At 33.0% G+C, this 57,331-nt stretch overlaps 3 protein-coding genes across 3 annotated transcripts in view; all 3 read left to right on the forward strand.

Moving 5' to 3' along the window:
• The window catches only part of LOC148277210 (facilitated trehalose transporter Tret1-like), a 17,932-nt gene extending 15,853 nt beyond the window's left edge, over positions 1–2,079 (forward strand). Inside the window, exon 8 of the mRNA XM_088233205.1 lies at positions 1–2,079. This exon is cut by the window's left edge and continues 157 nt beyond it. Within this exon, the coding sequence (XP_088089331.1) occupies positions 1–98 (98 nt within the window). The 3' untranslated portion in view covers positions 99–2,079.
• A 7,309-nt stretch (positions 2,080–9,388) lies between these two features.
• Positions 9,389–39,918, forward strand: LOC148277211 (uncharacterized). The gene is made up of 15 exons (XM_088233184.1): positions 9,389–9,654; positions 11,788–12,017; positions 15,014–15,337; positions 16,251–16,362; positions 17,739–17,771; positions 17,859–18,076; positions 19,523–19,723; positions 20,846–21,110; positions 30,359–30,588; positions 31,573–31,896; positions 33,051–33,174; positions 33,734–33,778; positions 34,295–34,512; positions 36,155–36,355; positions 39,592–39,918. Exons 1-15 carry the CDS (start codon positions 9,582–9,584, stop codon positions 39,916–39,918), a joined length of 2,925 nt encoding a protein of 974 aa, XP_088089310.1. The 5' UTR covers positions 9,389–9,581.
• A 9,607-nt stretch (positions 39,919–49,525) lies between these two features.
• LOC148277212 (trehalose transporter 1-like protein) overlaps positions 49,526–57,331 on the forward strand; it is a 9,319-nt gene continuing 1,513 nt past the window's right edge. The window contains exons 1-7 of the mRNA XM_088233195.1: positions 49,526–49,740; positions 50,688–50,917; positions 52,713–53,036; positions 53,189–53,312; positions 53,393–53,443; positions 55,280–55,497; positions 56,416–56,616. Of these exons, the coding sequence (XP_088089321.1) occupies positions 49,680–49,740; positions 50,688–50,917; positions 52,713–53,036; positions 53,189–53,312; positions 53,393–53,443; positions 55,280–55,497; positions 56,416–56,616 (1,209 nt within the window). The 5' untranslated portion in view covers positions 49,526–49,679. The remainder of the gene's footprint in view (positions 49,741–50,687; positions 50,918–52,712; positions 53,037–53,188; positions 53,313–53,392; positions 53,444–55,279; positions 55,498–56,415; positions 56,617–57,331) is intronic.

The raw sequence follows: 57,331 nt of genomic DNA on the forward strand, positions 1-57,331 counted from the left end.
TCTTCCTGCCGGAGACCAAGGGGGTTCCGATCGACGACCTCGTCGCTCTGTTAGAGGGTAAACGGGACAATAAAACTGCAAGACAAAATGTCAGTTGAGAAATAAAATCAAACGATTAACCCTTTGGATGGCAAATTAATAATTAATATTAACTTATCACACCTTATGTAAATTTGATTTTAAAAATACTTATTACTTTTACGGCAAATCAAAAATTTTCATTAAACGTTTAGCATCTTGTTTGAAAATAAATTTATGTATTGAATAAAATAGACGAATATTAAACATTGAAATGTTTTTTTTTTAATTTGTATACTTCTGTAGTGTGAGTTTTTCGTAATGTGATGTCTTACCCGGAGTTTTGTTATAATTATTTATATTCATTATTTTTTAAATTATGATTAATAATATATGAACATCATATTATACTCCCGGTAGCTCAATCGCAAATAACTATCGACGTGCACAAAAACATGCTAAGCATTTGAGCGATCCCAATGAACAATAATGAGCATTACAATATTTGAGTTTGTCCAATGTTCGTAGACAAAAGACTGGATTTTACCCCCTCGGGAGTCATTAAGATTAACAAATTACAACAAGGATGGAGAACTAGTATGTGAAATAATTCAGTCAGATGAATCTCTTCACAACAATAAAGGTTTCAGCTCTTTAACTTCCCAAAATTAATAAAATGGAAGAATTGAAGAAATATCGATGTTTAAACATGGGCAAATGTGGTGAATGTTACACAGTGTGTAAAGTGGCCACTTAAACCAGCCCGTGACAGATCATAAGCCCTGTAAATGCCTAGACTTTCATATTCTCTTATTTAAGGTATTCTCCATCCCTGTTGTAATTTGTTAATAATGAACATGCTTAAGTTATCGCAGTCATAAGTCAACGCGTGTGTAATCTCTAAGTCAACGCTCATGTCGGTTTATTTTTTGTTTTCCTCGTAAATAAATTTAATACAGTTCATTGGCGAAAAATCAACGTATACTATAAAAAACAATACAATAAATTGCATTTGCAAAAAAGCAAGGAGTATCTTATACAAAAAAAGGGAAAATTAAATTACAATTACTATGGCGACTGCTTTTCTTGACCTTTGGCTTGTGATCGCGAATACGATAAACAACCATGGTAAGAAATTGTTATCTCGTCGCTTATTAATACGTCGATAGTTATTTGTGATTGAGCTACAGGAGTTATAAAAAAAACTCGTTTGGGACAGTTTATAAAATAAAAACATTTACGTGACATTATTTAATATCAGTAAATTCAATCCAAAATAATACAAAACACAAGATGGTATTATGCACAAAAATAAACAAAACAAACAATCCATCACTTCGGTTCCTCGTCTGGGTAGGCAGAGAATAGAACGCCATATAACTCTGTCTTTACATACAGATCTCGCTGCCTCAACATTAATACATTTTCTCATGCACGCGCGCCGTTTATTCCGACTTTTGACATGTCCATCTTAAAATATTTCTTGCATTTGTTCATGCTATGTTTTTTTCGGTCTTCTTCTATTTCTGCATCCATCAACATTCGCATTGTAAATATTCTTAGCCGTTTTTTCGCTGTCCATTCTCTCTACATATCCAAACCAGCGCATAGCTCCTTTCCCGATTTTGTCGATAGTGCTTATCTCAGCCTTACATAAGGTACGGATCTCAACATTTGCGCATCTATCGTACATAGTTTTACCACACATTCGCCTGAGAGATCGCATTTCGACAGCATTCAGCCTACTTTCATCCATGTTTTTCCAAGACCATACTTCGCGCCCATACATCAGGGTCGGGACCAGGACTCCATTGTGAACTGCTAATTTTGCCTCTTGCGACAAACATTTATTTGCCAAAGTTGATTTAAGTGAACCGTTCACTTTGTTCCCGGCACTCACCCTCCTTTCAATATCTTTTACAGTCATTTCATCCTACTACACACAACATGTAAAATATGGGCAGAATGGTGAATGTTACACAGTGTGTAAAGTGGCCACTTAAACCAGCCATTGACAGGTCATAAGCCCTGTACATGCCTAGACTTCTATATTTCCTTATCTTAAATGTTCTTCATCTCTGTTGTAATATGTTAAATTATATTATGTACCATATATATATCACGAAGTTACGTCGTTTGAGTTGATTTCATGGATGAGAGTTGTTGTATCACACAGAACCACAGAAAAACATCAATTTATAGTATATATTACTTAAATTATATTATGTACCATATATATATCACGAAGTTACGTCGTTTGAGTTGATTTCATGGATGAGAGTTGTTGTATCACACAGAACCACAGAAAAACATCAATTTATAGTATATATTACTTAAATTATATTATGTACCATATATATATCACGAAGTTACGTCGTTTGAGTTGATTTCATGGATGAGAGTTGTTGTATCACACAGAACCACAGAAAAACATCAATTTATAGTATATATTACTTAAATTATATTATGTACCATATATATATCACGAAGTTACGTCGTTTGAGTTGATTTCATGGATGAGAGTTGTTGTATCACACAGAACCACAGAAAAACATCAATTTATAGTATATATTACTTAAATTATATTATGTACCATATATATATCACGAAGTTACGTCGTTTGAGTTGATTTCATGGATGAGAGTTGTTGTATCACACAGAACCACAGAAAAACATCAATTTATAGTATATATTACTTAAATTATATTATGTACCATATATATATCACGAAGTTACGTCGTTTGAGTTGATTTCATGGATGAGAGTTGTTGTATCACACAGAACCACAGAAAAACATCAATTTATAGTATATATTACTTAAATTATATTATGTACCATATATATATCACGAAGTTACGTCGTTTGAGTTGATTTCACGGATAAGAGTTGTTGTAGCACACAGAACCACAGAAAAACATCAATTTATAGTAAACATTACTTACATTATATTATGTGCTTTCTTTGTAAGTAGAAATATATTTTTTTTTTTTTTATTACCTGTAAATAAAATCACAATTCGCCACTGCTACACATTACTTTTCAGATACACAAATTCCTCTACCTAAAAACACCTATAATAAATGACATTTTAGTCAAACTAGTTGGTAACCAAATGTTATATTTGATAACGACTTAACTATTCTAAGTTTACGTAATGAAAATGTTTTGTCTTCTTGATGCTCCAGCAGATAAGATTTTTTACTGCACGAATTAATTAAAAGACACTTCGGAGGTTAATTAGTTTGATATGCCACTATTCAAATAAAAGATAACAGGCATTTTCAACTTCTAGTAAGAACGATTAAATTATTAAAAACAAAATATTTAATACAAGAATCATCAATACTTTACAACAGAGATGAAAAACATTAAAGATAAGAAAATATATACGTCTAGGCATTCACAGGGCTTATGACCTGTCATTGGCAAAGGGAAAAACGGTCTGACTTTTCTTCATACAAGCGTATTTTTTCTCCTGGATTATGGCACTAAGGCAGTGATTTTTTTTCACACCATTGGCGTAACTCCATCGTTTTGCTGTTTTTAATTTAAAAAATTGAAAAACGTATTTTAAAAAAACAAAATCCATTCAGTTTTGAGGTGCGGAAAACGGGACAGCGAAACGTTGATTTTGTCGAAATTTGTTCGAAATTTGTTCGCAAAATAACAAAATCGGTTCAGTTTTGGGGTGTAGAAAACGGGATTGTAAAACGTCGATTTTAGTTGGGCAAAATTAGTTCGCACAGTATCGGTAAGGCATATGCGAGAGAGTTTGACAGAAAAACTCTGTTGAAATTACCTATTCATCAAATTTATCTGATTCTGCCTATCCACTTAAGTGGTTAGTTTACACCTGTGTAACATTCACCATTCTGCCGATGTATGTTATTATTATTCTTTCAACTCTTCCATCTGTTGATTTTTGCAAATGTAAAGAGCTGAAACCTTTATTGATGCAAGTGAGATTCACTGACTGAATTATTTCTGTATATTATTTATCCTGTTTCCGTTTCGCGGCAGTTAGTGATATTTTGATTTGGTGTATTGGTGGGCCTGGTACTTGGTATTGCCAGCGCCTATAGGCACATTGGGTACATCGTCGATACACCAAATTATGGATATTTCGATCATCTGTCGCATAAGGGGAAGATGATTAGTCCTGTATAAGTGCCAGTCCAGGAACAATGAGGTTATTTAGTTAGTTAAATACTAAATTGACGTTTTTTCTTACTTGTAACCATAAAAATATAATATAACAGAAGGCGCGTAGAACCAAGTTTGCATACATCGCTTTGTGTCCAAAAGTTTCCCAACTATCACCCCCTGCACGACATCTCACCTGCGCGCATGCGTGAAGTGGCCGCCCAATGTTGCTAGATCGCGAACAATATTATCACAACACAAGTAGAAGTTTATTTTGTGTTATGTTAAGTTTTACCACAAAAATATTATGCTGACTAGCCTATTAAAAAAACAGGTACTTTTATTAGGCAAACGGAAAAAAAAAAAATCTTTAATTGATTAAGTAATTTATTTTAAATTAAATATTTGTGTTCTTATGATAAACCCAAATAATTAATTTTGAGGGCCATTTTCAACGAGTTGTAAATAACTCACTATTATAAAATGGGAATCATGGGAATCAGTTGGGGTAGAGTGGGATTCGAACCACGGACCATTGAGCCGTGAGTCCGAGACACTAGCCATGGAACCACAACCCGATTAATATTACACTAAGGCTTTTTAATAAAAAGACGGGTAAAAAAATCGACTTCCCTGGCAATAAATGTCCATCTTGTTTTATTTCGCAATCTGACATACGGTAAAATAATCGAATCCTTAAATAATATTGTTCGTGAATTTGCTACTTACACATGAAATGTGATCCTGCCTAGGACTTTTGTTTTTTTATTTAACTTTTTTTTACATAATGTTATTTGTACATTGGCGGGCTTATTGCCAAATGGCAATTTCTTCCAACCAACCAATAAAATAAAAGTTTTTTTTAATATATATTTTTTTAATATTTTATTTATATTTTTTACTTATTGGGGATATTAACAGTAATACATGTAAAAAAACATAACAAATTAAATAAACAGAGAATAAAACCAATCGCAGATATCCACAGAAATACATTAAATACACGTACAATACATACTAGTGTGTTTGTGTGAGTGTAAGTGTGTGAGAGGGTGGGTGAGTGGGTGTTTTATTGGAATGAGGGTGGACATGCGTGTAAATATTATTGCACAAGTGTCGAAAATATAAATATATATATAATATTAAGAATTAGAGAAAAAATAAAATAAGATAAAATAAGACTTTATAATTAAAACTAAGTATAAGACAAAAAAGTATGTTTTAAGACGCGCATTTTAAATGTAATTTTTTTACAATCAAATGGATCAATGAATGGAAAGTAAAAATTATATTCACGAGCAAAACGTATAAGTGGAGAGTTCTGGGCATAGTTCGTACGAAATGCTGGCACATGAAATAGAGAGCTCGACGTGTGACGGGTGCGGTAGCCGGGGATATTTAATGATAATTCCGATATAAGAGCCGGACTATCAAGGCGTCCACTAAGTACGTCATGAAGCACCCCCATGTCTAATAGCAGACGGCGATCTTCTAAAGTAAGAAAGTGGTGTTTTTTGCAGGAAGACATATAATATTTTAATAATTCAAGTTACAGAACATATTCAATAGAAAATGAAGATTAAAAAGCTAAAGACATATAAAAATAGAAATAAACGAATTTGTTTATAAATTACCCATTTGTTCCCATGTAGTTGGGATTTATGTCTTTAAAAATGTGTAATAAACTGTATGACTACAAATTGGTTGTAAATCACTTTATTGATCCGGAATATAAAAAAAGAGTTTCCCACACTCACGCCACTAAATTAAAAACTAAGGGCTCCCTGTCTGTTCCCCGAATTACAAATTACTTCGGAGAGCGAACATTAAATTGCGTTGTTCCAAGATTGTTCAATGATCTCCCACAAACCATGATTTACATGAAAGATCTTCAAATGAAAAAATAAGAACTGAAGAAATATCTTCTAGATACTTTATAGTGCCGGTTTATAAATAAATTAGAAATATATAAATAAAATAAATGTAGTATAAACCTGTCATAAAAAAAATGAGTCTCACCGAAAAGTCTTTGGACTTAGTTGGTAACAAATTCTTATATGTATTTTTTAATTATAAAATAAACGCTGCTCTGCAGCACTGAAACTGAAGATAAATCCATTTTATACTCTTTATTTATTTATTTATTATGGATAACTTATACAGCGCCATTTTCGTAATAAAATACCTCAAGGGCGCTTTACATGGTGATTCTATTGTTAAGTTAATTTAATTGAAGCTTTTAAATTTGTAATTTAATTTAAATAATTTATTTTGTTGTCACATGCTACGGATTCATTCAAATGATTTAGAGAACAAGTGGGTTTTAAGTTTTTTCCGAAACATCACTTCACTTTCACAGCCTCGAACCTCTGCTGGGAGAGCATTCCATGCCATAGGGCCTGCGACCGCAAATGCGCGTTCACCAAATTTAGTGCGCTGTTTGCGTAGAGGTATAATAACTTTTCCTCTCGCCGTAGACGTAGCTGATCTAAGCGTGAGACGCCTGTCAGCTAGTTCATCTGGAATGCATAGATCCCTTAGATATTCCGGAGCCGAGTTGTGCAGTGACTTCTCTCTAACTATGTATAACAATGTGTATTAGTGACACTTATTCATCTTTGTTCACTATTAATTGTTTTTATGGACCTTATCAAACTACAGTGCTTTTTTAAATCGTGTTTTTGTAGTTACCTAAATATAAAATTTATGCACATTGTTAATGACAGTAGTGCTGCATAGTACATTTCAAATAAATGAAGTACTAAAAATAAATCAATGACAGGTCATAAGCTACTTTTATATTGCATTCTATAAAATGTTCTTTTTCTCTGTTGTAATATATTAATAATTCGATCATCATCATACGCGTGTCCGCACCCGGTGATGCGTGAGTCACTTCTTTAGTACACCAAATGCAGCGTTTATCGATCAGCCGTTATATGGAGGTAAGGTGATCAGCCTTACACTAACATAATCCTAATAATATCCATAATAATCCATAATATTTATGTATGATTTATGATTTATTTATTTATGACAAAATACAAGGTTTATACACTTTACGTATTACATTACATTGCATTACATATTTTATTTGTACGGAATATTCCCAATCAGCAAAAGTGCTGGTATTAGGGGATATTATATATAATAACACTAACTAACTAACTAACTAACCATCACGCCATTTCCCCGGAGGGGTAGGCAGAGAGGATAGAACGCCACACCACTCTGTCCTGGCACACTTCCTTTGCTTCCTTCACATTCATACATCTTCTCATGCACGCACGTCGATTATTCCGACTTTTCACATGACCACTTTCAAGAATTTGTTGTACTTGATCATGCCATGTCTTTCTTGGCCTTCCTCGACTTCTACAACCAGACACATTCGCATCATAAATCTTTTTAGCCGTTCTTTCATCATTCATTCGCTCCACATGACCGAACCATCGCAAAAGACCTTTCTTAATTTTGTCGATAATGCTTAACTCAGCCTTGCATTCTGCTCTAATTTCGACATTAGGGCACCTATCATACATTGTTTTTCCGCACATTCGCCTGAGGGATCGCATTTCAACAGCATTCAGTCTACTTTCGTCCCTTTTTTTCCAACTCCATGCTTCGCTTCCATACATTAGGGTTGGTACCAGAACTCCATTATGAACTGCTAATTTAGCCTCTTGCGATAGACACTTATTTGCTGCGACAGACTTTAAGGCACCATTAACTCTGTTACCGGCACTAACCCTCCTTTCAATATCCTTGTCCATATTTCCATCTCTAGTAAACATACTACCCAGATATACAAATTCTTCGACCTGTTTCAAACTATCTCCATTTACTACAATCTTACATTCAGTCATAGTTACATTTCTTTCAAAGACCATGACGTTCGACTTTTGCACATTCATTAGCAAATCACTCTCCTTGCACACTTCGTAAACCTTTGTAACCAAGGATTGCAGTTCCTCTTCGCTGTCAGCTAGGAGGACTGCGTCATCGGCGTACAGAAGGCAACTGACAGTTAGATTACTCATTTTCGCTCCCACATCCATACTTTTCAATTCTCAGTTTAAATAAAAAGTCGATAAAATTACATCACATATCACTCGTCACACGGGATGTAAGAACTGTTTTCTTTAGGTGTTTTTTAAGTACGTATATGTTTTGTATATTTTTAGGTCATTAGAAAGTGAATTGTAAAAAATTATTGCTGTATACAAAAAACTGTTTCTTTTTCTGTTGGTCCTAGGTTGTTCGCAAGTTAAATTATTTGATGCTCTTGTATTTATTTTATGTATGTTGAAGTTCAAATTAAACTTAATATTTGTCTTTATTTTATTCTTTTTTATCTTAAATATTTTTTCTGTGTAGATTATCTGTCGCATAAGGGGATTGATTGAGCATTTTTGTTATTCTATATAAATCTGTGGTTCTAGTATATTTATTAAAACTAAACGTTACTTTAAGTGCTTTATTCATTGTTTTTTGTATTGAATCTAGCATTTGTTAACTACATTGCGACCATATTATTGATCCATATACAAAGTGTGGAAGTATAAAAGCATTGTGTATCATTAATTTTGTATTTTTATCAAAGACTTCTGTTCTTCTCATTATTCCAATATTTGGACCCAGTTTTGATATGTTTTGTCCACGTTTTCGTCTTACTATCCCAGGAATCGAACCCAGACCTCGAGCATGGTTGGCGAACGCGCCAACCACTAAACTTGTAGGCGGACTTATCTCCACTCAACTTCCTGGTTTAGGATTTTTACCTGGGCGTAGCCATCGACTCGAAAGCACTCGTCCAGGGTTCTGGTTCTACATTAATACTACAAAAAATGAGACTTACCTGTCTCTTTGTCAGGACACTAACTAGGCTAAAATCTTTCCTCCCGTCCTCTTTTTTACAACTGTAGTTCCGTAGTAGTAAAGGGTTTATATTTTATATTTTTTTAACAATAATAATCACTGCACGTTAGTGTTAGATTCCAATAGCATGTATCATATCAGCACCTTTATAATTATTTTTATTTATCGGCTATGGTGAGATTGGCATTTTTAGCGTCCTGACGAAACCGGTAGACAAAGAAAAGTCAGTAAGTGCTTATATAGAAATCTTTAGTAACATTTAATTTTAAAAAAACATTTGAATTGAGCACATATGGATAGGTAAATAATAAACTTAAATTACTCTTGAAAGTTAAAAAATGAGGTAAACATTTATTTGCAAAGATTACAATATACTTTTGCCAGTAGCAAAAAGATCATATTAAAATGAGTGTGAAATAAACAGGCCAATAAATGAGTTGGTCATCGTAAATTCATAAATGAAATAGCTAAAACTAGTAAAAATTATTTTGAATGGTCCATTCTGTGGGTTCAATAAGAAAATTGTTATATTAAAAATAAAGATGACGAAGGGCTCCAGTGCACCTGAAGATTCGAAAGGTGGCGTGAGGAATCAATTTATTGCAGTTTTAATAAGTAAGTGAAAATACTTACATGCACTCTAAGCGTTATACAACCTTCGGTGGGTCTAAGCTTCCTCCGAGAAATGTCTCCATGCTGTCCTGTCTCTGGCTGCCACCTTCCAGTTTTGCTGCCCCAGAGCCCGACAGCCTGCAGCGACATCATCCATCCATCGCAGTGTCTGCCGACACTTCTTTGCCCTGGGTCGTTAAACAACACTTTTTTGGGTGCTGCAGATCCGCCATGCGGGGGAAATACAATTGGCAATGCTAAAGTTTAGTTTTAATAAACTTGGCTACGCTGAAATCCAGGTATGGATCGTAGAGTATCGTGTTGAATCTTTTCCTCCGTTTCTGGCATTCCATCCGAGGATTCTGCGGAGGATTTTCCTTCCGAAGCATTTTAATCTAGTTTCGTCATGGTTGGTAAGTATTCACGTCTCCGAGGCTTGCGTTAGAATCAGTCTAATCAGTGTTTAAATATTGTGGTCTTTGTTTTTCTGGATAGTAGACGCGACATTGATTGTTTAATGAGGCCAAAGTAACTCCGGTTGACTGCAAATATCCTCTTTCCGATATCTTTACTGACGTCATTTTTGTTGTTGACTAGATGTCTGAACTGTTCTACAATTTCAAATGTGTAGTCATTATATATATATATATAGGTTTACAAGGTATTTTCTAGATTGGTTTAAAAGCTATTTAAATGGATGGGTAGAACACAACAAGTTAAAATAGATAATATTAGTAGCGAGCAAAAATACAATTAATTTTGGTGTACCGAAAGGTAGTATTTTGGGACCAATTTTGTTCCTTTTATATGTCAACGATCATTGTCTGACACACATAAAAAATTATGACATAATTGCATTTGTAGATGACACTGCTCTAATTTTTACTGGTGACAAATGGGATGAAACTTATTGTGAGTTCTAAAACGGCGTCAATATAATAAAAATGTGGCTGGATAACAATCTCTTAACCTTAAATATTGACAAAACAAATACATTACAAACTACAGCCGGACAGCCTAAATAAAATCTTCAATTTAAAATATGCTCTGAAATATTTGAATTAGTACACCATTTAAAATATTTAGGAATAGTTATTGATAAATACTTTAAATGGACAGAACACAGAATAAATAACACAAATAAAATGAGGACATTCCCATATCTCCAAGTAGATGCGTAACATTTTATTCCTAATTAAACTTAAACAACTGTATTGTATTTTATTTAACTTATGGCATAAAAGGATCGGAGACACTCATTCTGTTCAAAAATCGATCGTTAAAATAATTGTAAAAAAGCCCTTTAGGTATCCCAGCGTAAAGTTGAAGAATTTGGGATCATGGATATAAGGCAGTAATATATCTTTAGAATAATAATGTTTGTGAAAGCAAACTATTCAACCAAATTCTAAAAGAAACACTCCTACACTACCGGGAAGCCAAATTAGAGGATGGGTCATGGGGTCTACCACGAACTCTGAATCCGAGCAAAGAATTTTCAGGTTTCTGGGCCCCAAAATATTTAATATGTTACCCAAACATTGCAAAGCCGTGACCTGGATTCAATTAAATATGTTAATGAAAAAATGGTTATTGGGTTTAGGTAAAGAAAAATCGAAAAATTTAATAAAAAACATTCTTTCCGGCATTCTGCTTCAAGATTATGGCGTTTTAAACTAAAAAATGGTCACTGAAATACTAAATTTTAACCTATATGGGTAACTTCTCACAGCTTTGTGTCCGGTAAAGATTTGGGTCGTTTCAAAAATACTTTGGTGGTGACAAAGGAAGTTTGCTACATCAGCCAGCGCAGGGAAAAACATGATTTTTATTTTTATTAATTTTTTTAGTGATTAGATAACGCTATAAAAATGTTTTATTGAACTAAAACAGATTTTTTCAAACAAATCATCTCGCGTAGAAGTAGGCAGAAGAGATACAACACAACATTACACTATCTTTGCATACAGACCTCGCTTCATCTATGTTTATTTTTACATCTTCTTATGCACGCGCGCTGATAACTTCGGCTTTTGACATGTCGATCATCAAGCATTTGTTGCATTTGGACGTACCATACACTTCTCGGTCTTCCACTTTATAAACCTAATAATGGTTTAATTTTGTTTCCTTTAGTGAACTTACTGATCTTCTGCGAGGGTTGTGCATTGGGGTGGGTTTCTCCAGCTTTACCTATCCTGACTGGTGCAAATTCTCCACTGGGAGCTCCTCTGACGGATTCGGAATCATCTTTAATAGCTTCGTCATTCTGTATTGGAGCCATTGTCGGGACTCCCGCGTTCGGGTGGCTCGCTGATTTCATAGGACGGAAGCGAGCGGCATTAGCTGCTTCGGTACCGTTTATGGTAAGGAAATTTTTACACGTTGTACGCTATGCAGATTTACTGATTTCGCGTTTATTTCAAAGTATTTTTTAAAATTACTAGAATTAATTATTTATTAATTTATTACCTAATATCAGTATCATTGTCATAAAACCTTGATCCAAACCTAATGGCACATAGGGCACTGCAACATTCAATCTTCAGTGACGAGACAAACTTTTAATCACCTAAGAAAAGTTATCATGTCTCAACAGAAGAGAAGACCATTTTCCAGCCAGAAATTTCTCACCGATGATCCTAAGTATGCCTTTTTAAAGGATTTGGGAATTAGTAGATCAATCACATGCAGCGTATACTGTCGTTATAATTTAAAAGGCATTTTTTTAAAAAAAAATCAAAAATGAGTTAAACATGAGTCTACAAGAAATTTTATACCATTCCATATATATAGCAATGAGCAGTAAAACAATATTTCAATACAAAAACTATATCATTTTTAAAATGTTTTTTATAAGCAATTACACTACAATTATAGATTTATAAGCAGAATCTCATTGTATATATGACACACATAGGTTTTAAGCTTTAGAAACAATTGACATACTGTTTTTTATATACGATTATTTACAGTTTTTATTAAAGTTGATATATACTTAAAATGACCTTTGTAAATAATTGCCATTTTGCTTATGACTGGAAGTATAAATTTCTAACCTTAGATTGTATGCTAGTTTCGGAATGTGTAAAAAGTAACATAACAAGAATACTTGTTTGAACCTAAATGTAAAAGACAATAATTTATGAAAAGGGTTTATAATATGTAACTTACAATTTCAATCTACTTCACATACAAATAATGCGTTAGGTTCACAATAAAATACAATATACTAAATAGAAAAGCTAAAAAATTGTAAACAGGAACGCTGGTGGCACTGAGTTGTACGAGTGACGTTTGCGCTTCTTTACATATTTACCTTGCGTATATATATATATATAGTTGGATAATTTATAAAGCGCCATTTTTGTGAAAATCACCTCAAGGGCGCTGTACAATTAATAAATATCCCAGTACGTCTTGCAGCTACAGAGCGCATGGACGGTTGGGATTCTAGTTCCTCGTTTTCAATTAAGATCAATAAAAAATTATAACAGATAAGAGCTAGATTACAGGACGTCTTGCAGCTACAGAGCGCATAGACAGTTAGAAATTTAGCTCCCATTTACACATTTTAAAAATTGACAAATGAATTTAGTGTATTAATGATACTTAAAAAAAATTAAAATAATATGAATAATAAAAAGGAGTAAGATTACAACACGTCTTGCAGCTACTAAGCGCATAGACGATTGGAATTCTAGACCCCATTTATAAAATTTAGGTATTTTTAAGCTGGTATATGAAAGCTAGATAACCAATCATCGTGCAGCTACAAAGCGCATGGACGAGTGGAATTCTAGCAAAGTTAGAATGATATCAATAAATTTATAAAAAATAGAGCATAGTAGTAAGTTTGTCAAGTGTTCATGCGCGTATAGACGGTGGGTCTGTGCCCAGGAAAGTGGTAGAATACGGATGGGCATACCATCCTTGGCATGGCGATAGAATCAAGATAGGAATACCATCCGCATTCTACCACTATGCCAAGGCGTAACTTTATACCAGGTTTGTAAGGCCCTGGAATTTACGGTCGTTGCTCTACTCCCTGGTCCCAGCACATTTTCCCCACAAGTGACAACGTAACGTAACCAAAAAGTGAACGGAAATTCCATAGAAAAAAGAGCCATAAATGCGTATGGAGAGAGGACCAGGGCGTATATACTCAATATAGTCAATAGACTCCCGGACGAAATAAAGAACAGTGATATAAATAAAAATAAAGTAAAATTGGTTTTAAAAATATTTTTCTTAAATTCTAAGTTTAGTAGGTATGTAAAAAAAAAATTAATTGGGAAACCAAACAATTTAAAACAGTGTTAAAAAAAGTGTTTGTTTATTATTTTTTGTATATTTCGGTATCAAAAAAGACCGGATTTACTTGAATTAAATTTTTTGAAACGTTTATTTTATGATATATTTAAGTTTTTTTATATATTTAAGTGAACATTATTATATTGTGTTGCCAAAATGTTTAAAGAGAGAAATCCTTGCATAAAAACTGTTTTTGCAGTTTGGCGGGAATTAAAAAAATGTTCAAAAGAATGCTTGCGTAAAAAAATATGCTCATGATCTGACAGTCCTGGAAATGGATTTTTTGTCCTAACTGTGTTTGTGGTATAATTGTAATGGTTCAATTGAACTGTATCTTCTTCAAAGTTTTATTTTCCTTCTTCTCTAAACAGAAATCTCAATGGAACACTTTTTGTCCTTACGTTTTCAAGTATTGTGAACACTTTTTAGTGTCTTTCTACTAATTTAAAATGGCATACGCACAGAGGCTTTGCAAATATTTCCTCACTTTCATCTAAGTTTGAGTTCTTTCTGGATAAAGATTTTCTTTGTGCTGTTATTTGAAGTTGGAACTGCTCCGAGTTTGCTGAAATAAATTCGCAATTTTTTGGTCAGCGCATCCGTGTTTGATCTTTGATACTTGTAACATAATCACTGGGTAGTTCGACGGTGGTTTCAAATACTAATCTAGCTAAGGATTGCTCTGATTTCTCTTGCTGGCATTTCTGAGATCTAGTAAAATACCATTAAAGGTAACCATTCTGTCAACGAATCATTGTTGACTACCTTCAAAATGCTATGCCATCTCTCTATCATTTTGTTGCATTACAAATAGAGTGCTGTTGTTTTTTTTTAGTTTGATTCCTGAAAAAGAACTGCAGCCAAAACTGTCTTTTCTGATCGGTTATTATTGACTCTGGTTTTCCATATCTTGCCAGCCATGTATCAAGTCAAACTCTTTGATTACGGTAGTTAAAATATCTGGATGTTTGAACATGAAAAAAATTCGAACAACTGCTTTACTCCGAGACTTCAACTCATCTCATTTATTTTATTTTTTTATTTACAGGTGTGTTGGAGTTTGAAAATTTGGTGGCTTAGTCCCATGGCCATGATTTGTGCCAGGTTCATAATTGGAGTAGGCGTTTCTGGAATCCTCTTGATCACTCCACTGTACTCCGGGGAAGTTGCCAGCGTGGAGAGCAGGGGAGTTTTAGGAAGTTTTGTCACATTCGCCTTCAACATTGGAATAGTATTTGTGTATACAATCGGTGCTTACGTCAACTATTTTGCTGTTCTTGGCATTTTGCTGGCGATTCCAGCTCTCTTCTTCATCCTAATGTCAAGAATGCCCGAAACTCCGTCATATCTGGTGAAGATTAATAAGATACAAGTGAGTTTTAATAATTGTATTGATCCTCTTAAATCAAAAGCATTCATACTTTTAAAGGATGAAACTAGTGGAAAACATTACTGGATTTTTCTTTAAACTTTGTTTTATTAGGTAAAGTCCTTTATTTTTAAGAAAAAAAAGAAAATGTTGTGTTTGTGCAAATGTACGTAGGCAAAATACTGAATTTCACCCCTAAGGAGCTATATAGATTAATAATTAATATAAACATATTACAACAGAGATGAAGAACATTTTTTTTCAATTTCTGTAAGAAGAATATATGAAGTTTAGAAATAAAAAATAAAAAATTCAGGCGTTGCCTAGTATGTAGGTGAAATAATTAAATTACACAAATCTCACCCACGTAAATAAAGGTTTCAGCTCTTTAACTTAAAAAAAATAAACAGATGAAAGAATTGAAGGAATATAGATGTTCAAATATGGGCAGAAAAGTTCATGTTACACAGTGTGTAAAGTGGCCACTTAAACCAGCCAATAACAGGTCACAAGCACCGTAGATGCCTAGACTTCTATAGTACCTTCTCTAAAATGTTCTTCATCTTTGTTGTAATATGTTAATATTAACAGCTCCCCGGGGAGTTGAATCCAGTCCTTGTCTACAAAAATTTGAACAAACTCAAAATATAGTTAATAATTGATAGTAAAAAAATTATTATCTGCGTTCCTAAGATTTTCTCAATTTTCAGGACCTTTTTAAATGGTAAATAACCCTGTTAGAAAATTAGAAAAAAGTTGTTTAAGAGCGGAGTTCTAATTCCGGACCTTCTATTCTAGTTAATTTGTAATTTTAAGTTCAAATAAATAACATTTGATTCGGAAAAATTTGATTTGAACAGTTCTTGAAATTCATAAAATATATGAAAAATAGTACCTGCATTTTTTTATTTTTCAGGAAGCAACTGAAGCACTAGCGTGGCTGCGGAGATTGCCTGCTGATAATTTATTAGTCAAAAAAGAGTTGGAAATATTAATAACACAGTCACAAGCATCTAATTCTCCATTTGGTAAATATGTCATTATTTATGCGAAACAAATCTTTTTAAAAATAAAACTGTACAGTATTTAATTCAAGAAAAGTTAATGTTAATGTTTTCTTTTAAAAATATCGTGTTGGGGGAAAAAAAACAATAGTAAGGCAGTGGCAAGTTTATGAGTTTCAAAGATTTGTTAGACACGCGATCTAAATAACTTTTTTTGTTTTTATGTCCATTTTATGGCACTTATTATATGAGCAAGATTGTTTTTTTTTCTTTCATATTTTAGATGTTCAAGAAAAGCAGTAAACAATTTTAGCAACAATCACTTTTTTTTTTTTTGCACCACAACAGGCCAGGAGGCCTAATTACAGTGGTGAATTACATCACAGAGCACCCAGGCTTGAGAAAAATCACATTTTAATTTTTTTGTGTTCTCACCGGGAATCGAACCCGGAACCTTCCGTGTGTGAGTCAAGCGTCTTGACCGCTACACCACGGAGGCCGCCGGAACAATGTTTTGATTATGTCCAAATGTTTATGGACAAGCTAAATTTCCTCCTTAGGAAGTTAATAAGATTTAGTACACAGTGTGTAAAGTCAAATGACTGGTCTGACAAGTCCACTCAAACCAGCCAATGACAGGAAATAAGCCCTATAAATGCCTGGACTTTCATATTCACTTCTCAAAAGTGTTTTATTTATTTATTTTACAGACACGCACAGCCAACAATGATATAATAACATAAAAAAGATACAGTTTAAAGACAAACCAGCAATGTTTCTAAATAAAAATCATACAAATTAAATTGTGGTAAAACAAAAGGGTGTGTTTGTGTGTATTTGTATGCGAGTAAGTGTAGAGATGTGTTTGTGTGTATTTATTTAGGAGTAAGTGTTCAGGTGTATGTAAGCCTAAGTATCAATTAATGGCAAGTGGGAGCGTATCGCAGCCAGAAAGAATGAATCTTAATTTATTTTTCAATAAACTAAGGGGCATGTTAAATATATCAATAGATGGAAAAAGAAAGCATTTTAGTTTGAGCAAGAACGATAGAGGAAAGAGTTTTGTGCATAGTTAGTGCTACTGACTGGCATATGGAATAAATACTTATTTCTTGTCACGCGAAAGAGGTCATTAAGATTAATTTTGGAGAGTAGGTTAAAATAGTCTACTTTATTACTTGCCTTATTTTTATTTTTTTTCTCTCCCTGTTGCAACAAATTTAGATCATGTTTGAAAACATATTTTAATATCACATTTCATGTGGACTGTATGAGAAATCAAACCCAGGAACTCACGCATGGTTGTTAAACACACCTATCATTACTCCAAGAAGCAGACAAACTGCTCCTTCACTACATTCAAATTATGATTATTTTAATTACTATTCATTTCGTTTCAGACAGTGAAAAAATATCACCATGGAAATTTCTCTGTGAGTCTAAACTGATTATATTTTAGTTCTCAAATAGCTTATACCAGACAAAATTAATGGTATCTTTTTATATTTGGTTTCTTACAGTCACTTCTCGCGCATCGTTGAAAGCTTTTGCATTGACCACATTTCTATTAACTGCGCAAGTTTTCATGGGAATTTTCGCAGTTTTAACATATGCCAACAGTATTTTTGCTGATGCTGGAAGCACATTATCTCCAGAAGTATCCAGTATCGTTGTTGGCATTCTTCAGCTGATAGGATCGGCGATAGCCACATCCTTAGTTGATAGACTTGGAAGAAAGGTTTGACCATTTACTTCTTATTATTATTTACCAACATTGCAAAATGTCAACTTATTTATACTTTCAGTACTTAGCAGCATTTCGGAATGATAAGTTTGAAATCGCAGAAGATTGGGGTTCCTCAAGGTTTAAACTTTGACCCCGTTTTATTTAGATTTTTTCTTTGTTCTTTCGACTTTCCCAAGGATTGAAAGTTGTATTCAACCTTCTTTGATCCCCTGATCAGCCTCTGTATAATAATGGACAGAGGATTGAGAAAGTTGACAGCTTTAAATACTCGGGGTTCACATAATTGAGGATGGAAGCATGCACAAAGAGCTCGCAACCCATCTAGAAGTTGCTGGAGCAACTTTTAACATGATGCGTGTTGTCTGGAACTCTAGTTTATACTCGTTAAAAACAAAATGCCGATTATTCAACTTTTGTATAATGCCAGTACTCCTATATAGGTGTGAAACTTGGCACCTTACCAAAGCGCAGAACACCAAACTTCTGAGTTTTGAGAGTAAGTGCTTGAAGAGAGCGTTAGGTATAAGGTGGTTTGATTTTATAACTAATATTGAAGTCCAAAAATAGACGCAGCAGCCTCCTATAACGAGCGTCTTGAGGATGCGGTGGTGGACCTGGCTTAAACACGTGCTGCGCATGCCTCAGGAGAACCGAAACCCAAGTTGCCTCTTTTTTAAATCGATCTTTTTTAAGACGATCTTTCAACTTTATTCGGCAAAACTAAGGGGCGCTGGATTAAAGTGAGAGGAGGCAAAAGTAGTGGCTGGTGATAAAGTCTCCTGGAGGCAACTGGTGATGTCCACATGCTCCACGTAGGATTCAATCTTTTGTTAGAAAATGGAAAACAAGTTGTGATAGGACAAGAAGCAGACGTCGAGTCTCTTATTGCATCTTCGTTTATATTCTCTTAATTCCTATCCATAATTTCTCACTGTTTTTCTCCATCTCTATTGTAAAATGCCTATCATAATAATAAAATTGTCAAAAAAATAAAATCAATTGAAAAAGAAATGAAAATAATAAAATCAATTGAAAAAGAAATGAAAATTTTTTTCAATTAAAAAATATTTACCTCAGAGGCAGACGGATGCAAATCCAGAATTTTATGAAATGACATTTCGATTTTCTTATCCAGTTTATGATCATGTCCATTGATTTTAAAGAAATGTAAGTCTAAAAATGAATTAATCAATGTATTGAGATACTAAATATACAAATTAATGTTATAAATTATTAGAAACCATAAGTGTAGAAAGGAAAAAGTGGATTTTTTAGGCTTGTGTTGAACATTTGACGTTTGGAAATGCATGCAAATGCATCCGTCTGCCTCTGAAATACAGATATGTTAAGTGGTTATTATAAAAAAAGCATGTAATTGGAGAGTAACTTTTATCTGTTGGCTTTCCTAACCAAAATAATGTAAAATATTTTTTTTAGATTCTTCTTATTGGTTCCTGTTTATCTGTTTCTCTTTCAATGACTTGTCTTGGAACATATTTCTACCTTAAGGAATCTGGGTATGACGTCAGCTCTCTCGGTTTGATACCTGTGATTGCATTGTCCACGTGCGTGTGCACATTCTCCATGGGAATTGGTCCAATTCCTTTTATCATTCCATCCGAAGTCTTCGTCATCCAGGTAAACAAATTCGATTGATTACAAACTAACTACTAGATAAATTAAATATAATAATTTATTCATTGAATGTTACTGGTTATGTGGAATAGAAAAAACTTTTTTTTTAAAATACTTGGATGGTTTACCTCATTCGAATGGTCAAATGTTCTCTATGGTCTGTCTTACTGTACGGTGTAGAGGCGTAGACTCTTGAAGTTAATATTATAAACCACCTTGAAGAATTTGAAATGTGGATCCACCGTAGAATGCTAAGAATATCTTCGACTGATATGATAACCAACAATGAAGTATAACGTAGAGCCAATACTAATAGAAAACTATTCACCTCTGTTAAGCTCCGTAAGATTTCATATTTTGACCATGTGTTGAGAGGTGATAATTATGCCATACTTCAGCTTGTCACGAAAGGGAAAATCGAGGGACGTAGAGGGGTCCGAAGAAAACAGCTTTAATGGCTTTGAAACATCCGTGCATAGACAGGATTAGAATTGTGGAGGAGCTGTTTCGCACTGCTCAGGATAGGAAAGCTTTTTTCCAAATGATCGTCAATGTCGGAGGGACTTGACATGACACGTGAAGAAGAAAAAGAGACATGGGACCAAGGGAAGTCAAGAAAAAAGAACAAACAAATCATCACACTTGTTTTCATCGAGACTACCTCTATGGAGAAGAGATAATGCCACTTTAAAATCTGTCTTTGCATACAAACCTCGGTATCTCTGCATTCACATATCTTCTTATGCATGCGCGATAATATTCTGAATTTTGACTTGTTCATCTTCAAGTATTGGTTGGATTTGGTCATGCTCTCATAAACATTTCCATCGTAAATCGTTTGCCCTTTTTTATCCATTCGCTCTTCATATCCAAACAAACACAGCTCTCCTTTCTTGATTTTATCGATAATATTTGTCTTAGCCTTATAAAATGCATGGATTTCCTCATTTGTGCACCCATCGTGCAAAGTTTCAATGAACATTCACGTAACAGATCGCATTTCCAAAGCATTCAGCCTACTTTCATCCTTGATTTTTCCATTTCCTTTCCTCGTATTCATGTCATGAAGATTGGCACCGAAATGAAGAAATGTGAAGTTCTATTAACATTTATTTCCAATTCCAGGTTCGCAGTTTGGCCACCAGCATTGGTCTCACCTGGCTGTGGGCATGCACGTTCCTCGTTGCGCAGTTCTACTCCCCCATTGTTGCGATGTTCGGCCGTTACTCGGCGTTCTGGGGTTTCGCGGCTGTTGGCTTGCTGACCATCGTCATATCCTCTGTCTTCCTACCAGAGACGAAAGGCATTCCCATCGACGATATCGTCGTTCTACTAGGAGGGAAACAAAACAAGAAGAATACAACCAGGGAAGAAACTACAAACGAGGAATAAAACAATGGGCAATTATCACGGATCTTTTTATTAGCTCATAAATTAATCTAAAAAAGCACAAGCCGATCGGTACTATTCTTATTAAAATCTATGGAGATATAAAGGATTAAAATCTAGTAATTTGAATGGTGCCAAAAACAAACAATTCGTGATGTAGTATTTTTGACTGTCCTGTGTTTGTCTTTGCTTTTTCAATATGATAATGTTGTTGTTGTCTGGTGTTATATTTGTGTATGTCAGCATTTTTGACTAATATTATGTCGTCGTCTTGTATGTTTTCCAGTATTATTTTGTGCACAATTTTTAAGGTCTCAATTTTAGTCAAGTAGTTTATGTCAAACTGGTGTGTTTTTTTGTACAGTTCAGTCGTAGAGGTCAGGTAGGGTAGGTTGTATGTTAATTTAGGAATTTTATTTTGTTGTCTTTGTATTCTTGTTATGTCTGTCTTGTTACCAGTTTCCCAGAAGGCGATCATGTAACTCAATTTAATTTTGACATAGGCTTCGTACATCATAATTTTTTCCTTTCTCGGTATAAAATCTTTAATTTTGTAGAAGAGGCTATGTAGTGATGCCATTACTTTAGCGAGTCCGTCTATGTGTTTTGTCCATTTTAATTGTCTGTCCATTGTGAGTCCTGGGTAAGTCACATGTTCTAGTTCTTTAAGAGTTTCGTTGTTTATTTTTATGTTCATGTTATGGTTCTTCTTTTGTGTTTCGAAATGTATTATATTGCATTTCTAATAATGTAATTGCCTGGTTTGGAACGAGCATGTACCCTTGTTAGCTGGGAAAAGTTTACAAAAAAAGTATGTTTGATAAAATGTTTAATTTAGATTTTTTTTAAATCATTTTTATTTGAAGTATCAATCAATTTCTAATTAACTATACCATCGAGCGCTTTCGCTTGCAGACATCTTCAGGATGGTGAATTGTTTTCAATATTTTTCACTTAAACGTTAACTGCGGCCAATTGGCATATGTTTGATAGAACCATTGAGGTATATAAGATAGAACGGACTTTATTCTGTTGCGAGCACTCTTCGGCTACTTTTTAACTTTTGTCTCCTCGCAATTACTAAAATGCCTATATACCTGCCAAGATACTGCACAAATCTGAAAAAGCGATGGTATACCTTTTCACCGGTAAGTAATGTTCTAAAAAAAATTATTTTGATGTCAAAAAACATCTTACTAATATGTTACCAGTACTTATTATTCGTGTCTTATCTCCTGTCTCTGTCCTGCTCAGTGAATAGTGAAACGACAAACAAAAGTGACGCGTATGCGGAAAGGAGCGACATACTGAATAGAACTTACAGTTGACCGATGTAAACAGTCCGTGCTTTTTACTTTACTACGTGTTTTGTTTGCCAAAGTCGACGTGATATGACGTCACGACACTTGCTCCCTCCGCTGCTCATTCCCTTTCCTTGGGGGACGACTTTTTGCTCGGATTTGTAAAAGTGTCATACAGGTGTTTTTAAACCCTGTCACACCCGAAACCACAATGATCAGTATGGGCAAGAAGACATATTAGCATATTTAAAAAACATTTAGGACAAAGAAATTTATTAAAAAAAAAATATTTAAAAAAAACAAATGGTTGCTTATTTCTGCAGGGGAAAAGTGAGGGAAGCGCGGCGCAGTATCAGACTACCCCCTCACCCTCATCGTTTCTGCCCTGCAGAAGTAAGCAACCATTTGCTTTTTTTGATATTTTATTTTTTTAAATTATAGTCGTTCTAAAAAAATATTTTTCATGTGCCAATATGTCTTCTTACTCATACTGATCATCGTGGTTTTGGATGTGACAGGGTTTAATAAACACCCTGTATATTATATCTTAATGGTAAGAGCTGAATGTATTTCAAATGTTTATACAAATATTTATTTTGGTTAAAAAAACTATTTTACTTTAAAGACAATTTAAGAAAACCATGTTTACTTTCCATTGTAATCAGGGCCCTAATCAGTTCAATTTTTATCGTTGCTTCATCGACACGATTACATTATCGTGTTACAGTTTCACCTTTATCGAGCCCCCGCTTGCTTGGCAATGAATTTCATAACAAAGAGGTTTTTGTGTACTCTCGTAAATATTATTATAAAAGCTGTTTTTTTGTTGTGATAAAAATCATCATCATTCCCTTTCCGCACCTAATGGAAAAAAGGGCACTGTATTGGTACACCAATTGCAGCAATCTTAATAATTTTTGTAACATGAATGTAAGAAGTACAGTCTTACGGTTCAGGTGCCAGTCCAGGGACTGTAAAATATTCTAGTGTAAGAACACCTTTTTAAATCAATAATTCAACTCAACCATGTCGGGAATCGAGCCCGAGACCTCTTGTAGGGTAAGCAAACGCACTGACCACTACACCACGAGGCCGACAATAGAAATATTGTGATAAAAATCACAAAACAATTTTGTTTCCTGTAACAATACTTAAATTATTATTGGAACGATGTACACTCGAATAACGCTTGAAAACAGGTAAATATCACGACTTTTTTTTACAATTTAATTTCAAAAGTCTATGAAATATAATCGAGTAAAAAAAACATTTTTTAATTTATAATTTCAATTGACAAATTACAACAGCGACGGAGAACATTTTGGAGAAGGGAATGTGGATGTCTAGGCATTTACAGGACTTATGACCTGTCAAGCACAATATCGTATGTCATTCATACGATATTTTGGTTTAAGTCTTTTCCAAAGTACGTATAAAAACGTATCTATATTTTTACAAAAACCGCAAAATATTTGACGGTTTTGGTCAACTTTTAAAAACTAGATATTAAAAAAAAGTTCTTTACATTTTTTTCTAAAATCTGTTTTTATTAAAATTTAAACTAAACGAAAATAAACAATATTTTGAGTTTGTCAAAATTTTTGTAGACAAATACTGGATTCAACTGTGTGTAAAGTGGCCACGTAAACCAGCCAATGACAGGTCATAAGCCCTGTAGATGCCTAGATTTCTATATTATTGTGTATTTATATTATTGTGAACTTATCAATTTGATTAATGTGCGAGTGCCTGGTCGAGTTACCCGATGTAATACTTTGTTCTACTGCGGTCCATCCGAACCAATATGCTAACAACATCGATGTCTTTAGCGTGAGTCTTGTAAATTTTAAATATCAATGTATATGTTCCTTATCAAATAGAACTTAATATTCTGTTCATATTGTATTTTATAACATTATGTACCTAGCTGCTTTAAACCTTTAATTGTATTTCTTTAGCTTATTAAAAAAATAGAAATATATATATATTGCTTTAATTTTTTTAAAACCAACTTAACTTTAAAACACAGTTCTATATTTTATTACAGTATATTGTATTTTTTTAAAAAATTTATGTTGTTAATACACTCATCTTTTTATTTTTATACCAACTATGTATACTTCTTAACACTGTTCCTTTATTTTGTTCCTTTATTTTATTTCTTTATATTGTGTTTTTTTTTAATCTATGCTGTTTATATACTCATCTTCTTTTTTTATACCAACTTTACTTCTTAACACCGTTCTATCTTTTGTTGCTTTATATTGTATTTTTTAAATTTAATGTTGTTTATATACTTATATTTTGTAAAATTTTCATGTATGTAAAAGCCTTATGGGCGTGAAAAAATAATAAAATAAAAAAAATAAAATAAAAAAAATATTACCTTCTCTAAAATGTTCTTCATCTCTGTTGTTATATGTTAATAAACGAAAATATTTTTAAAACCTTCTCCTGTAAAATCGCATTGTCCGAGTTGGGATATTATGCGTAGGTGTCGATTTTTGGGATATTATTTCAAAAAAACATTTTTTTTTATTTTTTTTTAAATTTGATTCCAACAAATATTTGCCTCTTTTATTTCAGTTTTAATTTATATCATGATCAAAAGAACACCCGGTATGCGACCGCTAAATTATTTTTGTTAAATACATAATTATTTATGTGAAAGTAAGACTCGTTTAATTTATTATGATTTTGATATACGACTGTAATCTATTAACGGTTAAGTTTCTCATTATATTAATTAAATAGGTAGGAAACTGTCACTTGCAGAGGTATTCAAATCAATGAGTACCGTAATTACATAACATAAAGAAACATATGTGTTTGAAGTAATGATCTAGTCTCAAAACTACTTTGTTACTAAACAATGCATATTTCAGAATGATCTAGTGACTTAAAATCTTTGTTAATAAAGAAACTATGTTTTGAAATGATATAGTTACCTACTGAAATGGTGTGTAATAAACACTATTTGATTTGGAATTGTCTAGTGACTTACAATCTTTGTTAACTCTTGTGTGGCTGTGATGTCACACTAGTCGACATAGGACACAAGATTTGATATACCTCTCTTATTTTTTTAAATGATGAATTCGTATTTTTCGTAATCTGCAAATGGACGTTTTCACACCCGATTTGGAAAGTAAAATTTGTATCACTATGCTATATGTAAATACAAAAAATATTTAACCTTGCTACGCGAAGCATGAATGTCCGCTAATTCAGAAACACATATATACAGATACCTTATACAAGACAGAGCACGAAGATAGAAGTCATAACTAGGAAGACTGAGACGCTCTTCTGCGGTGAGTGTCATCTAAAACAGATTTAGTCTTCAGTCGGTTAATGACAATGATGGGGACGCACGCGCGTAACATGAGCGGCGTATTTGTGATTTTCAATATATTTTGCTATAACAGGATTAAATTATATGTTTATTCCCATAAATTATGGAAAAGGAGTTATTAAACAGTAGTCTCCATGTTTTCCATTTTTTTCAAATGTCTGAACTTTAGAATATTCCGTCTTTTACTAGTGGTAACACGATGTTACACCACCGCGCGCAAAGGGATTATTTACCACAGTCTTTTAAGAGTTAATAAAGAAACTATGTTTTGAAATTATATAGTCTCCCACTGAAATGGCATACATAATAAACAAGAATATTTTGAGTTTGTCCAAATTTTGTAGACAAAGACTGGATTCAACTCCCTGGGGAGCTGTTTATATTAACATATTACAACAGAGATGAAGAACATTTAAGAGAAGGTAATATAGAAGTTAATATAAATAAAGGTTTCAGCTTTTTAACTTCACAAACATCAACAGATGAAAGAATTGAAGGAATATAGATGTTCAAATATAGGCAGAATGGTGAATGTTACACAGTGTGTAAAGTGGCCACTTAAACTAGCCATTGACAGGTCATAAGCCCTGTAGATGCCTGGACTTCTATATTACCTCCTCTTATATGTTCTTCATCTCTGTTGTAATACGTTAATAATAAACAAGGTTTGATTTGGAATTATCTAGTGACTTTTAATCTTTGTAATTAAAGAAACTATGTTTTAAAATGATATAGTTACCTACTAAAATGGTATGTAATAAACAAGGTTTGTTTTGGAATTATCTAGTGACTTACAATCTTTATTCATAAAGAAACTTGGTTTTGAAATGCAATGTAATAAACAAGGTATGTTCTGGAATCATCTAGTGACTTAAAATCTTTGTTAATCAAGAAACAATGTTTTGAAATGATATAGTTACCGGAATGCTATGTAATAGACCAGGTTTACTTTAGAATTATCTAGTAACTTACAATATTTGTTAATAAAGGATCTATGTTTTGAAATGCAATGTAATAAACAAGTTATGTTCTGGGATTATCTAGTGACTTAAAATCTTAGTTAATCAAGAAACTATGTTTTGAAATGATAAAGTTACTTAAATGCTATGTAACAAACAAAGTATGTTTTGGAATTATCTTGTTACTCAAAATCTTTGATAAAGAAACTATGTTTTGAAATGATACATGCACTTAAATGCTATGTAATAAACAAGGTTTGTTTAATTGTAATTGAAATTATATAACATACGAGTATTTTGTACAGATAACTTAGTTTTTCTTTGTAGATAAAATTTAAGTTGAACGTTAAAGCAATACGGGCCCGGGACCCAGACTATAATGGAAAGTTAACATTTATCTTCAATTTTATCTTCAAAGTAAAATTAAGTTTTCTGTGTGAAAAGCAGAATACGCTTACAACCTATTCTTCTAAACATGTTCAATTATAGGTTACCGACGAAGATAATGTAAGTGTTTATGCAAATACACTCATTTTCGTACACAAGGTCAATTTTTCTTTATAGACAGCCGAAGATAACTCTTTTAACGTCCCATTATAGTCGGGGCCCTGGCCTCTGTGTCTGCGGCTATATTAATAAATGATATTAGAATATCGCGTTCCTGGTAGAACTTTTTTTCAAAGTCATTTGACTATTGAATTTTATATTTCTTAAATAAGGTTGACGTGATATGCTTAAACAAACAAGTTATCTTCCTTTAAAATGATTCTTATTGAACAACTTAGTTAAAACTTAAAGGTGTTGAACATAACTTTAAAACGACAATGCACTTATATCCAAAATGATTTTATGTTAATTTTAAATTCATCGCCATTGTATTTGTAACTGGTCCGGCATTCAATTGATTTTAATTCTTCTGCGCTGTTTTTTTTCTAAAAATGGATACAGGAGCTAAACTAGAAAAGTCCGGAGGAATTCAAAATCAATGTATTGCTGTTATTATTAGTAAGTATGGAGAAGATGATATAATTTATTTATTTTTGTGTTATTTTTCCATTTTATTTTGTAATTTTTAAAGCCATAATCTGTAAGTTTAATACCGTGGATGAACCATTCGTCAAGGGATCTTCAGCGGGAACAAAAAACCTTGCTGGATAATTCCATGGTAACTCACGTTACCCTAAACTCCAAAATTGTGTCTTTTTCAATGTATTTTATCTATAAAATGAAAAAAAGTTGTATATTTTTTTTATTTTTTTTTTATTTTATTGAAATAAACGGCACTTAGTGCCTTTTACATATTAGTTACAAATACAATTAAATATACATACATGTAAGCATAATTATAAGTAATACAGAGCATTTAAAACAATATGATTAATTTAGAAAGTCTAAGAAATATAAACTATATAAAAGAATAAAATATTACCAGTTGTAGAATTATGGATAAAAAAAGATAATTTGGTATTAGAAATACTTTGAACCAATTAAAAAAATAACTAATTGGCAAATTTTGAATAACATTAAAAATATATATATATATATGTATTATTATTGAAAACTAATATTTAGGTAAATAGTATATTTTTATGTATAAAAATATATAATGATGTAAAAAAAATGTCAAAGAGAAATATTTTTTACTTATAAATTAATTAAGAAAAGAAACGAAAAAAGAAAAAAAAACACTAATAAAGAAGTTTAAAACAAATTTTTAACAAAAGTAACAAATAGTTACCTAGAACTATTACCAATAAAATAAAGAAGAAGAGCCGTTCTATATGTAATAAATTTCATGTGAAATGAGTCACCAATGTCCTGGTACTTATTGTATATCACTGTACATTTAACATCGATTAAAGATACATTTTCATTTTTAAAATTAGTCAACGAAAGGAAACAAATATTTTTTTAATATTTATTTTTCTTTGGTAACAAACGTGACATTTTGTAACGTGAAGCTCTATGTTGCACAGTAGCTTAACCACAAATAACTATCAACGTGCTTAAAAACACGCTAAGCATTTTTTCAAACAATAGTGAACATGCTTAAGTTATCGCAGTCATTAGTCAACGCGTGTGTAATCTCTAAGTCAAGGCTCGTGTCGGTTTGTTTGATGACAGATCGCAGTTACGTCAAAACTTTGTATAGCACTGACCCCCATCTTTCAGAAAAAGAATCCATAGAAATGGTAATTTGGTAAGTAATAATGTATTCAAAAGTTAATTTTTCCACACTTCCTCTTTTCAAAATAAATGGTACAGAAATTCCATTCATGACTTCAGTCAAAAACTTAGGGATTATCATTCATAAGTATTTAGGGTGGCACGATCAGGTTAACGAAGTTGGTCGTAAACTTTATAGCAGTTTGCACTCACTTAAAAGATAACAGAATTTCTTGCCAATTAAAGTTACGCAAACATTAGTCCAGAGCTTACTTCTTCCACTTCTTGACTATGCGGATGTATTTTATCCAGAGTTCAGAGTTAGCACTCTGAATTACTTGATAAGTTAGAACGATTGCAGAATATTTGTATTCGTTATATCTTTGATCTTCGCAAATTTGACCACATAACCGAGTATCGCACGCAACTACACTGGCTCAGTATCAGGCATAGAAGAAACATTCACATTCTATAACTTCTTCACAATATTTTAAATAATCCCACTTCGCCTGTTTATCTGAGAGAGCTCATCCAACCTCTTTCACAACACGGACTATCTCTTCTATCTAGTAACGAGAGAACCCTTTTAATACCCTGTCATCGCTCTCATTTTCTTGCCTCCTCTTTCACAGTAGTAGCCACTCGATTGTGGAATAATCTACCCAGTAATGTTAGAAACGCCCCTTCTTTATTTACATTAAAGTCAAGATTGAAATGTCACTATCTCAATATTTAAATTGCTCCTATATCCTTCTCCTTTCCTTCCCATCCCCTCTCCTCTCTTCATAGCATAGTGTTAATTTTTTTATTTTGTTAATCTTTGTTTTTAATTTTTGTATAAAATTGTAAGATTCAATATGTCCATGTATTTATAATTTTCTCAAACTGAACGGTTTGGGTAGGTAGGAAGAAATTGCCTTAAGGCAATATGCCCGCCCATATACAATATATATACATATAAATGTATATACATTGTATATGTGGATAAAGTGCCAAATAAATAAATATATGTTGATTGATTTCATACAAAGTTTGTATGGTCAAAACTTTTTTCAATAAATTAGAACTCTTTTCGTAGAGTTTATCATTATTGGTATTTATATTTTTTTCCCTCCTGTTCTGTATCGTTGAATGTGTTTACCTATGGTCTCCAAGTCTGTATACACACCTTTCTTCTCTTTTCTGGCTCTATCTCAACTTTCTATCGAAATAGATTGTTTGGATTAGATCTCCTCATCCTCTGGCTGTAGATCTTTCTATCCTGAACGATGTGTCGTCCCCCAAACAGTGCCTTCGCATCTGGGTATATATTTTTACCACACATGAATTTGTTGGTCTTCTTCTAGTTTTTATTCGAAGAAGATCGCCTGGTTTACAATGTGATCTGGTGCTCTGTGTCCAATGTGTCTAAACCATCTCAATTGCGTGAACAGGTGTATGTAAAAATGAAATAAAATTTATTTTCCAGGTAATATTTTGACCTTTAACCAAGGCTCTGCAATAGGATGGGTATCTTCCGCTTTAGCTATTCTAACATCTGATGACTCTCCTTTAGGGATACCACTAACCAGACTACAAAGTTCATTAATAGCGTCTTCCTTTTGCGTTGGATGCATTATAGGAACACCTTTGTTTGGCTGGTTGGCAGACAAGATAGGCCGAAAACGAGCACTTTTAAGCACATCTGTATTATTTTTTGTAAGTCATTCAATAACTATATTTTTTCAAAGGCTTACATTCAGTTTTTTAAGTTAATCTTTTTACAGGAATACCACAGGGGTGAAACATCTCTCTCCTTATACTTTTTTTCATTTTATTTTATTGAATTCCTAGAAGGAACAGATAATAGTTAACTCTGAACATTGCAAAATTAATTACAAGGCTTTTATTCAGTCATAGGAAACGGCTATAAAATTAAAACATTTCAGTAAATCATAAAAGTGAGGGACAAATATTTTGTAACAAAAATCTTGCCTTTTAACACGCTTTTTATTTATTTATTTATTTATACGCTTCCAAAAAAAGTATAAATAATTATTTTTCCTTAAAGTGCAGATGGTATTTTTTTGTTACATTACACGATATTAAAATAGAAAAAAAATAAACAAATATTAATTGACAATGTTTTAAGAGTATGTCTAAATGTTTCTAGACAGGCTGACTTTCCTCTCTAGAGAGTTATAAAAATATAAATTTGTTGCAACAGAGACGAAATACATTTTAAGAAGGTAATATGAAAGTCTAGGCATTTACTTCACAAAAGTCAACAGATGAAAGAGTTGAGGCAGTGTCGATGTTCGAACATGGTCAGAATGGTGAATGTTACACAGAGTATAAAGTAGCCACTTAAACCAGCCAATGACAGATTATACGCATATTCCCTTCTTAAAAATGGTTTCCCTCGCTGTTGCAACAAATTAAAATCTAAATAATATTTTTTTGTTTCTTATATCACCGAATTGGATACTTTTTATTTGATGAGCTATCAACTAAATAAGTCAATATTTTTACTCGTAAATCAAACATAATTCACTATAAATAATGATAAGAAGGGCTATTAATTGGTTGGGCAGTGTAAAATATACTAATTTATTGAAACTGAAAACCAAGCAACTGAGTAGAACTTTATGTTTCATTATTTTTGTTTTATTTACTTATGTTTTGAATCATTACTTTCTCTAGACTTGTTGGAGCTTAAAACTGTTCTGGCTTCAACCGAACGCCATGATTTTTGGACGATTTATCATCGGAATCGGCTCCGCTGGAACGTTGGTGATAGTACCAACATACTGTTCTGAAATAGTAAACGTGGAGCTCCGGGGGGTTTTAGGGCTTTGCCTGAGTTTCACCTTCAATGCTGGTATTGTGTTCATGTACGTCCTTGGAGCATACCTAAGTTACTTTGTCAACCTTCAAATATTACTCAGCTTTCCTGTGTTCTTCGTCGTCCTGATGTCACGAATGCCTGAATCCCCTTCGTTTCTGGTGAAACAAAAGAAAATAAAGGTAAGGGTCATTTCATTGATATAATCTTTAGAACTCAATTATTTTTTTAGTCATAAACGCCTTTTTATGTAAACTCGTGATAAGTCCAGATATTTTTACAAACCCTACGAGTTATCACCTTAAAGCATTCATTTATATTAATATGACACAAATAATTAAAAAAATAATCAAAGATAACCAATAGAATAATAATATATGTATTTGCAATTGAGAAAAAGTGTAACAATAATTAACATTTTATTTGCGGATGATACTGTCCTTCTAGCCGATATTATGGGAAGCCTACAGCTATTGTTGGACAAAATTCACACTGCTTGTTTGAATGAAGAGCAAGAAATGAATATTTCCAAGTCTAAATGTATGGTTATTCGAAAAAAAACACAAACTTTTCCAATGACTTTAAAACTTGGAGCGCAGGTTATTGAGAAAATCTATTAATATAAATATTTAGGATGCTGGCTGAATGATAAATGGGATCACTCACAAGATATCAAAATCGGAATAGAGATGGCGCGAGACTGCTTTTTCAGAATGCGTGACCTTCTTTGCAGTAGAGACTTTAATTTAGCCCTCCGAATGCGCATTGTACGATGTTACGTTTTGACAGTACTTTTTTACGGCGTCGAAACGTGGACACGCACCCAAAGCACTTTGAAAAAGATCGAAGCCTTTTAAATGTGGTGCTACAGGAAGATGTTAAAAATCTCTTGGGTGGAAAAATCCAAAACGATGACCATAAAGAAAAGAAAACTTGAATACTTTGGGCATGTGATGAGAGGCGAAAAATATAACATTCTACAAGTTATTCTACAGGAAAGGATTGAAGGAAGACGCAGTGCAGGCTAAAGAACTTGCGTGACTAGTTCCATTGTAGCACTCAGTCCTTGTTCAGGGCAGCTGCCAACAAATCGAGAATAGCTACGACGATATCGAACCTCCATCAGTGAGAGGAACGATAAGAAGAAGAAGGATGAAGTGTTTTCTGGTGTATTATTGTATTCATTGTTCGTGGTTGTTAAAAATTTTAAAACCGTACCCATGCCAAAACTCATATAATATCTCAAACAAATGTTTCCTGCTGTCATAATCAGTATTATAAATCAATTACAGTCGGAGAATGCCTATTCCTGTCGTTTAAAGATTTTTATTTACAGGAAGCTAGAGATGCTTTGATTTGGTTGAGACGAGCCCCAATTGATAGTTCTTCAGTACAAAATGAGCTAGACCAACTTATACGTCTTTCCAAACCTACGTATGGAGAAATTTCTACCGGAGGAGGTGAGTATCGTATTAGCACGTCATTTGTGATAATTATTATAATAAAATTACCATAGCTGATTGCAAAACATTATTTACGTAAGAACTTGGCCTTCTTTTAAGTTCAGTGTGAATTTAAAATTGAATTGTGATGGTCTAAACGGCCTCTCGTTTAGACCTTCACAATTCTCTGACAACCACCTTAGCCACCTCGAACCTGCAACTTTCCTGATATAATCGGAATATCTAATCTGGGATATCTCTTCACTTCTGCGTCCTATTCTCGGCCTTCAGTTGATCACTTCTTTTGTCAATCTATCATCTAACATCCGAGAAACGTGACTCGCCTAATTCCACTTTAGCTCCGGTATTATTTTGCCGGCGTTCGCTATCTAAGTATTTTCCCTGGTTCCGATAGTTGATATATTTGATAATTGAGAAACCTGCAAGTATTTTGCAACGCTCATGGAGTAGAATTTAAGTCTCTCACAAATAAATTTACGTTGAGATAGATCTAAGTACTATTGTTTAACTTTTATTTAATGCGTGAATTATAAATTGTTTCATTTTTCTATTACAGCCTGTGATCGAGGCAATAACGAAGTATCTGGAATAAAATTTCTCCGTAAGTATGATATGTAGGTTTAGTTTATTGCATATTGGAATTACTTTTGGCCATACTTTTTTGTAACATGCCTAAAATATTTACCTGAAATAGGCATGTTCCTTCTAACTGCTGTAAATACAAAAATCAAATGTGGCCTTGAAAATTTACCACATTGCTTGCAGGTTTTACCACCTGCTAGATTTTTAAATATTTATTTCATAAAATAGTCAAATGAAGGGGAAGACAAGTCTCATCTAGATTAACTTTTAGAAATATGCTATCAATATTAAAGCCGAGCTGAAGAAATTAGGATTGGCTGACGTTTGGAAGAAAATGTGGGGAAAAGAAGTGAAAAAATTCGCTTAATCTATAATATTGAGTCAACGACTTCACAGTGTGATTCGAGAATTGAAGAAAGACAGTAATTAAATAAGGCAGTTTACGACGATCAGACTCTTGACTGTAATAAGAAAACGTCGAGTGAGAAATGGCAACTTCATCAAGAAATTAATAATAGTTGTATTTTATTTTCAGTTAATTCTCCAGCATCTCTAAGAGCCTTGGCCTTGACATCATCTCTGCTGGTAGCCCAATGTTTCATGGGCATGTTCGCAATTATATCTTATGCTGACACTATTTTCAAAGAGGCTGGTAGCACGTTATCTCCCTCATCATCCAGCATCATCCTTGGGACTCTTCAGCTCATTGGCACTGTTTGTGCATCATTGTTTATTGAAAGACTTGGAAGAAAGGTACGGCTTCTATTATTATTTTTTTTTGTTTAAAAAAAGAAATATTTGCGTTCTTATGATTTACCCAAATATTTAATTTTGAGGGCCATTTTCAACGAGTTGTAAATAACTCACTATTAGAAAATGGAATCAAGTTGGGGTATAGTGGGATTCGAACCACAGACCTTTGGTCCGTGAGTCCGAGACACTAGCCACAGGACCACAACCCGATCAAAATATATTTTGTGTGTACTGCTTTGCATTGGATTTTATTCCAAGAAAGTCAATCGGTTGGCCTTGTTGTGTAGTGGTCAGCGCGTTTGCCTACCATGCAGAAGGTTTCGTGTTCGACTTCCGACATGGTTGACGTAAAATATTGATTTAAAATGGTGTTGTTAAACTAGAATATTTCACAGTTCCTGGACTGGCACCTGAAGCATAAGACTGATCATCTTACCTTTATGTAGCAAATATGATGATGATACGCTGCGATTAATGTATCAATGCAGTGCCCTATGCACCATTAGGTGTGGAAATGATGAGGATGATGATAAAGTCAATATTTCTAGGCCAAAAAATATTACATATTTATATCGGTCGAAAGATGGCTAAGTATGATACGATTATGTCAGTTTTATCCAACTTGAAGGAGATCAATTTCAAAGTTTGATAGGCTCTGAAAAATCTGAATTTTAGTTTACAAGCTTTATTTTGATGTCAGTAAATGCATTAAACATTTTTTTTCCAGAATTTATGTTTCACTATAGCGTGTTTACATAAAATGCTGAAAAAAAATATTTTAGACTTCCTTGACATATCAATCACATTAGGCCATCTAAAGCAATGGCGGCAAAACAAAATACGTTTGTTACCCTCCAAGCCTAGGTCTTTAAAGAACTGGCTACTGTGTGAAATGCAAGAGTTCTTATTCTGTTAAATCTTCTCTTCCAAACCTGATTCCCCAAACTATCTGACTATTCGGTAGGAGGCGAGTTCCTTAACATCCTCAGGTTTAACCAGTGGTCCCCCGAGGATGAGGCTCCTTTTATGATGTAAAGCATCACATTCACATAGAATGTTTAAAGGTTTTTCCTCATATGCACTGCAGAACCTACATCTAGAAGTTTCGGAAAGGTTAATTCTAGAATTTGTTCAATCTGCAATGCTCAGTAAGGGCTCTAGTGATAACCTTCACTTGATTTCGATTGAGCTTTATTAGGTCAAAAGCAATTTTTTGCTAGTACCTTTTATTCATATTATTAAATGGATATGGTCCAAATTATTTTAAAAGACGAAAAAAAAAATTCACAACATCTTGGCTTAATAATGGCAGGGGCATATTGAAAGCTACAAATATGAGATTAGTCAGAACTTTAGTATTTTATAGTAAGACCAAAAGAATGCAATATTGAACTAGATGAATTTGAGATGTGGTGCTGAAGGCGTATGCTAAGAATACCATGGACAGCCGGAAGCATCAACACCTCTTTTCTCTAAGAAATTAAGCTATTAATCTATGACTATGTTGACACATACATATGTAAAATAATCACTTGAAAAATCAACTAATGGCGGGTTATTATAAGCTTTGTAATCGCTAAGACTTCCGAATTCCCCTCTCAAAACAATATCAGTCTTTTCTCTCAGTTTCTTTCTTTTCTAGATTATTCTGATTTCTTCATGCTGCGCTGTCACCGTGTCCTTATTTTCTCTGGGTACATACTTCTGCATTCGCGATTTGGGCTATGACGTGTCATCCTTGGGTTGGATTCCTGTGGTCATCCTTTCCATTGTCATTTGCACGTTTTCTATGGGGGTTGGACCAATTCCATTCATTCTGCCATCGGAAGTGTTTTTAGTTCAGGTAACAATGCAATTTTTTTAAAAGTTTAATATATTTTTTTATTCTTAATAGACAATCAAACTAAGCCAATTTTTTAGCTTTTTGGCTTTTGTATTGTCATCATAACGATTTTAAAAAGTTTTACATTTTCTAAATTACTTCGCGCGTGACGTCACTAGTTCCCTTTGGTGAGTTATTCTGATTTGTAAGTTGGCTTCCTGAAAATTGGAAATCAATCACAACACTCTATCATTGATTGATTTAGAAGAACTGTTTAAGTATTTTTTTTAAAGTACAGAGAAACTACAACTATCCGGATTGATGAACGCCAGACAGGGAGTCTTTTTAAGATTACTTAAATAACAACAGATGGAAGAATTGAATAAATATGGATGCTCAAACATAGGCAAAATGTTGAATGTTACACAATGTGCAAGGTGGCCTCTTAAACCAGCCAATGATCATCAGCCCTGTAAATGCCTTGACTTTCACATTCCCTTTTTAAAATGTTTTTCCTATTTGTTGCAACTAATTTAGATCTACATAACTCCCTAAAAAGGAAGTCCAGCCTGTCTAAACGTTTTGACATAGTCAAAACATTTTTAATAAAATACAACATACCCCACTTGACTCCTACGACTGAACTGTACGAAAAAACACACCAGTTTGAGATATGATACTTGACGAAAATTAAGACGATAAAAATTGGACACGAAATTGCATTGAACATTGCAAGTCGTTAAATAAGTCAATATCGTACATCTTCTCAAATTTTGAAAAGTGACTGATTGCTGAAGAGCAATCCTGAGCAACACCTGAGGATGGGTAATACTGATTACCCGAAACTCGTCGTTTTTTAATGTATTAAACTCTTGTGTGGTAAATTTACAAAGTGTTTTATTTTTAATAAATTCAAGGTATTATAATATTCATATAACGCGAATTGAATCGTTACAATGTAAATTTTTTAAATCGTGGATATTTAGAATCGGATCAAATACTTTCATAATCCACTATTATGATCGTCTAGAGTACTTTCACATCTTGAGCTTAGAATTCAGAAGAATTTTGGCTGGTTTGATATTCTTGCACAAATTAATATCTAACTATATAGATGCCCATGATATTCTTGCTTAGATAAATATTAATGTACCTCGCCGTAACTTGCGCCAATCCTGTCTTTGCTGTGGGAAATTATAAAACTAACATAGGATTCTTTTCCCATCTGCCGAGAATCCTCAGAACAGTGAACGAAATCTCACTAAACGGTACTGTCGACGTGTTCCTACAGCAAGGGCAGGCATTTAAGAAGCAAGCGGTGTAGTCTCTCCTGACTCGCGATGTCACACTTGCCATTTTCGCCTAGATTATGCTATATACATAGCTTTTGTTAATTATACACTTTGTATTTTTAAGTAGATTGTAAGGATGTTTAGATTATGAACAATATTTTGAGTTTGTCCAAATTTTTGTAGACAAGGACTGGATTCAACTCCCTGGGGAGTTGTTAACATTAACATATTACAACAGAGATGAAGAACATTTTAAAGAAGGTAATATAGAAGTCAAGGCATCTACATCATAAGCCCTGCAGATGCCTTACAAACTCAAAATATTGTTGATAAATCCACCTGGTCCATGAAGAAGTATAGAAATTGAAAAAATATAAATTTCAGGCGTTGCCTAGTATGTAGATGAAATAATTCAATTAGATGAATCTCACCCGCGTAAATAAAGGTTTCAGCTCTTTAACTTCACAAACATCAACAGATGAAAGAATTGAAGTAATATAGATGTTCAAATATGGGCAAAATGGTGAATGTTACACAGTGTGTAAAGTGGCCACTTAAACCAGCCAATGACAGGTCATAAGCCCTGTAGATGCCTTGACTTCTATAATACCTTCTTTAAAATGTTCTTCATCTCTGTTGTAATATGTTAATGTTTAGATTAAGTATTACTCATTAATGCCAATCTAAAAAAAAGGTAAGTTTAGATAATTGAAGCTGGGGAATTCTCATTCCCTTCTCTTAACACTTTGTATCCCGGAGCCGTGTAAACACGAAATTATATAACCACGCGTTGTGTCCCGGTCCCGTGTTTTCACGTGGTGTGCCAGCTGTCCAAAAAAGTGCATTTTATTGACATCTAGTGACTTTAATTAGTACTTTTTCGCTGTTGGTAAACTACCTTGAGCTGATTTTTACAAAAATGACGCCATTTAAATTATCCAACGATAACAATACGTGAAAAGACGGGCCTGAGACACAATGCGTGGTTATCATAATCACGTGTTTACACGGCTCCGGGATACATTATTTTTTCTTTTTTCTCTGCTGCATTGGCATGTTTTTATACTTTTAAACTACTTTTAATTACTTATATTATACATGTAAATAAAATCAATATATTGCTGCTCTTACTATAATGTGTCATTAATTTTGAAGATGTTTTTCAAATTGACCTAAATTTACCGTCTTATATTTCACTTAAAGATTCTTCTCATCGTTTCTTTGAATCCCTTAAAATAAATATGTGTATATTTATGTTTTTCCTTTTTTTTTAAAAATGTTATTACTATTTTATTTTATTTTTACATCTGAGCATGTTTTTCATTCTTTATTTCAATTCTTAATTTTTAATTACTCTTAAAAATTTTCTTCATCTTTAATATTATTTCCATTTGTAAATACTCACTACTAACTACAAACTTTAAAATATCTTTTTTTCACTTAAATTTTAATTTTTAAACAACTTTCATTTATGTTTTTCTTTTTCCTTCTCTTTTTTATACTTTCATAATTAACCTTACATATAATTGCTTTATAATATGGAAACTTCACTGGTCCATTAGAATTAAGTCTAATTGTGTAAAATATTAAACTTTGTAACTGTACTGTATGTTTTCTGAATAAATGAAAATATAAAAAAATACAAAAATACACAGCACAAAAAAGGAGTGAGACCCTGAATATGTGCAAAAATTGCAATGTGGCTCTACATAAAGGCCAATGTTGGCAAAACTATCATAATAAAATGACTTGTTGAATTGTTTTAAATAAATATGAGAAGTTTCAATTGATTTAACCCAGTATTTTCATAATTATGACCCTTTTAAGAAACCCTTCACAAAGCATAAAATTTCACAAAAATGGGCCGGGCACTGGGTAAATTCTATGTGTATTCGGTTGGTGCTTTAAGTGTTAATATTTCTGCCTCCCCGTTGTAATTTACTAATCTACTTTTTTGCTCGTCAGGTCCGAAGTCTTTGCTCGAGTATCGGTTTGATCATGATGTGGATCTCCACCTTCGTCATTGCCCAGTTTTACCCCTTCGTTGACGCTCTCGTGGGCAGCCGCGTCGTCTACTGGTTCTTCTCTCTCGTGGGCTGCCTGGTTATTGCGATAGCCGCTTTATTCCTGCCGGAGACCAAAGGTAGACCGATCGAAGACATGGTGGCGCATTTCGAGGGGAAAGCAAAGAAGAAAAAATGTGCCCTCAACAATGAAGAAGCTGGCGAATTCTTGCAGAATGTTCAATTTTTAATGCAAAAAGTGGAAGAAGAAAAGCAACCCAAAAAATAAAATAACTTTTTAATATTTGACGTCTTTTATTTTCAACAATGTTTTGAGTATGTTGAAATGTTTGCAGACATGCTGGATTTCATTCCTAAAGAGTTATTTAGAAGTAAATTTGCCGCATCAAAGAGATAAATCATTTTTAATAGGGGATATGAAAGTCTAAGCATTTACAGGGCTTATGACCTGTCATTGGCTAGGTTTTATTTATTTATTAAAACACTTTATAAACATATATATGTAAAAAACATCACCTACTGCCTCTGCAAAAACGTCGTGAAATAGCGGATATAATTTATTTACTTAAAATTGCCTCTGGTTCAATTGACTGTCCTGAACTACTTTGCAAACTTTCTATCAATGTTCCTTCCAAAGTTTTAAGAAATAACCCTCTTCTTCACATACCTCTTGTTTCATCTAATTATAGGCAAAATTCATATTTATGGCGAACTTTTAATAATTTTAATGTACTAAATAAATCATTTAACATAGATTTATTTGAAAATAATCTTAATAACGTGCGGCATTTGCTTTCGAAATAACTCGTAGTATTTTTTTTCTTTTCTTTTAAATTTACATTTAATTACTATTCATTTTATGTTCGAGAATCTTTTTTAACTTACTGTGATGCTACTTGTGAAAACCTGTAATTGGCTTATTTGTTATTTGTTTTGTTATATAAATATGATATAATTATAGCTGTTGGTTATCCAAATAAATAAAAATAAAATAAATAAATAAATAAATATACAGTTTACATACATATGCATAAGGGCGGGCATATTTATTGCCTTAAGGAAATTTCTTCCAAATTACCAAAACCGTTCAATTTAAGAAAATCAGTGCTATATTAACATATTGTTGGTGTATAATGTTATGTCATTCACAAGCTATACATGTTTCTTGTTTTGCAGTTTCGATTCTTAAGTAACAATCAAAAGTTAATTTATTTAACAATGGCCAACAGTTCGAACCCAACCGACAGGTAATCCGTCAAAGAAAATTGAATACAACTGACCTGGGCAATCCCGAAGTCCTGGTCTGCATCCGATTCGTCTTCCTGGTCACTTCCTAGGAGATGGATTAACTGTTGACTCTGAATTTTAACACCTTCGCGATTATTTCGAAGATTTAAAAGGAGATTACAAAAACCCGGTGGCGTGCCCAATATGGCGAAATTCGCAATGATAATTTTCAATGTATTTCCGCCCGTGTGCAGTGACGGAAGACCAGGCGAGCCATCTATCGACGCCCATTAAAACTACGTATTTGATTAACTAATCAAATACGTTGTCCTTTTCAGTTGACTTCATCTTTTCTCAACAGATGTCACTGCCGTGACGAATTCGAACCGATGGCCATTACAGTTGGTTTAATAATAATTTAATTATGGAACAAAATATTTATCAAAATACATTTTTTTAAAGAAGTAAAACTTGACTTAATATCCACACCATACTATGAAGAGAGGAGAGGGTAAAGAGGGGAGGAAAGAGGGTGGAAAAAGGAAAAACTAAATTATTCAGGAAGTGACATTTCATACGTGATTTAAATGTAAATAAAGAAGGAGCGTCTCTGACATTTCATTATCGAGTTACGCGACCATTTTACACACTGTGTAACATTTACCATTCTGCTTATGTTTTGACATCGACTTTTCCTAAACTCTTCTATCTGTTGACTTTTACGCAGTGAAATCCTGTCTTTTGTCTGCAAACGTTTGAACAAACTCAAAATATTTTGATAAAACCAACTGGTCCAAGAAGAAGTTGAAAAAATGGAAATTGTTCAAAAAAATCAGATGAAGCTTTTTAACTTCACTGAAATCCACAGATGGAAGAATTGAAGAAATCTGGATGTTTAATCATAGGCAAAACGGTGAATGTTCCACAGTGTGCAAAGTGGCCACTTAAACCAGCCGACGGCAGGTCATCAGCCCTGTAAATGCATTGACTTCCATATTGCCTTTTCGAAATGTTTTTCCTATCTGTCGCAACAAATTCAGATTTACATACTCCCTAGGAAGGAAGTTCAGCCTGTTTACAAACATTTTGACTTACTCAAAACATTTTTAATAATATCAAACATACCCTACCTGACTGAACTGTATGAAAAAACACACCAGTTTGTCATATAGTAAACCAAAAATCTTGACATACACAAATTTAATACCGGACAACAACTCTGCCACATTAAAAAAAGAACGACAAACGCAGGACCGTCTTAACAGTTTTACAATGGTCTTAAACGCTACAAGACTTACCTGACAACTTGAAAAATTACTTTTTTTTTTTGTTTATTTAAATCTTAAAGTAGGGCACACATATCATACATATTGTTATGTGTGTTCTAATATATTTAATTTATAAATTGTTTATCACATATGTCTTGACCATTATTTTAAATTTTGATATGTTTTTTTCTTCATAAATATTTTTTTCCATTTCGTAATACTTTTTAATTGCTTTAAATAAAATTGAATTTTGTGACTTTGCCTTTTTCCTAAATGGAAGTCTAATTTTGTTCTTTTCTCTAGTATTGTGATCGTGTTCATGCTGGTTCCGATCAATTTTTATCAAAAATTCTGTTTTTTTATTAGAGTTTATAATTTTATGAACAAATATCATTGTATTGTAAAATATTCTTTGTTTAGATGTTAATAATTTCATTTCATTTACCATCGACTTTACCCTCGTGTATCTGTTTTTTTTCAAAATGATTCTGAAGGCTTTATTTTGTAATACAGTTAGTTTATCTATGTTTTTTTTGTTTGATAAAAATAAAATGCTACTACAGTAGTTAACGTGTGGTTCAATAATTGCTTTGTAAATAGTTTTGCAAGAGTCCTTATCAATAAATCTTCTGATCCTTCCCAAAATGGATATTTTTTTTGCAATCTTATTTATTACCCTCTTAGCGTTTTGGTGTAATGTAAGTTTTGAATCCAACATTACACCAAAATATTTAATTTCAGTGACTTTTAAGACCAATTTTAAATCATCTTTAAAAACACATGACATCCAGACGAGATCTTAAAATATGTTTGACGGGTTTATAAAATTATAAATAAATAAATCTCAGTTCATCGAAAACAAAAATATTTACCCCTGCAGACCTGAATTAATTCCTGCGGATAAAAATATTTTTTAGTATTTTTGTACTAAAGCAATTATTTAAAAACTTTAGGTATTTCAAATATTTTTTTATCTTTTGTACTTGGAGTTCTAGGGCCAACTCGAATGTACAGGAGCGAAGTATGGAGTTGGAATAATAATTATGAAAGTAGGTTAAATGCTGATTTCTCGAGCAAATGTGTGGTAAAACGATGTATGATAGGTGCGCAGATGTCGAGATCTGTGAACTATCTAAGGCTGAGACTTGCATTATCGACATAATTAAGAAAGGGGTGCGGCGTTGCCGATGGTTTGGACATGTAGAGCAAATGGACAGCGAAAGAACGGCTAAGAGGACCTACGAAGCGAATGTTGATGGATGCAGAAAACGAGGAAGACCGAGAAAGATATGGCACGATCAAGTCCATCAAATACTTGAAGATGGACATGCCAAGAGTGGTAATAATCGGCGTGCGTGCATGAAAGGATTTAATGTAGAGGAAACCAGGTCTGTATGCAAAAACAGAGTTATATATTTTTTTATATATTTTTTTTTATTTATTTGGATAACCAACAGCTATAATTATATCATATTTATATAACAAAACAAATAACAAATAATCCAATTACAGGTTTTCACAAGTAGCATCACAGTAAGTTTAAAAAGATTCTCGAACATAAAATGAATAGTAATTAAATGTAAATTTAAAAGAAAAGAAAAAAATACTACGAGTTATTTTGAAAGCAAAATATATGGCGTTCTATCCTCTCTGTTTATCTGTGATATTTTAAAAATTAATTTAAGTTAAACAGTGGATCTCAAATGATAATCAACCGACAAAATTCATTAAAAATGTTGTTATTATTCTACAATATACGTTTATTCAATAAAAATAATTTAATTTTGCTGAAATATATGCCTGGAAGAATAACTAGACAGGTGCTACCGTTTTGTTGCAATAATTCACGGACAGTGTATACTTGCAACGCCGTATTAAACAGACTTCATGAACTCGGCAATTGTTATTCCCACGTATCTGATATATTTAGTGTAGGCTATTGTTCCTATGGAACAAACCTTTCAAACTTTTTCAAAGATGGTGAATGCTAATTATATTTATTTATTCATGCATTTCATAATATATCTAGTTTTTTTTCACTTTGCTCAGCTGTATAAAACCGTACTTATGATTTTCTCGTTGTATTACTTTAGAATGTTTTATTATTTAATTTTGTTGTTTATTCTTGAATTGTTTATACTTTCTACTGAATATGCTGTATTATTTTTAGATTGATTTTTTTTATAAATCTTCGGTATAAGGAAATTTATGTTTCAAAAAATATATAAACATTAAGCCAAATATGTAAATATTATAATTTTTTGTAAAAGGCAGATTTGCAGACAAAAATAAAATAAAAAATAAAACTTGACTTACAAATCATTTTAAAAAAACATTTCGTGATCCAAGTGACTTGCTCTTCAAAGAATTCAGAGTACTGAATATTATTCAACAGTATATATTGGGAACGGTAGTGGTTACACACGTAAATAGAGACATTTACCCGAGCGTCAACCACAACCATAATACAAGATACTCTAATAGGGATCTGATACTAAATGAAGGGGTCAACACTGTTCTGGTATCGAGACAACACTATTACGTAGGCAAAAGGGTCCATAACCTTTTGCCAGAATCGTGGAAAGACGGGAGTGTTGTCAAGTTACGGAAAGTGTTGACCTCGCTCTTTCATGACATTGGTCGTAGGGAGTCAGAAAAGTTGATGCATGCCACGGATTGGAGAACCTTACTGGATGTCAAAAAAAAAAAAAAATAAGGAAAAATTTTAAAAAAATATATTTATAGATGACAACCATGAAGTTTCGCATAAATAAATTGTCTATGTTTTTATGAATGTATGTATGTGTATGCGCATGGGTGTATGTACGTGTGTATGTATGTACATGTGTATATATGTGTATATTTATATATATGTGTGTATATATGTGTATGTCTGTATGTATATGAATCAAAATGTATATCCGAATAAGTTTATATTTTGTTTGTCTGTGCTCTATATTAATTTCTTAACTATTATAATATATTAAAATGTAATTGCCTAGCTTGGAACGGGGTATGCACCCTTTTTAGCTGGGCAAAGTGAACATGGAATCGTATTTTGATAAAAAGTGTGAATAAATAAATAAATCAGTCATAAGGACGATAGAAATTCGCTCCAAAAAAAAGAAGGCTGCCGGAAATCGTTTTGATTATAATTTTCCAAGACTATTACTAAAAAGAAATGATTGTCAATGTCGAGGACACTGAATAGAAAACAAAAAGATGAAATCCGATAGGTATTAAATAAAACCAATAAAGTAATCCACAAAAATACAATACTGTTATCAAAAGAATTCTGTTTTTTTATGATTATTTTGATTTAGAACTGACAGCGCGTAGTTACCCAGACTTGAGACGTTAAATACTACAAAAATAGGAAGAAGCGTTCAACTTTTATGTTCTATACAGAATACTTTAATAATAAAGTTTTATGTTAACAATGATATTTCTTACAAATAGCTGTTATTATAACTGCAACCATAGAATTAGGAATAGTCCAGAAATCGCATACGCGCATCATACAGAAGGCGACTAACTTCGACGTCGCTCAGTACGCAACTCCCGATTTGAATTTTACTATGCCGTTTTGTACATTTTAAAATGTAGAAATATTGCTGGGATCTTAAAGAAACAAGATGAGATCACATGTCATGTATAATAAGCAAATGCATGTGTAAGTATCTAATGCATTACTTAAAAATTGAATTATTTTTCCATCTGTCAGATTGTCAAAAAAAACAAAATAGGCATTTCGTTAGTGTTGCTAAGGTGGTAAATTTGTTTACCCTACTTTGCTCATTTAATGAAAGAACTTATGAAAATGGAATATCGGATTAAACAACGCCATGATGGACATTTGACCGACATTATCTTTAAAACATAAAATATTATTTAACATTATTTAAAAATATCCGTTTTATATCAAATAAAATTTGTTTTATATTTTATGTTCAAAGCTCATTAATTTAACAACTCTTATTAAATAACCATTTACTTATTTACTCTGATGAGTCAATCAATGTTTCCGAGTGCAAAATGAAATTTTCGAGAAATTTACAAATTGCTTTTTTTTACCTTACATTTGTGTTATGATTATATTTCTTCCCATCTGGCAACATTACGCGGCGACTTCACGAATGCGCGCGGCGAAAGTGAGCAAAGTGAGGGATTTTTGGACCCAGTTCGATGTATTCAAATATGGTTCTACGCTCCTTCTGGACTATTCTCAATTCTATGACTGCAACGTTCAACACAAAAGTGTCGAACTGTAAACAAAAATAATAATGAACATCTTCTATCCTTTTATAAAGAAATGTATGTAAGTTTGTCCTTTAGAGACTCAATAATTACTCGACCAATTTACATGTGATTTTAGCAAACGTAGTGTGACGTCACAGAAACACATCGTACCACGGACGAAAACTTCTTTAGGGCAGAGATCTTTTAGCTTTATGGCGCCTAGAATTTATTATAAGATTAAAAATATTTTATTCACCCAACACGATGTAACTTAATATTATGTATCTTTTTTGGGTGATACCGTGTATGTTGGATTTGATCCGACGTTTCGGCTACCATTGCAGGAGCCATCTTCAGGGAAAACTGTGTGATGTAACTTCTATGCAAAAAAATAAAATAACTCAGTGGCTAATTAAGTTAGGAACAAAAGAAACGGAAACCTCAATTAACTACATTGCAAGGTAAATTATATTAATATTATCCACGACAATTTAAATACTACAATACAAGGACAAGAAGGATAAAATTTATGTATGTAAGGGTGTGAATGTATATGTGTGTATATATGTATGAATTTTTATGTAGGTATGTGTTTATGTACATATATGTATATATGCATGTATATGTGTGTATGTGTGTGTCTGTATGTGTGTATGTGTATGAATGTTTATTAGGGTGCACACGTGTGTGTGTATGTGTGGAAATATATAAATAAACATATATGTTAGTCAGCCTTAGCACGGGTCTTCTACTACTATACTCTATCCAACCATTTATTTAACTTTTGACAGCTCGATTATGTATCGATTAGGGATGTCCTAATGCGTTACCGAATCGATTTCTCATAAAAATCGACTTTACTTATGAAAAAGTTTTAATCTCAACATTTTGTAGTTTATAAACATACCCAGACGTTTAAAGCAGAGTTTATATTACGAAAGCGCTGTAGTAAAACTTTTTTTTTTAAAGTCTTCATTCAATAAATAATATTGCAAAAATTACATCATTTCTTTACAAAAGAAACTTTAAATACAGTCTCGATAAACTCCTTAATTGGAGTTTGTCATTGGGTGCAGGAGCTACAGAAAACCCAAATATGCATAGGACTATTTTATTGTTGTAATGTAAATTGAGAAATTTTGTGTCGCGACTCTGTCAGTTTGTCGGCGACAATAATAAATGACAGCGACCACGGCGCCATTAAAATTCAATATATTCTGACGAACTGTCAAATTAGTTTTGGCCATAGACAATCGATAAGTAGTTTTTAATAAATATTTGATATTTTCACAATATTGAATCAGTTAGACATTTATATTTCATGTAAATTAGTCGTATTCATTATTAAGTGAATAAAAATACTGTGGCTTTCGATAGATTTTTTTTTTTAAATTTCTGGTTCATCTTGTCAACTTGTATAATCCTCGTTGCATAAGTAGTCTCAATAAACATCGATATCGATAAATATCGGAGCAAAAGAACATGTCGCTTCACTATCGTAATGAAAAAAACATGAAGTATTGCATTTTTCGGTCTATGGTTGCCTGTCAATAATTACGGAACTTTATAGGCGCCCATGTGTCAAAAGTTAAATAAACGCTTGGAAATACTGTAGGCATTACTTTATAATATATATTTTAAATAAAAATAAAAATCATATATATATGGATGTGTGTATGTATATGTACGTATGTATGTTGTATGTGTACATTTATATTACTTTTTGCATTGATTTATATTTACTGACTTTTTCTTATTCCTTCTTCTCTTCCTTCCCTATTTTTCCATCCTACTTTCTTTCACCCCTAGCAAACTGTGCGTTTTGTTTATTATATTTTTGTTCCTATGTACAACCCTTAATTGGTATTCTTATTTGTTTTTGGTTTTAAAAAAGAATAATTAAAACCAGCCGATGACAGGTCATAAGTCCTGTGGATGCCCGGAGACCTATATCACCTTCTCTAAAAAGTTATTTATCTCTGTTGTAATATGTTAAAATTAACAGCTCCCTAGAGGGTTGAATCCAGTCATTGTCTAAAAAATTCTGATAAACTCAAAACATTGTTGATAATTGATAGTAAAAAATGAATTATTTGCGTTCCTAAGATTTTCTCAATTTTCAGGACCTTTTTAAATGGTAAATAACCCTGTTAGAAAATAAGAAAAGTTGTTTTAGAGCGAAGTTCAAATTCCGGAATTGTTCAAAACCTGATTCAAGAAGAAGTATAAAAATTGAAAAATATTTTAAGGCGTTGCCTAGTATCTAGGTTAAATAATTCAATCAAATGAATCGCACCAGCAACAATAAAGGTTTCAGCTTTCTTACTTCACAAACGTCAACAGATGGAATGTTCGAATATAGGCAGAATGGTGAATGGTTAGGCCGTTTGAAAATGTGTCGCGGCGTAAATAAATTCCTAAACCTGTCTCCTTTTCTCTCGCCAACTTGAATTCTGTCCTTTTCGCACTTGTTTATAGTTCCAAAAACTATTTAGTTGATTATTTTGTCACCTGGGGTCAGTGCCCGATTAAAACTCGACTGATATACACGGAAATCGCCAAATCGATTTTGGTATACCGCATCGCGTAAAAATAAAAATACAATTAATAATAAACTTAACTAACTTTATGTGACAAAGAAGAGATCATCAGTATGGAGTTTGGCGGCGGCTTTCCAGAGGAACCAAAAATCTATAATAGGTTAGTCCTTCTCAATTTCCTTTCATATTCCAATTTTGCGCTGTGACATAAATACATTTATATACCTACTGTCGAGAACCAGCTTACGCATCGCCAGTGAATGTTATACAGTGTGTAATGTGGCCACTTAAACCAGCCTTTGACAAGTCATTCATCACTGTTGTAATATGTTTATGGTTAGTTTGTTAAAATTTTCTTGGTTTGATAAAAAATAAATTTTAGCTACAGTTAATGTGTGGTTCAATAATTGTGTTATGAACATTCTTAATAATAAAATACTGCCATATCTTTTGTAATGTTCACATGTAAACGACCCTTTATAATAATTAAGAATATTTTTCATACCAGCACGGGTTGGATATCACTGCTTAGTTAATCAACAAATACAGTACATTTTGCCTTAACAAACAGTTAGATAATGTAATAAAATAGGTAAAAATTAAATGATATTGAGAGCTGTTGAGTGAATGTCGCATTTAATTGTCTAAAAGAGACATTAAGATCAAAATGGTCGCCAAAATTGTAAAATAAATAAAACTGTTTGCTAACGCATATTTTGCATATTTTTGGAATAATAAATTTTTCAAAAATAACGATGGAGCCAGATTTGGAAATTATAGGCGGAATACGAAATCAGTTGATTGCAGTAATAGTCAGTAAGTATTGATTTATTTTTTTTAATATTACAATCGGTTTGGAAATTAAACTAACCTCTGTGTTAACAATGTGTTTCTTTTTTGGGTGATACCGTGTGTGTTGGATTTGTTCCGACGTTTCGTCTACCATTGCAGGAGCCATCTTCAGGGTAAACTGCGTGTTTTACGATTATAACATAACTAAAAACAACAATATTTTGAGTTTGTCCAAATTTTTGTAGACAAGGACTGGATTCAACTCCCTGGGGAGCTGTTTATATTAACATTTTACAACAGAGATGAAGAAGGTTTCAGCTCTTTAACTTCACAAACATCAACAGATGAAAGAATTGAAGGAATATAGATGTTCAAATATAGGCAGAATGGTGAATGTTACACAGTGTGCAAAGTGGCCACTTAAACCAGCCATTGACAGGTCAATAAGCCCTGTGGATGCCTAGACTTCTATATTACCTTCTCTTAAATGTTCTTCATCTCTGTTGTAAAATGTTAATATAAACAGCTCCCCAGGGAGTTGAATCCAGTCCCTGTCTACAAAAATTTGGACAAACTCAAAATATTGTTGATAAATTACCTGGTCCATGAAGAAGTATAGAAATTGAAAAAATAATATTTTCAGGCGTTGCCTAGTATGTAGGTGAAATAATTCAATTAGATGAATCTCACCCGCATAAATAAAGGTTTTAGCTCTTTAACTTCACAAACATCAACATATGAAAGAATCGAAGGAATAAAGATGTTCAAATATAGGCAGAATGGTGAATGTTACACAGTGTGTAAAGTGGCCACTTAAACCAGCCATTGACAGGTCATAAGCCCTGTGGATGCCTAGACTTCCATATTACCTTCTATTAAATGTTCTTCATCTCTGTTGTAAAATGTTAATAACTAAAAACCTTGGAACGTGGAAACAACATATTCTCAAAAGTATTTTTCGCAATTTCTAGGTAATATTTTGATATTCAATCAAGGGTCGATAGTGGGATGGGTTTCACCAGCTTTGCCGATACTGACAGCAGAAGATTCTCCTTTGGGGAAGCCCTTAACAGAGATGGAGACATCGATGATTGCATCTTCTTTTTGCGTCGGAGCCATTTTCGGAACTCCATTTTATGGCTGGCTGGCTGACAAATTTGGAAGAAAACGGTCATTATTAAGTACCTCGGTTCTATTTCTGGTAAGTTTGTCTTAAGATAAGAACATAAATTTCACTTTTTTCTTTATATGCTAGAGGGTTTCAATCAAATAAAACGCCTTGAACGACCCCATCACCAAACTTTCATATTTAATAAGAGTAGTTAATCCATTTTTGTTCTTACTGCTCTGAGTTGAATGACAAAGTTAAATGGCGATGACAGAGAAATACTTTACAAAAACAAAACTGACGCATTAACTAACAAGACTTAAACAACGTCCTAATTGTATTGACTTAACGAACAAATATAAACTTAATTTCGCGTAATGAAAAAAACAAAAGTAATATTTTTATTTATTTATACTTTTACATTGTTTGTATTCTTTTTTTTATACAGAATAATGTTCTCTCTCTGGGGTGTTCCGTGCCGAGGGAAGCATTTTACAAAATGTAAAACATGCCTAAGATTAGCTATTCAACAAAGTTAACATAATAATAACAATTAAAAAAACGAAATTAATCCAATTAACTTAATTATCATTAACATAATAATCAATAAAAAACTAAAATAATCATAAAAAACATAACCAATTTATATAGACCAATAGAACAAATTTCATAAACAGTACACACATTTTACCTATTTGGCTTGATCCACTCATCGATCCGTGCGCAATCCACCTCCACTATCCATTTCTTAATAGCAATTTTATATTGTGAGAAATGACTAATTGCCCTTATGGATAATGGAAGTAGATTGTACGGCTTATTCTCTTTGACCAGTCATTGGCTGGTTTAAGTGACAAAGGCTTTGGTTTTAGTGACAAAGGCTGATAATTATCTGGTTTAAGAGCATGTTTAAACATCAACAGATGCAAGAATTAAAGAAACATAAGATGTTCACATATGGCCATAATGGTAAATATTACACAGTGTGTAAAATGGTCACTTAAACCAGCCAATGACAGGTCATAAGCCCTGTAGATGCCTAGACTTCTATTTTCCCTTCTCTAAAATGTTCTTCATATCTGTTGTAATATGTTTATATTAACAGGTCCCCGAAAAGTTGAACCCAGTCTTCTAGAAAAATTTGGACAATTTCAAAATATTGTTGATTTATCGCCCTGGTCCATTAAGAAGTATAGAAATTGAAAAAATAACATTTTCAGCTGTTGCTTAGCATGTAGGTGAAATAATTCAATTAAATGAATCTCACCCGCATAAATAAAGGTTACAGCTCTTTGACTTCACAAACATCAAGAGATGAAAGAATTGAAGGAATATAGATGTTCAAATATGGGCAGAATGGCGAATGTTACACAGTGTGTAAAGTGGGCATATAAACCAGCCAATGACAGGTCATAATTCAATTCAATTCATTTATTTTAAATATAACATATACATTACAAAAATATATTCAATACGTACATATTATAAAAAAGAAAAAAAAATACACGAAAAAGATTCATGTCAAAGTAGTAGAAGAATCCTGCTCCAGAAAACCCCTTCGGATACATGGAACAGATCAATATCCAGAGCGATGTTGTTCAGCATAGTCCTGTAGATGCCTAGACTTCTATATTCCCTTTTCTAAAATGTTCTTCATCTCTGTTGTAATATGTTCTTTAATTTTTGTTAGCCAACAATGTTTTCCTAAATTGTTGTTGATCCATTATCATGTCATCAGCTCAAACAATAGATGCCGCAATACTATCTTAACTTTGGTAAGAAGTGATAACAAAACACCGGTTGTTTCTAAAGAAACAGTCAAACGATTTCAGACCAGACACTTTTTTGCCTTATCAAATGTCAAAATGTTTACCCATTTTTTACACAGATTTGCTGGAGCCTCAAATTGTGCTGGCTCAGTCCGATGGCCATGATTGTAGCCAGATTCATGGTCGGCATCGGATCAGCGGGAGCTTTGGTCATAGTTCCTCTTTACTCGTCAGAAATCGCAAGTGTTGAGGCCAGAGGAGTTTTGGGAGTGTGTCTGACTTTCTCATTCAACATAGGGGTTGTGTTTATGTACGTCATTGGAGCTTATCTCGGTTACTTTGTTAATCTCGTAATACTGATAACCTTCCCTGTGATTTTCCTAATCTTCATGTCACAAATGCCCGACACTCCATCGGATCTCGTTAAGCGTAAAAATTACAAGGTAAAGAGAAACTCATGCTTTTTAAATTGTTATTCAAATTTGATACATCCTTAACACAATTATTTTAAAGACAAATTAGAAATAAATTTAATGACATTTTGTATTAAAATTTTTAATAATTATTATAATTTTAAGACGAAAGCATATTTTAGGAGGCTGCAAAAGCTTTAGCCTGGCTAAGAAGAGCTCCAGCTGATAGCACATTAGTTAAAAATGAATTGGAACAATTAATTCACGAATCTAAATCATCAGCGGGAAAAGACGATTCAAATACCGGTGAGAATATTTTATCCAATATGGGAAATGTGAAGTCAATTTATTGGTCACATTTAATTTGTTTTCAATATTGTTTTTAGATGGTGCTTATGATAAAAGTAAGGAAAATGTATCATCGTGGAAATTTCTTCGTGAGTATGAACATATTTTATCAAACTAATAATCAATTGTAAGCCTAAATTTTCAATTGATTGGTAACAGTAATTCGAATTGAGTTAAATGAAAAGGTGGCTAAGGCATTTTGAATTATTTTTCATCTTCAGTTTTGTACACTCCAAGAGAGTCTTTTATAGAACTATGGGGAAAAAAAATGTAAATATATCAATTCCATGTAAGCGGCTAGCTGAAAATTGTAAAAAAATATAAAATGTTATTATTTTACTTTATTTATTTCGAATACAAACAGATGTACAGGTTAAATTAATATAAATAAAAACTATAAAAAAGGTAAACATAGTAGGGCCATCAAATTATAGGTATTCACTGAATTTTACCGCAATAAAGCAACAACGGTTGAAAGTGTAAACTATTAAAAGCATGAATAAACTATATAATAAAATAAAAGAAATATGGACAAAACAAGGAGATAGTGAAAAGGAAAATAAGGAAATTGATAAGGAGTGGTGAAGGATGATTGAAGGAAAGTAAGAGTGGAAAATTGCATTTGATTCCATGATTAAGAGGAAGAAAAGAGACTAAACGTCTATTCTCTGTTATTCAGAATTAAGCCTTTTGGTTCTTTTCTGTACCTATTATATGGAGTGTTAAATACATCAAGACTATTAAAATTCATGTTAAATGATTTACATATACGAGGGATCGTAGAATGTTTCCGATGATTACTTTTATTATTACGAATATAGAAAATATTAGAGAGTCTAGTTGGTCTGGAGGGGACACGGTAAGCAAGTAGATGAATTAGTTCTGGAGAATCAAATTACTACTGCTACTATCATCGTACCATTTCCCCCTAGGGATAGGCTGAGGTGATAGATCACCACACACGTCTATACCGACTACATTCCTAGCTTCTTCTACATTCATACATTCCCTCGGGTTGCGTCTGTTTTTGACATAACCAGACATAAAATTTTGGTTTATCTAACCACGCTACTTCTTTCTTAATCTATCTCCGTTACCGTTCATTTTCGCCATGTATATTTATTTTATCATTCTGTCGTCATCCATTCACTACATGACTAAAACTTCAGTGACCATTGAAAAAAGTTGAGGAATCTTATCGATTATACCGATTAGACCCCGACATTGAGATAAAATGCAGAATAGAAGCAGCCCGAACAGGATTTAACAAAATGAAACATCTTCTTTGTGACGATAATATAAACCTTAAGCTGATACAACGAATGGTCTAATGTTATATATGGTCTGTCTTACTGTACGGTGTAGAGACGTGGACTCTAAAAGTTAATATTATAAACCACCTTGAAGCATTTGAAATGTGAATTCACCGTAGAATGTTAAGAATATCTTGGACCGATATGAAAACCAACAATGAAGTATTACGTAGAGCCAATACTAATAGAGAACTATTCACCACTGTTAAGCTCCGTAAGATTTCATATTTTGGCCATATGCTGAGAGGTGATAAATATGCCATACTTCAGCTTGTCACGAAGGGAAAGGTCGTGGGACGTAGAGGGGTCGGAAGAAAACAGCTTTCCTGGCTTCGAAACATCCGAGCGTGGTCCAGGATTAGAACTGTGGAGGAGCTGTTTTGCACTGCTCAGGATAGGAAAGCTTTCTCCCAAGTGATCGTCAACGTCGGAGGGACCCGACATGACACGTGAAAAAGAAAAAGATTGATTATACCTGTCTCGGATTTGCACTCTCGTTTGATTTTCGACTAATTATTTCAAATCGGGTGTGAAAATGGTAAACAAAATAAAATCAGGCTATATATTTGTTTTTATTATCTTAAAATCTCAGTTTATTAATTATATTTCCAGTCAATTCGCCGCCATCTCTGAAGGCTCTATCTCTAACTTCAACTCTCCTGACGATCCAATGTTTCATCGGTATGTTCGCCGTGTTGTCTTACGCAAATACAATCTTCAAAGAGGCAGGAAGTACGCTTTCCCCGAACGTGTCCAGTATCATCATTGGTGTTCTTCAGCTGGTTGGATCCTGCGTTGCGTCTTCACTCATAGAAAGACTCGGCAGAAAGGTATAATAGTTTTGTTGTGATAAGTAATTAACATGTTATTTATAATATCATTTTTAGTTTTAAGTCAGAATAAATGCAGATATTTTAGTGGTTGGGATTTTGGCATATTTTGTGTGTATAATTTCAATACCTTTAAATGACGACCGTGACACATTTTCTAAACATAATTCAAAATTCTCTAATAATAAGTATAACTTTACAAGATTAACTAAACTCACCCATGCCTGTAACAAATCATGTTTTTAAACATGACTATTTTTAATAATTCAATGTTTTACACTGTTTCCAAATATTTGCCTGTAGTTCGAAGGATCAACCGATTATCATTGTCTTTACGATGGTAAATAAATGCATATTTCTCGAATGTTTTCCTTTATCTGCCCACTAAATACAAATACTCCATTTGTTTGCCCTACTTTGTTCATTTTATGAAAGAACTAATGAAAATTAGACCTCGGATTAAACAACGCCGTGGGGGACATTTGAACAACATTATCTTTAAAACATCAAATATTATTTAGCATGATATAAAAATATCCGTTTTAAGTAAAATATATTTTTTTTTTACATTGTAAATTCAATTACTCTTATTAAATGACCCTTTACTTATCAACTCTGTCGTGTCAATCAATGTTTCCGCGTGCACAATAAAATTTTATAGAAATTAACAGAATGCTTTTTTTTACCTGTAAGGTATATATGTAATATATTATGTTATGATTAAAAAAAAAAACTATCAAGCAACATTACGCGGCGACATCACGAATGCGCGCGGCGAAAGTAGGACAGAATGGGGGGATTATTGAACACAGTCCAATGTATTCAAATATGATTCTACGCTCCTTCTGGACTATTCTTAATTATAAGTAATTAGTATTTGGTGTAATCTTTCCTTTTGATTTCATCTTTATTTTCCAGATTCTTCTCATTGCTTCCTGCTCCACTGTCGTTTTCAGCATGGCTAGTTTAGGTACCTTTTTCTACGTCCGAGATTCCGGTTATGACGTCAGCTCCATCGGTTGGCTTCCGGTTGTGGCATTATCAACAGCTCTCTGTACATATTCTATGGGTATTGGACCAGTGCCGTTCATCCTTCCATCTGAAGTCTTCGTGGTTCAGGTATATCAAACATCATTTAAAATACTTCAAATTACTAAACAAATTCCAGATTTAGTTTGAATTAAGGTAGAAATATCTGCTAACGCAAGAACAAACCAGGTACAAAGACTTTTGTTTAATTTCTGACACCATTGTTGTTGCTTCTTCTCCTTCTTCTTCTTCTGAAGCCTTATTCTCTCCACTGCTGGATAAAGGCCTCTTCCAAACATAACCATTCCTTCCTATCACCCGCTTTCATCATCCACGTTTTACCGGCAATAGAGGCAATGTCGTCGACCCATCTTTTCTGTGGCCTTCCAACACTTCTTTTTTTTGCTCACGGTCTCCACTTTATTATTCTGGGTGTCCACCTGCCATCATTTTGCCTCGCCAAGTGTCCTGCCCACTGCCATTTCAATTTCGCTGCACGATCCGTGATATCCACGACTCCGGTTTGGCGTCTTATTTCTTCATTTCTTATTTTGTCTCTTAGACATACACCGAGCATCTGTCTTTCCATGGATCGTTGCGTGCATTTTAATTTCTGGATACTTTTTTGTGTTATAGACATGGTTTCTAGTCCGTATGTTGTCACCGGCAATATGCACGATTTATATACTTGTCTTTTCAATGTTGTTGCTACGATGTAAATTTAAATCAAAAAACGCTTATTGCGGCATTGTGTGCCAATCTTTATAGCATTAGTTGTAGATAGAGGTCTAACAAAATTTTTAAT

This window comes from Micrasema longulum, unplaced genomic scaffold (assembly GCF_059751315.1).
Source record: "Micrasema longulum isolate JH-2025_06_02 unplaced genomic scaffold, ASM5975131v1 h1tg001068l, whole genome shotgun sequence".
Taxonomy (NCBI): domain Eukaryota; kingdom Metazoa; phylum Arthropoda; class Insecta; order Trichoptera; family Brachycentridae; genus Micrasema; species Micrasema longulum.

Excerpts from the sequence above, each read along its gene's own strand:
- LOC148277211 (XM_088233184.1), top strand. The coding sequence starts at position 9,582 with ATGACGAAGGGCTCCAGTGCACCTGAAGATTCGAAAGGTGGCGTGAGG. Across the intron at positions 16,363-17,738 it reads AGCATCTAATTCTCCATTTG|ACAGTGAAAAAATATCACCA; the intron begins GTAAATATGTCA and ends ATTTCGTTTCAG. Across the intron at positions 30,589-31,572 it reads GCACATCTGTATTATTTTTT|ACTTGTTGGAGCTTAAAACT; the intron begins GTAAGTCATTCA and ends TACTTTCTCTAG.